The 72,089-nt window shown below is 33.5% G+C and overlaps 2 protein-coding genes and 2 pseudogenes across 2 annotated transcripts; 1 reads left to right on the top strand and 3 right to left on the bottom strand.

The window, feature by feature from the left end:
• The first annotated feature begins 17,221 nt into the window (after window positions 1-17,221).
• On the top strand, window positions 17,222-18,773 carry LOC112011814 (stearoyl-[acyl-carrier-protein] 9-desaturase, chloroplastic-like; annotated as a pseudogene).
• A 3,860-nt stretch (window positions 18,774-22,633) lies between these two features.
• On the bottom strand, window positions 22,634-23,194 carry LOC112011721 (stearoyl-[acyl-carrier-protein] 9-desaturase, chloroplastic). Its single transcript, XM_065777460.1, has one exon. The coding sequence runs from the start codon at window positions 23,192-23,194 to the stop codon at window positions 22,649-22,651; it is 546 nt and encodes a 181-aa protein (XP_065633532.1). The 3' UTR covers window positions 22,634-22,648.
• Window positions 23,195-52,696: 29,502 nt separating this feature from the next.
• Window positions 52,697-55,279, bottom strand: LOC112012345 (stearoyl-[acyl-carrier-protein] 9-desaturase, chloroplastic-like; annotated as a pseudogene).
• Window positions 55,280-63,407: 8,128 nt separating this feature from the next.
• On the bottom strand, window positions 63,408-63,941 carry LOC136069192 (uncharacterized). The gene has a single exon (XM_065777461.1). It carries the CDS (start codon window positions 63,939-63,941, stop codon window positions 63,408-63,410), a length of 534 nt encoding a protein of 177 aa, XP_065633533.1.
• Window positions 63,942-72,089: the final 8,148 nt, after the last annotated feature.

Below are 72,089 nucleotides of genomic sequence, written 5' to 3' on the forward strand. Positions count from 1 at the left end.
GGCGGTAGGGTAAGTCTTGCATTAAAGTTGAGGCAAAAATTGTAATGCTAGAAGAATTCTTTAAAGATATTGCTAGTGAAAAATGATATAGTATAATCTGAACCATTTACTATAAAAAAATAGTTAAGAAAAATAACTTTAGAGGGTCATAATCTCTTGGCAAGTCATTTGCTACACTCCTTTGGTCCAATCCTGGTCTACATTTGTGATTCATCAAATTGAAAACTAATTTCTAAAAAACATTTCTCTTTACCAGTTGTATTTTATTTTATTTTATTTTATTTTTTATTTTAATATTTAATTTTTTTAAATGACATCATAATTCTTTTAAAAAATAAAAAATTATAATTGATTGAGTTAAAATAGTACACAAAAAGTAATATATAAGATTTGTAGTAATGTAACAACTTTATTAGTTTTTTTTTTTTTTTTTGAGGGAGATAACAACTTTATTAGTTAATTTTTATAGTCTTGCAACAACTTTATTAGTTTTTTTTTTTTTTTTTGAGGGAGATAACAACTTTATTAGTTAATTTTTATAGTCTTGCATTATTTTTATTTATATTTATTTATGTTTTTGGATAAACTATAGTTTTGCATCTCTCTGTATAAAAGACGCCATCCTTTTTGTAAAGAGCAACGCGTGAACGGAATGCCAATCAAAAGTAACTAAATCATCGTGAGTCGTGACCCAACTAGGTAAAAATTGCATGCGTGGACAGCGAAAAGACCAATGACTAACAACGTAGTTGCTTGTATGAGCTGGACCACACAAAGATTCATCACTTAGGCAGGGACAGTGGCCGACAAGTAGTTCCTTTTTTCCATTTTTCCTTTTACGTACCTCTCTCTCTCTCTCTCTCTCTCTCTGAGCAATTATTTTAGAGAAAAATATAGAGTTTAAATTTGAATTAGTAATTTTCAAAAGATATACTTAATTCTCTATCTCTTTTGTTAAGAAATAGGACTTGTTTGGTAATATTTTTTTAATAACGTTGTTTATATTTTTTTAAAATATATATAGATAAAAAAATATATAAAAATTGATGTAATATTACTTAAAAATTAAAAATTATTACTCAAAATTCCAAACCACACGGCCCTCAATCTCTTAACAATTATTTTAGCCTACAAAGATCATATAAAAATAGAAATAGTCAATATAAGTTTCTATCTTTTATCTCTAAAAGATAGAAATAGTAAACTACTAAATTAAACCAGAACTATGCTCCTTCTAAAACCAAAATAAAAAATAAAAAACCTGGTAGCTAATAAGTGCTTGAAATTTATGGTGCTTTCATATATTGTAGGCATTAACCATTTCAAGAAGTACTGTCAACTCGTGCATTGAAAATTTAACATAATTGGATGAAAAATACAACATGTGAGAAGCAATTGATTCAAGTTAAAAACATATACATTTAAAAGTAAAATTTATTTGAATTTATTAACAGAATTTTAAAAATTTCTCGAAGGACAAGATCTTTTTATTTCAAATTAAAGGACAATGGGTCAATTTGATTCCAACCCAAAGTTCAGTTCGTCTTTTGTACTTTTTCCTTTTTTCTTTATTCCCAAAGCTTTAAAAAAAAAATTCTCAAAGGACAAGGTCTTTTTATTTCAAATTAAAGGACACTGGGTCAATTTGATTCCAACCCAAAGTTCTGTTCGTCTTTTGTACTTTTCCCTTTTTTCTTTATTCTCAAAGCTTTAAAAAAAAAAAAAAAATAGTATGGAATTGATTGCAAGAGAGTAGAGACATCATCACAACATAATGGATAAGGGGCAATTTTGGAAAAGCAACGGGCCTTGGCCCGCCACCTCCCTCTGCCAATGTTGTCACTTTGAATTTGTGGGAAAAACGGTGTTAATGTAACTTTAAGAAATATTTAATCCAATTTATGTATTAATTAACCCCAAATTTTAAATAATGAGTTAATAAATTTTTAGCCTAACCTACCAATAAATTCCAAATACAAGTGATTAGCCAATTGAATTAAGCATGGATGATAAACATTGCATGGATAGGCATATTAAAGCATGCAAATAGGCAACCACAGAAAACCAAACACAAAATAATACATTGATGTGTTATCGAAGAGAAAAACCTACAAAATTGGCAGAAAAACCTTTTGTGGCTCATACCACTGAAACCGATTCACTAAGTAGATAATTGCGGCACAAAAGCCTCCAATTAGTAATGCAACAGACTTATACCCAAGCTTTTTCTCTATTTTTGAGCTTGTAGATTCACAGTTGTGCTCCAATTGCATCTTCAATCCACCATAAATTGAATTTGGGTTGCTCCAATAATTCCTCAATCACCAATTAGCTCTTATAACTCTGAACATAGTGTAGAAAGTCATGGTATAAATCTCCTCTCATTGTATGTGGCTATATAGAAGGTAGAAAGAACAAGAGTTTTTGATCTACGATTTATTTTAGCTTTCTAACACTTAACTTGGGAGTTTATCGGTGGAAAAAATTTGAGGAAAATGAGGCTTATATAGGTGGGCAAAGGGTGGGAATTGTAGAGAAAATTTGAACTGATTTCTCTTAGGTTCTAATGTTTTTGCTCAAGCCAAGGTCTTCTGAGAGCCAAGCTAATCATCTGGGTGACTGCTTTCAAAAATCAAATTTGCCTGATAAATTCGTTGGACATTGGAATTTCACTTGGGGCGAAACTCTTCAACTTGCAATTCAACCAACTTCCACCCAATATAGAATAAGCTCCCACACGAATTTACAATACCCTGTTCAATTAATAAGAATAAAAATACATCATTTTTTCATGGAATTTGCTAACAATCTAAAGATCCTAACAAGCATTACTCGGCACAGTTAACATATGCACACAATTATATATTGAAATATAAGATAAGTCGTATTTTGGGTTTCCAAAATATGGGGTGTGTTTGATTTTAGTCTCTTAGCTTTAAAACGCTCAATTTGACATATCAAATTTTAAAATGTAACAATGGATTAAGATAGACAAGGAATTACACCTTTTTCGGGCCAAAATCATAAAGAGCAATGCTATTTGCCGTAAAACGTAAGGAGCATATTGTTACAAACATAAAGTACTCCAAGGTTAGGAAGTCAGGAAGATACGACATGCATAAACATTTGAAGATCTTTATACTCAGCCCCGAACCAAATGAACTGTATAACAAAATAAAGGAAGCGTTTCATTAGTTTGACTAGCTTCCTAGGGTACCCAGAATTGCAACTAGGCTTAGGAAGAAATCTAGGATGGACACCCCTAACCCTTGGCTTAAAACTCTTCCTCTCATATAGTTCAACAGCGCCTGCCTTCATTGTTGCTTGGAAACTAGCTTGGTGCTAATTGCTAAACTCCAAAACCTTTGAAGGGTTTTTGAAGGAGTATGAGTTGAATCTGCACTGGATAGGAGAATGAAGAGGATACGTGTGTATATATATATATATATATACGCACACATGCAAGCCCTTGATATTGCACACTATGCAAAACTTTCAAACGGTGTTGTGCACTGGATATTGCACACTATGCAATACTAGTCTTGACTCTTGAGGATACAAAATTTTAGAAAATGTTAAAAGCTGCTGTCAAATTTATTATAAAAGATTTAAAAACTAACGTGACACATTAAGTGATATAAGTAACACATTAATAACATAATAAATAATTTTCTTGATTATATTTTGTTGTGTTTTAAAAGTTAAAAAATTAATTTATAAGATTTATATGGCTAAATTTGTAGTAACTATAGTATCATTTAAAAAAAAAAATTCAATTTTTAAATTGTCAAGATGATTAATTATGATTAGTGTCAGGATGGAGTTAGAACTTGGAGTTAGGGGGGCAGAATTTTCCTCAATAGGGATGTCGAGATTTTCCTCAATTGAAATGTCGAGATTTTCCTCAACTAGTTCATCAAGATTTTCCTCAATTGGGACGTCAAGATTTTCCTCAACATTAGTGGTTGGCAATGTTGCACCACTAGTATTAGCTTCTAAATCATTTGAAACTTTTCTTTTGAAAAAAGTTGATTTTTTTATAATCTACAAATAAAATATAATTTGAAATTATCATGGTATTATATGGTCAATAATCTATGATCTTTACACATAATAAACAAGTACTATACACATTATCAAAAAAAAAAAAAAAAAACACTATGCACAAAGGTGCTCAACAATTAACCAATAAACTTTAAAGATGCAAAAACTCTCTTTAATTATTTACCCAAAAAAGCATCTTTTTAAATTTTTTTTAAAGACACCAAATCACTAACAGACAAAACTACATAAAAAGCATATATAACATCACATGGGCTACAATAGTTGTTGATGTGTTGCTGGTGTTGTACTGTTCCGTGTTGTGTTTGCTGGCCAAAATGGCCAAATACCACAACTTTATGAAATTTTTAGCAAAAAACCACTGTTTCGGAAATAAATGGCAATCTACCACTTTTTATAGTACTCGAGTTTGCTGAACTCGATTACCCTATTTTATAGTTCCACCGTGGCTGCTGAGCTGAAAATTGGCAATTAAAAAAAATAAAGTGGTACTCGAGCTTGGTAAACTTGAGTACCATGCAACACAATACTCGAGTATACCAGGCTCGAGTACTTTTTTAAAAAAATATATATATATAGAAAATTTTTTTTCTACAGAACTCGAGTTTACCAAACTCGAGTACTGTGTAATTTTTTATTTTTTATTTTTTGCTTGAGGATAATTGACAAATAAACATAAAGATAAAAATAAGTAGCTTTTTTATGTTTTTATTTATTTAAATAGAAGCATTGTAAGATATAGAGATTTTAATTTCGAAATATGAATTTAATTTCTACATTGATTAAAATTGTTCATTGTTTTCTTATAAAAATTGTTCATTATTTTCTATATAAACTATTTCTACGATTTTACATAAAATTATTTTCTGTTCAGCATTATTTAAGAAATTGTTCGCTCTCTTTTTTGCATAAATTATTTTCTGTTCATTATTTAAAAAATTGTTCACTGTTTTCTCATAAAACACCCAGTGAAATCGTGTTTTCTAAATTTAAACTCCAAGTCTGAATGCTTTTTCATGTTTGAATTTCACAATAATTGAATATATTTTTCTGCATTGATAAAATCTGTTTCTACATTTATGAAATTTTCTCTCTGCACATCATATTTACTGTATATTCAAATCTGCTTACTGCATTCATAAAATCTGTTTTTTGCATTAATTAAAACTATTCACTGTTTTGTCATAAAAATTGTTCAATGATTTTTGCATTAACTATTTCTAGCATTGGTGCAGTTATTGCACTTAAATGGTTTTTATGTTTTTCTAAATTTGTAACCATAACGTATAAATCACCTAATGGTAAATGCCTCGAAAAATTCGAATTAGTTGAATGTAGAAATTTGAGAAAAATCAATGGAAAATCAATGAACGTAGCAAATCGTGAATGTGTACATAACATGTACAGATAGTCTAGACTTGTTGAGAAATTTGATTTCGTCGAAAGTACAAAATAATGAAAATTCAAAGGAAAAGTATGTACGTTAGATGTATAGATCGTATGAATTTGTCTAAAAATTTGAATTCATTGAATGTACAAAACTGTGAAAACTCAAGGAAAAATTGTGTACATTAGAGGTACAGATAGTACGAATATGTTGAAAAATTTGAATTCGTTGAGTGTGTAAAATCGTGAAAATTCAAATGAAAATTGAAGAGCATACCAAATTGAGTAAACTTAATGGAAAATTAATTACATTAGATGTACAGATCATCTATTTTTTTGCATTAATAAAATTTGTTTCTACATTGTTGGGAAATTTAGACCCCGATTGATAGAATTAACAAGTTTTAAACCCAAGTTGTTAATTAGATTTATTATGAACAAACCTTGTTAAAACAAATAAACATCAATATCATGTCAATAATGAATGCAGCGGAAAAGTAAATAAGACAAGATATGATGACCCAGGAAAACCAATGAAATCAACCAGTTTCACAGTAAAAAACCTGGGAGGAAACCTTCCCGAAAAGCAATCCACTATAGTAAAGAGAAGTTTCAGATCTAGTACAAAACTTTTGTTCCTAGACTCTACAATCCCCGTAGATGAACTCACAGTAGAAACCTTCTACCGTTTCAGAACCTCTGAACTCTTCAATATATGAACGCCACCCTTTTTGTTGTTGCACGGATCCCAGTACGTGACTAACTCCTTTGCACGAATCACAATACGTGACTCACTCACCAACTTAAGGAAAAAGAATGTTGGCTGCAAAGTTCTTCACTTCATCAACAATGAAGATCAAGAAGCACTTGGTTACAAAACCCTAAGACGCAAAGACGCAGTAACTTCTTTCAGAGAGAATAAGGCATTAATCACCTTTTGCATATGTTCTCCTTTTTATTCTCTTATGTGACGGCCTTTAAAATAAGCCTTATATAAGTCTAGGGTTGTGAGAAAAGAAACCCTACTCAAATACATAAGCCTGGCCCAAAAATCAAAAAGCTGAAAATTCTGATTTCCCGTAACCTCGATCGATCGAGAGGTGTCGAGGAGGTGTCGAGATTTAATGAATCTTGACAGATAGCAGCTATCGAGGAGGTGTCGAGAAGGTGTCGAGGAGACAGAAACTTTCTCGATCGATCGACCAGCTATCGAGAAGCTATCGAGATTGCGATAAGAATCAGCTGAAGATCTCGATAGATAGCCAGGTGTCGAGGTAGCTGTCGAGAGGTGTCGAGCTTTATAAATTTTGCACTTCAACTTGCTTTCTCTTGGACAGACTTGATGACTTCAACACTTGATCTTGAAACATTGTTTCTTAAAGTATTAAAAACACATAGAACTACCCAATTACAAGTAGAGTACGTTTTGTCAAAGGATTAGCCAATTTACATAAATAAGTGACATATGTTCTTAATCAAGTTAAAACATATATGTCCTAACATACATTAATAAAATTTGCTCTCTGCACACCATCTTCACTGTTTTCTCATAAAAATTGTTCACTGTTTTCTGCATAAACTATTTCTAGCATTCTGCATAAAATTATTTTCTGTTCAGCATTATTTAAAAAATTGTTCACTCTCTTTTCTGCGTAAATTATTTTATGTTCACTATTTTAAAAAATTGTTCACTGTTTCCTCGTAAAACACCTAGTGAAATCGTGTTTTCTAAATTTAAACGTTAAATCTAAATGCTTTTCATGTTTAAATTTCACAATAATTGAATTTTTTTTCTGCATTGATAAAATCTGTTTCTACGTTAATAAAATTTGCTCTATGCATATCATGTTTACTCTATATTCGAATGTGACTACTGCATTCATAAAATCTGTTTTCTGCATTAATTAAAACTGTTCATTGCTTTCTCATAAAAACTGTTCACTGTTTTTTGCATAAACTATTTCTACGATTTTGCATAAAATTATTTTCTGTTCAGCATTATTTAAAAAATTGTTCACTCTCTTTTTTGCATAAATTATTTTCTGTTCACTATTTAAAAAATTGTTCACTGTTTTCTCATAAAACACCTAGTGAAATCGTGTTTTCTAAATTTAAACGCCAAATCTGAATGCTTTTTCATGTTTGAATTTCACAATAATCGAATATATTTTTCTGCATTGATAAAATCTGTTTCTACATTTATGAAATTTTTTCTTTGCACATCATATTTACTGTATATTCAAATCTGCTTACTACATTTATGAAAGTTTCTACATCATATTTCTACCCCACTAACTTCGTAGATTGACTAAGCTATGAGTCGCAACGCCTCAACAACAAATCGTATAATGCGAACCAAGTTTGGATCTACTTCAACAAATGGATTATCTTAAGTTCCAGCAAATCAACAACTACAGACATACACAGACCACTATGGAGGGAAATGGGTTGGAAAGAACAGAGATTTCCTTAATATGCCAATATACACGTACGAGAGTCTTGGAAGCGTCAGGCACATCATGGTCGGCAGACCTACAAAACTAAGTATAGATACCACTGCAATAGAGTTCACCATAGTAGAACCACCATGGTTAACCCTATACGAGAAGAGGTGTGAGTTGGAGGTGTATTGTCGATGGCATGGGTTACGAGTTCCTAAGGCACGCTCAGCCGAGTTACCTAGAGATGAACCTGCCAACATACTTGTTCATCTTGAACAAGAGAACAATCAAATGCAAAGGCGATTAGACCGTTTTCATGCAATCTAAAAGGCTAAGAAGCATCTAAAGGGGAAGGCGCAAGAGCGAGCCATCAAGTCTATTAATGAAGTTACTGCATTAGATGATGAAAGAGATATTTTAGACTTCTCAGATTCAAGTAATGATGATTTTCAAAAATTTCTACCTACGAACATTAGACGCTGTTGTTAATGTCTACACATTCTGTGCAATACAAAATTTTGTTGTTAATGTCTAACAACTGATGATTATATACATTCAACTTTTGCAAATCTAAAGATTAACTGTTCATTAATTATTGAGTTTACACGATCTTGTTCATTCAACGATTTAGAATTTTTCAACAAATTCGGATGATCAATACATTAGTACACAGTTTTCCAATTAATTTTCATGATTTTATACAGTTAACGAATTCAAACTTTTCAACAAATTCAGACTAGCTGTACATCTAATTTACACAATTTTATATTGTACTTTCAAGATTTTATACAATCAACAAATTCGAATGATCTGTACATCTAAATTTTGAATTTTACAAATTTGAACGATCTGTACATCTAATGTACACAATTTTCTCTTGAATTTTCACGATTTTGTACTTTCAACAAATTTCTCAACAAGTCCAGAATATTTGTACATCTAATGTACACAACTTTCCATTGAATTTTCATGATTTGGTACGTTCAACAATTTCGATTTTCCATTAAGATTTCATGATTTTGTACATTCGACAATTTTGAAATTTTCATCAAATCAGGATGATTAGTACATTAGTACATAGTTTTAAATTGAATTTTCACTATTTTGTACATTTGACAACTTCAAATTTGGAAACAAATTTGGATGATTTGTACATCTAATGTAATTAATTTTCCATTAAGTTTACTCAATTTGGTATGTTCTTCAATTTTCATTTGAATTTTCACGATTTTACACACTCAACAAATTCGTACTATCTATACATCTAATGAACACAATCTTTCCCTTGAGTTTTCACAGTTTTGTACATTCAACGAATTCAAATTTTTAAACAAATTCATACGATCTATACATCTAACGTACATATTTTTTCATTGAATTTTCATTATTTTGTACTTTCAATGAAATCAAATTTCTCAACAAGTCTAGACTAACTGTACATCTTATGTACACCTTCATGACTTAGTACGTTCATTGATTTTCCATTGATTTTTCTCGAATTTCTACATTCAACTAATTCGAGCTTTTTTAAAAATTCAAATTTTTTGAGAGATTTACCATTAGGTGATTTATACAAATCATTCATTTTTCTTTTATGGAGTTTTTCCATTATTCATATGGTTACATATTTAGNACAGTTTTAATTAATGCAAAAAACAGATTTTATGAATGCAGTAAGCAGATTTGAATATATAGTAAATATGATGTGCAAAGAGAAAATTTCATAAATGTAGAAACAAATTTTATCAATACAGAAAAATATATTCGATTATTGTAAAATTCAAACATAAAAAAGCATTCAGATTTGGCGTTTAAATTTAGAAAACATGATTTCACTAGGTGTTTTATGAGAAAACAGTGAACAATTTTTTAAATAGTGAACAGAAAATAATTTATGCAAAAAAGAGAGCGAACAATTTCTTAAATAATGTTGAACAGAAAATAATTTTATGTAAAATCGTAGAAATAGTTTATACAAAAAATAGTGAACAATTTTTATGAGAAAACAATAAACAATTTTAATCAATGTAGAAATTAAATTCATATTTTGAAATTAAAATCTCTATATCTTACAATGCTTCTATTTAAATAAATAAAAACATAGAAAAGCTACTTATTTTTATCTTTATGTTTATTTGTCAGTTATCCTCAAGCAAAAAAAAAAAAAAACAAAAAAAAAAAATTTACATAGTACTCGAGTTTGGTAAACTCGAGTACTGTAGAAAAAAAAATTTCTGTATTTTTTAAAAGGTACTCGAGCATGGTATACTCGAGTATTGTGTTGCATGGTACTCGAGTTTACCAAGCTCGAGTACCACTTTATTTTTTTTAATCACCAATTTCCAGCTCAACAGCCACAGTGGAACAATAAAATAGGGTACTCGAGTTCACCAAACTCGAGTACTAGAAAAAGTGGTAGATTTCCATTTATTTCCGAAACAGTGATTTTTTGCTAAAAATTTCAAAAAATTGTGGTATTTGGCCATTTTGGCCTGTGTTTGCTTATGCTTTTTCATTAAACAAAGAGAGAACCACTGGCTAGACTGCTTTATATATATATATATATATTGTCATTGATTAAAGAGAGAAAGATGGGTCTAGACCATAGGGGTTTGTTTGGTTAGAAGAGCAGAAAAGTAAGAGGATAGAAAAGTGGGAGGTTAGAAAATATTTTAATTTATTTCCTTTTTCTTTAGTTGGGACTTGGGAGTAGAAAAGTAGAGAGATGGAAAAATTGAGTTTGTATAAATTTACTCATATATCCTTATTAAAAAAATGATAGCCAATTAAAACAAAAAAAAAAGTGACAAACAATTAAAAAAAAAAAAAAAACAATCACCCAATTTATTAAAAAATAAAAATCATGTCCCAAAAATAAATCATGTCTAGTTAAACAAAAAAAAATAACCCATAGCCCTGGAAATAAATAAATAAAAAGAAAAAGAAAAAAGGCAACATCTAGGAAAGGAAAAGAAAAAAGAAAAAGGAAAAAAAGGAAGAGGCAACATGCACAGGAAAACATCAAAAAAAAAAAGAAAAAAAAAAGGAATGGAACAAATTGCCTGTGTGCAAGTGCACATGGGCATTTTCGTCCATTAAGTAGCCCATTTTCTTATTTTAGTTTTCTCCGCATTTTGGGGAGAAAACTTTTTGGTGGGTCTAGAGAAAAAACACTCGGGTCCTACTATATATTTTCCTTCCTCTTCACCTAACCAAACACACTCCAAAAAAATTTTCCTTTCCATTTTCTCTCTAAAGTTCTCCATCCACCATATTTCACCTTCAAACAAACACTCTAGAAGTTTACCTCTTTGGTTCTTTCTTTCACTCTTTCTCTTTAGTCTCTTCTAGACAAAACTACCGTCCCTACTTCTATGTCTCTCATCTCTACCTCTCCTTAAATTTTCTTCACAATTTAATCAAACAAGCATTAGAGATTCAGATATGAGAGGGAGGAATACAATATTCTCATCCAAAAAAGTAAAAGAGATTGGATATAAATTACCAGGCTTGGGCTAATGGGGGTGGAGCGGTGCTGCAATGGATTGGTGGTGGCCAGAGGAGTCAAGCGTGGTGTGCTAGTCTACCTCTACTTTTGCTACTTGTCACTGCCCAACTCCTTAGTCTGAGGCCTTTTGTGTTCTGCCTTAAGTTAGGTTTTATTTTTATTTATTATTATTTTTTTAGTAGCTTAGAAATTCCCTTCTTTTTCCCTTTTATTATATGTGTGCCTTGTTGTTGGGTGTTTTCCTACTCTTAGACTAGTTAGATCTCTAGTTAGAATCGGCTTTTATTTATTTATTTATTAATTTTTTTTTTTTGCTTGTGTTTATTTTGGAGTGTTGTTTGGGCTTAATTTTTGCTACTGAGCTAATATTTTTTTTTATAACTTTTAAAAAATATCAATAATATTGTTGAGGGGTAAAGTGCAATTTTATTGAAACAAATTACAAAAAATGAAATATTATATATATATATATACTAAATTTTTTCTTTTTATAAAAATCTAGGGGAGGCACTGTCCCCCATGTCCAACAATAGCTCCATCCTTGATTAGTGTATAATAAAAAGTGATATTAGTAGTTGTGGACTAATGTGAAAATAATGTTATTCTAATTAATTACAGCTTAGCAAGTTTTGAGAAAATGGTATTCTTAGCATTGATCTATGCTTAATCAAGCCAGGTGTCGTGTACGTGAGGCTGACATAGCTGCATACAAAATACCCATCCTAATCAAAGTTAATTTTGGGGTTATTTGAGGCTCTACTTGCTCACACTCACTCTATTTGATACATTTCGTTTGTTTAAGCTAAAGCATGAGGCCACCACCTGTTCCAACTCCAACTAAACAAAAGGCCCCAAAATGGCAAATTGACTAAAATACAAAATCGGAAAGATGTTTGAATCCCATGATTAAGATTAAGCTAAAGTGAAGAGCAGAAACCTTCCTTCTACACCAGGCCAGGCGCACACACACATAAAAATGAATTCATTATAAATGGATTGTTTAACCATACCATAAAAAGATTTTTTTTTTTTAACATTTAATTGGTATTAAGTTATTTGAGTCTAGCCAACAGGGGCTTGGCTAAGTGGGTAAAGTTCGTTCGCTTCGTGTACTATACCTAGGTTTGAATCCCGCTACCCGCAAGAGTCCATTGGTGGGCATCCTTAGTGGGATAACTCCCTGCACAGTGGTACAGAAGGGCCCCTGAGATCGGACTATCTCGACTGAGACCATTGGTGCCCTGCCCGGGGGTGTAATATAACCATAAAGGCCCTCATTTTTTATTCTCAAAAAAAAAAAAAAAAAAAAAGAAGTTATTTGAGTCCAGGTGGTCATCAACTGAAGTTTGGTTTGGAGTTCGACACTTTTTTATTTTTTTATTTTTAAAATGTTGGTGGTTTGAAATAGTAGCATTAGCGACATAATATTTTGAGTAATGTTACAGTTATAAATTATTTTATAATATTTTTACAAACTGTTAATGTTATTGATTTTCATCTAGGCCCATTATTAACATGACTTTTCATATACTAATAATCATTCACCATATTAACAATATGTAAAATTTATTGTAAAAAAAAATTATATCTCTAGCATTACTCTAATATTTTTTATAACTATTGGTATAAATAGCTATAATTAGGATAATATTACTTTTGCATTTTCTCATCATTAACAATTTTTTTTAACGCATCAATTGTAACAAAGTATGTCATCAGGTGTTATTTTTTAAAAGAAGTTTGTGAAAATTATTTTGTTGATAGACTTACTGGGTTTGAAATTAACTTAGAGAGAAAAAGGCCAACAGGTGGCCAGGGCCAACTAAAAAGGTAATTCAATTGATACAATCGTTTAAGACCCTCAAATAAAAGAATGCTCCCTAAAAAAAAATTATATTTATAATATATTTATCTATATATATATTAATTAATAAATTTTTAAGTACTTTTATTGGTCAATAAAATATATTAAAAAGATCCCATTGTATCTTAAAATGCAAAAAATTAAAAAGAAAAAAACAAATGTCCAGCGGTTAAACTATGCACAACTGTGCTGTTGCACGACACTGGACAGTAGTGCACTATACAACAACACAGCCTGCATAGTTGCACTACAGTCTATACACTGCAATGCAACTGTGTAGACCTGCTCGGGGGTGTAATATAACCATAAAGCCCCCCATTTTTTATTCTCACAAAAAAAAAAAAAGTTATTTGAGTCCAAGTGGTCATCAACTGAAGTCTGGTTTGGAGTTCGGCACTTTTTTATTTTTTATTTTTAAAATGTTGGTGGTTTGAAATAGTAGCATTAGCGACATAATATTTTGAGTAATGTTACAATTACAAATTATTTTATAATATTTTTACAAACTGTTAATGTTATTGATTTTCATCTAGGCCCATTATTAACATGACTTTTCATATGCCAATAATCATTCACCATATTAACAATATGTAAAATTTATTGTAAAAAAAAATTATTATCTAGCATTACTCTAATATTTTTTATAACTATTGGTATAAAGAGCTATAATCAGGATAATATTACTTTTGCATTTTCTCATCATTAACAATTTTTTTAATGCATCGATTGTAACGAAGTATGTCATCATGTGTTATTTTTCAAAAGAAGTTTGTGAAAATTATTTTGTTGATAGACTTACTGGGTTTGAAATCAACTTAGAGAGAAAAAGGCGAATAGGTGCCCAGGGCCGATTAAAAATGTAATTCAATTGATGCAATCGTTTAAGACTTTCAAATAAAAGAATGCTCTCACTTGTAAAAAAAATTATATATATAATATATTTATCTATATATATATATATATTAATTAATAAAATTTTAAGTACTTTTATTAGTCAATAAAATATATTAAAAAGATTTCATTATATCTTAAAATGCAAAAAATTATAAAGAAAAAAACAAATGTCCAGCGGTTAAACTATGCTGCACGGCACTGGACAGTTGTGCACTGTACAGCAACACAGCCTGCATCAGGGACGGAACCAGGATTCATACCTGAGGGGGGCCAAAGCTTAAAACCAAAAAAAAAGTTATGAAAATAAAAACTAACATCTATTTCATATTCAACAAAATACTACATACAAAATAAGTATTTCTTAAACATTTTATATTATAAAACACATTAACAAAGTATAACATACAAAATAAGTATTTTTTTGTTTTGTGTGCGATTTTTGTTTAGTCTATATTTATTTATTTATTTATTTTGTTTTTGTAGTTGAAGGGGCATAAATTTTATTTTTTATATTTTCTTGTAAGTCAATATCTAAATATTTTAGAAAATGAGAGACAAATATATATATATATATANGAGCCCCCCCCCAAAGAAAGCATTGATCAAATAATTTAGTAATTTTTCCTAAAAAAGAGACTTTAAAGTTGATATACAGTTGTAATATAATGAAATAATTATGTAGTAAGTTTTGTAAGTAAATAGTGAAAGTGTGAACTCTTAATTTTTAGCAATTTCAATTCCAATTAATACGATCAAATCATTCAACATTGATAATATATGTAATTTGGTTGAAATTTCCTATTCTCAAGATTTTATCAAGAAATTAAAAAAAAAAAAAAAACTCATATATATATTGTGGATTTTTTAGGGAAGAGTCTATTTTTTGTTTGAGTTTATTTTGACAGAATATATAGCTCCCCCCGCCCCCCCCCCCCCTCCCTCCAACTCAAAATTCCTAAATTCGTCACTGTTTCGGCCAATTTATCACATTCTCTAAGTGCCATTTTGGCCTAGAAGGGTTTAGCAAATCAAGGTTAGTGAAAATTTTACCCAAATTGTGATTAAACCAGCGCACTCTTATACTAAGTAAAAACAAAATTGAAGCTTTGGCCAATTTATTAGGTACTCTTAAGTGCATTTTCTAAGTGCTATTTTCAATGAAAGAGATTTGTCGTCAAAAAAGTTAGTTTTTCCAACAGTATTTTGTAGCCGTTGAAAAAGTTTTGTTGCAAATAGCAAATCCTTTTTATAGCGTAGGACTATCTCAAACTTATTACAATGTCTTGCATAAACAACCCTTGTAATACCCATCTTACCTAAAACACTTACTTGACTCAAACACTTAAGACATAGTAGTGCTCTCTCTCTCACCATATCCTTTGCTTTTCTCAACTTGGTTTTTTTTTTTTTTTTTTTTTGACACTAATAGATATTGAGAGTATTGTTTAATCTATTTTACCTCCTGTGAGTTCGTGTCTTTAAGAAGCTTTCTTTTCCATGTACCATTAGCCTCTGTTGGATGTGTAGAATGAGTTTTGAATTTGATTCCCTTCTCTTTTCAACCTGTGTTAGTTGGCTCATTCCCATTTTGCTTAGGCTCACCCAAAATCAACCCTACAAGATGTTTAAACTATATACCTTATTAATAAATGATGGATGCAATTGGCATTTCAATTCGAAAACACCTCTTTATTTCTTTTTCCTTTTCTTTTAATTTTTCCTTTACGACACATCTCTTATTGACTTTTATTTATTTGATTATCTAGTTACATTTTTTTTTAACTCCTTTTTTATAAAGCTAAAAAATAATTGGCGCCACATAAGAAGATTGAAATTTTCAAATCTATGGAGGATTGGGTAAAAACAGTGTCCTAACTCTCCTAAAACCTGTTGACGAATGTTGGCAACCGCAAGACTTTTTGCCAGATCCTACTTCAGATAGATTTATTGAGCAAGAATTAACATTTTTTCTAATTAGAATGAAAGATGGATCAATAAATCATTTGAATAGTTGATTTTCACATAATATATTATAATAGCATGATTTATTACATTTGCACTTTAGACAAGGTATATATGCGTGCATACAAAGTTATAATAATATGATGATCACTTTTATTATATTATTATCGCTATGATTATTTAATTCTTTAGAAATTTTGAAAGATTTACAGATGCCTATTTTTGCTAAAGACTTGATAGGCCCATAAGAAGCAAAGCCCAAGCCCTTAGTTCCAATTATCTTTGTTTTGTAATATCTTATTTCATCCTACACATGGCCCAAGCCCAGGTACTTTAATGGGGGGAAAGCAAAGGGGTATAGTGTGGAGGGTAAAGATTAGGTCTATTTTGGGTTTAACATGGTCCAAGATATAAAGCTTCCAGGGACGGTGACACTTGCATAATTTGAGCAACCATGAATAAACCCATGTGCTAGACATTTACACACAAAGGGATATACCTTCACAAGTTTCTCTATGTGACTAAAAATTCTAACTGACCACATTTAGCAATGAGAAGCATGCCAACATTGTTTAATGCTTTCTGATGAGCTTGGGCAGGTTTAATTGGTTCTCTTAGTATCATTTTGGCCTAAAAGGGTTCATAAAAACAAGGTTAGAAAACTAATTATTAAATTATGCTTAATCCAGCCCACCCTAATACTTGTGCAAAAACAAAATTGAAGCTTGCCATCCTTTCATTAATCCTAGGAGGATTGGGCTAAAAACAGTGTCCTCACTCTCCTAAAACTTGTTGAGGAATGTTGGCAACCACAAGATTTTTTGCCAAACCCTAACTTAGATGGATTTATTGAGCAAGTCAATGAACTAAGGAAGAGAACCAAAGACCTTCCTGATGAGTACTTTGTTGCCTTAGTTGGTGACATGATCACAGAAAAAGCCCTTCCAACTTACCAAGCTCGAATTAATTCTATAGAAAATTTCCATGATGAAATGAGTGTAGATAACAGACCTTGGGTAATTTGGGCTAGGGCATAGAGTGCAAAAGAAAATAGGCATGATGATCTTCTCAACAAGTACCTTTTCCTTTTCTGGAAACATGGACATGAAATAAATTGAGAAGACAACTCAATACTTGATTGGGTCAGTATTGGTAAGATATGCAACATAAGAATTTCAAAACTTTTTTAACTTTTAAGAAATGAAGATTTTAATAATTTAACTAGTATTTTAACAATTTTTTTTTCCTTTTACACCTTAAAATATAAAATAAATTAAAATAAAAACTTAGAGAAATTTATGAGAGAAAAAATTAACAAGATTTAGTCTTAACCACCTATCGTCTGTAAGAAAAAAGTTTTAAATTATTATATATTTTTTTGTGAAGACATGAGACGATTTTAATAATTTAACTAGTATTTTAACAAATTTTTCCTTTTACACCTCCTTAAAATATTAAATTAAAAAAAAAAACTTAAATAAATTTATGAGAGAAAAATTAACATGATTTAGTCTTAAGCACCTATTGTCCGCAAGAAAAATGGTTAAATAGTTATATATATTTTTTGTGAAGACATGAGACATGATGGCACAATAATTCTTAAAAAAAAATTAGGACTCAATATGGTGGAGATACCACAATGAATTAATATATTAGTTAATTTTATTTACTTATATGCACATTTCATTTTTATTTATAAGTTTTCAAAATAAATATTAACTATCAAAATTTAAAAATATCTACTTAATAAGGATAAGCCTGCAAAAGTATTCCCAGCATGTCCGACAAGGACCCGTTAGAGATTTTGAAGTATCCATGCTTCTTAGGGGTTAACTGTTGTAATTATTAGATTTGATTATCGAATAGGTGTAATTCCTGTCAAAACAGTTCTAGGTTTTCAAAGTTGCAGCCAGTTCTTTGTCCAAACTTCTAGCATAATTCAAATACAATAGATACAACTTCCTTTTAACAAAATGTCACATTGAGTTTGCATCTGAAACCTAACAGTGACGAGTTAAGTCTTGCTATATTATTCCCACGAAATGCTCTGCAAATTTATAAAGCTATTGGATGGAGATCTATACTCTCAAAATTCATATAGTTCAACACGTTAATGTCTAATGCATTTTGGACCTAGGATATTGGCACCGGGTAAAATCCATACCTTTGGACCATTTACACATCATTCCAAGAACGAGCTGCATTTATCTCCCATGGGAACACAGCCAAGCTGGCCATTCAACATGGGGAAGTAAAGCTTGCCCAAGTATGTGGCATAATCGCCTCAGATGAGAAGCGCCATGATGAAATTGTAATAGCCTTTGCAGACATGATGAAGAGGAAAATCTCAATGCCAGCCCATTTGATGTATGATGGCCATGACCATAATCTTTTTGATCACTTTGCTATTGTTTCATCAAGGATTGGGGTCTACACGGCTAGGAATTATAGAGAAACTGTGGAACTTTTGGTGGCTAAATGGAAGTTAGAGAAGCTGACTGGACTCACAAGTGAGGGACGAGAAGCCCAGGACTATGTATGTAGGTTGGCTCAAAGGATGAGATGGCTAGAGGAGAGTGCCATAGCAAAGGCCCAGAAAGCACCCACCATTCCTTTCAGCTGGATTTCTGGTAGAGTGGTGTAGCTAGCTTATTAGATGGGTTCTATTTTACTTCCTGTATTTTGTGTGGATAATTTAAATATTAAAATAATTGGGAAGGGTGGTTTGAATCTTAGTTCTCTCTATAAGAATTCTCGATCCACTCAATGTTACTTTCCTACAAATGAAATAAACTACCAAAATCAAATCCTTATGCAGATTATATGAGCAGAATAAATTACAAAACATACGTTAATCATAAAGGATAAGGTGGCGTTGTTCTTAGTCCTATCTAGCTGTAACCAAACAATTAATTTACTTAAGAAAAATGTAAGAATTATTTTCTAAAGTTTATCATCTTTAGGTTGACATGGCAGCGTATCTTACATTATCACATTGGTTGTGTTGGTAAAGGTTTTACATACACTTAATTGCACCACCACTATAATCTTATTGTAAAAGTCTCTTGAGTAGTCTGAGGTTGTGAGTAATTCATCCCCACAACATGTGATTGGGTGGGCTCACTAGATATCACCTCTACAATTCTTTATATAATCTTCATCTAACATATATATTTGATTCCTTGTTATTGTCTGAGGCTGTATTTTTTTCTTTTAATATTTTTTTTTTTAATGATTTTGATTTGAAATTTAGTGGAAAAAAAGTTTTGGAGGTTTGGTAATTACCTAATGTTGGAATTATAATGAATTATTCCTCAAAGTTGGTATCATCTTATAGATTGACGTGGCAGCTTAAATTACGTTATCACATTGGTCGTTTTGTTAAAAGTTTTACATACATGTACCACCACTATATTGCCAAAGTGAAAGTCTCTAGATTAGTAAATATTTTATGAGTATATTTTGTGGAGTGAGCCACTCATAGATTGTGGGAATCATACAAGACTGAGATCTATAGCGTGTACTCTTGATTTAAACACCAAATATCCTTCAATTTGATTGGGAAATAGAATATAGATCTTTGAAATCTAATTACAATGAATCTCTGGTTAGGAGCTTGTTAGGAATTCTTCTTTCTTTGTATACTTCTTCTATTATTCAAATGTTCTTAGTTTTAAAAGATCTGTAATGAATGTTTTTCGGGGCTTTGGAGGCTTGAATGCATAAAGCTTCATTGATTTGTAGTCTCTTAGAGTTTCCGAAGGCATTTGAACTTGATTCTAGTAAACTTTGAGATTTAAGAAGATGATTTGAGTTATTTCTCTTTGAATGTTCATCATATTCAAAAGTTGAATTCCGTGGAAGCTTTAATTCTAGTAGAGTTTCTATACTTCTAACTGATTTTGAATCCTCTGGATGCCTTACTAGAGATCCTACTTATAAGAGTTTGGGCAAGTTGAGTGACATGTGGCTAAATCTAATTGGTAACATGTGTCATGATTTGAATGTTGAGATTTTAAGACTTTTTCTCCAAGAGACACATAACTTCATTTGATTAGCCAAAGCGTTTTAATTTGGTCTTCTTTGTTTCCCATTATGTCCCTAATAACTTTTCATTTTCGTTTCTCCTTCTTTCAATGTCAGCATTCCCCATTTCACATATTATGTGACATCTTAAGGCCATGTTTCTCATCCCATCCCATCCCCGCATCCCACAACATGCGATTGGGTGGGCTCACTAGATATCACCTCCTTGAAAATTCTCTATATAATCTTCATTTGACATATAATCCCATCCCAACCCCGCCATCTCAACCGCCACAACCGAAACCCACCAGATCAACCAAAACCCAGCGAAAGCCAAAAATCATCAAATTATTTGAGCACTCAATCTAGAGAGAGAACGACAAAGAGAACGAGAGCAAACCCACACCCAAAATCAACTCTCACCACCACCACAGCCAGCATCAAACCCACAACCAAAATCAACCATCATAGCCACCAGACCCATAACCATCAAACACATAAACACACACAAAAAAACAAAAACCCAATCACATCCAACACATACCCAAATTTCGATCTTAGTCCACCATCGATCAGTACGATCTTAATCCCAATCATCACAACAAGGAGAGAAGTGAGATGGACTCCATGCCATGACAACCTTGGCAGTCCGCAGTGGTGAAGAGGTTGTGAGAGGAGGCATAGAGAGAGAGAAATGAGGTGGTCTGCGGTGGTGGTGAGAGGAGAAATGGTGAAAGTGAGGGGTTAGGTAGAAATAGCAAAATTTGCTAAAAAACATATTTTTGGAAAAATATTAGTAAAATAGTATGCGGATTAGACAATTTAATAAGGTGGACTGTTTTTAGAACTTGAGTTTGTGAAACTCGAGTTCCAACCCAAAATCAAGTTTCCCAAACTCGATTTACTTTGGATTCATCTGACATTCATTTAAAAAAAAAAAAAACTAATTTTTTTTTTTTTTTTTTTTCATATAACCTTTAAATATTTATAAAATATACTTAAATTGTAAAAATAAAAATAAAAATTTTGGAGGGGCCAAGCCCCCCCAAGGATACATGTGGCTCCGCCACTGGGCCGAAGCTCATTAAAGAGCATTAAATGAAGGAGGCATGCTTCTCATGTCTAAATATGGTCAGGCAGGGCAACTAATGAAGGTATCTTTTTTTGAGTAAATTGTCAGTAATTGGGTTTATTCATAGGCCTTTAGATTTTTCATGTGTCAGCAGCTCACTTTGCAAGTTTTATATCTTGGGTCCATTTTAAACCAACATGTACCCAATTTTTACTCACCATATCATACTCTTTTACTTTCCCCATTAAATAAATTACATGACTTTGGGCATTGGCAAAAAAAAAATGTACATGACTTTGACTCATGTGTCGGATAAAATAAGATACTGCAAAACAAAGATAATTGGTCCCAAAGGCTTGGGCTTCGCTTCGTGCGGGCCTATAGGGTCTTTAGCAAAAATGGCATCTACATATCTTTTATAATTTCTAAATAATTAAGCAATCACACCAATTTATTAAAAAAAGAAAAAAAAGAAATAAAAAAAAAAGGAGTATCATGGTCGACTCGGCTTAAAGCCCCAACTACCCTTTTGTAAATGAAAAGTTTAACCTTTAAAAATAAATAAAAGAGCCTCGAAACACAAGTAATATACATGTAAAGAGACTAGTATATATATAAAAGTGTTTAATTTAGATCATTTTCATACCATTGGTATTTAAATATGTTGTAATTAACAATATTTAAGTCATTACCAAAGCTCCGAAATTCTTTTCCACTAAATTTCATATGAAGATCATTAAAAAAAAAAAAGAAAAACCTCAAACTATAGCAAGTAATCAAATATATGTAAGGTGAAGATTATATAGAGAATTGTCGTCGAGGTGGTGATATCTATTGAGACCACCCCACTCACATGTTGTGGGGGTGAACCACTCACAGCCTCTAACTACTCAAAGACTTTTACAATGGGATTATAGTGTATGTAAAAAGTTTACCAAAACAACCAATGTGGTAATGTAAGATAACCTGCTACGTCAACCTAAAGATGATTTGTGCTTTATTTTCCTCATATATTTCGGTAGTTTATTTCATTAGTAGCAAAGTGACATTGGGTTCGTTTGGATTGAACTTATTGTTGCTGAAACTGAAAACTAAAAACTGAAAACACTGTAGCAAAATAATTTTTAAATGTGTAAATAGTACCGTGAGACCTATTTTTAATATTTTTTATTGTGTAAACAGTAAATAAACAGTAATAAACAGTAATTTTTATCTCTCACAGTGATTTTACTGTTCACCAAAAAAAAAAAAAAAAAAAAAAGAGGAAACGCTGAATGATACAAAACGTGGATGCCGAATCTAAACTGGGTCATTGTATGGGTCGAGAATTCTTATAAAGAGAACTAAGCTTCAAACCACCATACCCAATTATTTTAATATTTAAATATCCACACAAAAAAAAGCGAGTAAAATAGAATCCATCTAAGAAGCTACTACACCACTCTACCAGAAATCCAGCTGAAAGGAATGATGGGTGCTTTTTGGGCATTTGCTATTGCTCTCTCCTCTAGCCTGCTTATCCTTTGAGCCAATCTACATACATAGTCCTGGGCTTCTCGTCCCTCACTTGTAAGTCCAGTTAGCTTCTCTACCTTCCATTTAGCCACCAAAAGTTCCACAATTTCTCTATAGTCCCTAGCTGTGTAGACCCCAATCCTTGATGCAACAATAGCAAAGTGATCAAAAAGATTATGGTCATGGCCATCATACATTAAATGGGCTGGCATTGAGATTTTCCTCTTCATCATGTCTGCAAAGGCTATTACCATTTCATTTGGATCGAGCTCAAAAAGCTTTTCAGCTATTTTTGTATATGCAGTTTCATGACGCTTCTCGTCTGAGGCGATTATGCCACATATTTGGGCAAGCTTTACGTCCCCATGTTGCATGGCCAGCTTGGCTGTGTTCCCATGAGAGATAAACGTTGCTCGTTTAGAAGGAGGGGAGTAAAAGTTGAAGGAGTTGAGTACTAAAGCCATGTCTTCTCTTTAACCTCTTTTTTAGCTTCAGAACGCCAAGTAATGAGATAAAGAGGGAATTGTTAGTACTTAGTTGTTATGAAATTTGGAATACATAGATACATATATATATATATATATATATATAGAATTCAGTGAGAGATAGAGAAAGAGAGAGGGATGGGCAATGGAAAGAGTTTAAGAATTTTTTTTTAAGTGAGTTTAATGACTAAGTGGAATTACATCACTCATATCTAAAAGGATAAGGACATGACCACTGGTGTTTTTTTTTACCTTTCGATTTATTAGAAATCAATGATTTAAAAATACGTATTTTATTTATATATAGAGATGTACATATATGAGAAGTACTATAGGTATTATAAATTTTATTACATTGAGCTTATAAATTAATGTGTTACTAATCATAAAAAAGAAAATTAAAAAAAATTCATTTTGGAGGTGATTGAAGCTCACCATTGCATTGATTCCCACATTTATAAGTTTTATATAGTAAAATTTGTAATACTTTTAGGATTTTCCTCCATACTAATAAGTGTAGTGCCAGTTAGTCTACTTTCTACATGGTATGTGTGAAAATTAGGCATTTTAAGGATGTCATTCCAATAGAAATAAAGAACTGTTATGTTCATAATATTTTTACAACAAATTATAGTAATTAGTTATTATTGGTTATAATTTGAATTTATCATTAAAATTATTTTTTTTCCACCAATAACTAACTGCAATTACCTACCACTAAGGATTTGTGATGAAAATATTATGGATATAGCATTTCTCGTTGAGATATGTTACTTTTAGAATTCTTTATATATATATATATATATATTATATATATATATATGGTTAGGTTGTAACTTTAAATAATATTACACCACNCCATGAGAGATAAACGTTGCTCGTTCTTGGAATGATGTGTAAATGGTTAAACGGTATGGATCATCCCCGAAGCCAAGATCCTAGGCGCAAAATGCACATCAAGTTAATCCATATAAATTTTAAGAGTAAAGATCTACATGCAACACTCGAAACTTTAAGAACTTTGCATGTGGGAATAGTATAATCAGGAACATCTTAAGAAGGGTTTATGTAAATGTAACATGAAAGCAAGGCTTAACTCGTCAACAGCTATGTTAGGTTTGAGATGCAAATTCCTTGTGACAGTGTTAAAGAGAGTTGTAATTATTGTATGAATTAGAGATTAAAACTTGGTCAAAGAAATTATTGCAATTTTGAAAACCAGGAACTGTTCTGATTGATTTTGCACCTATCTGATAACTGTTAATCAAATTTGATAAATAGAACAGCAAAGGGTTAAAACTGATTTTTCAAACCACAACTTGAAAATATACAGGATTCAATAGTAAAAATTAATGATTGTTTTCACAAAATAAAAAATATTGCTTTATAACTTAAACTTTTCGAAGAATCAGTATCGTTGCATATCTCACCGTTCCTGACCGAATCAAGTACTGAGTTGTCTTCTCGATTTGTTTCATGTCCACTCTTCCAGAAAGGAAAAGGTACTTATTAAGAAGATCACCATGCCTATTTTCTTCTGCACTCCATGCCCTAGTCCAAATTGCCCAAGGTGTGTAATCTACACCAGTTTCATCATGAAAAATTTTAGTAGAATTAATTCGAGTTTGGTAAGTTGGAAGGGCTTCTTCAGTGATCATATCACCCACTAAGGCCACAAAGTACTCATCCGGAATGTCTCTTGCTCTCTCCTTAATTCATAGACTTGCTCAATAAATCCATCTGAGGTAAGATTTGGCAAAAAATCTTGTGGTTGCCAACATTCCTCAACAGGTTTTAGGATAGTTAGGACATTGTTTTTAGCCCAATGCTCCATAGATTTGAAAATTTCAACTTTCTTAAGTTGCATGGGATAGGATTTGTTGACATTGAATTCAGGAGGATGGCCTAAAGACTTTTCTGCTGCTCTAAATCCAACAAAAAAAAGAGACAAAAGTAATTGATGTTAGGATGTTGAAGCTAAAATACAAGCCGTGGTCAAATTAAATGCAATGTGAAAAAATTTTCTTGTGTATGTATGTCAATTTGGTATATATTATTTTTTAGCTTTATGAAAATGGAGTTTTTATTTTTTTAATTTTTTATATATAAAAATTGTACCAAGTAAATAAATAATAAAAGTCTATAAAGTTTGTATCGTGCATATATATATATATATATATATATATATATTGCACGATACAAACTTTATAGACTTTTATTATTTATTTATACAATTGGTCCCAAGTGCTTAAGCTTAGCTTCACCTGCCAATCGATTCTTTAGCAAAAATTTACATCAATATATCTTTTATAATTTCTAAAGAGTTAAATGATATTATTTGAGTTTCTCAACCAAAAAAAAAAAAAGATATTTTTTTTATAATAAAATAAAAAAGTGTCATCATCATATTATTATGACTTTGTGTGCACGCATATATACCAAGTTTAAAGAGCAAATAAAATAAATCAAGATATAATAATAGATGATATGAAAATCAACAATTCAAATGAGTTATTGATCTATCTTTTCATTCTAATTATGAAAAATGTTATCCCTGTGAAAAGGGGAGAGAATTTGAAGTTTAAACTCACTTAGTGTTGGAGAAAAGGGTAGAAGTCATAGAAAATTTAGGAGATCTCGGAGTTCCCATTGGTGGTAGAGGAAGTATTAAAGGAGGGGAGTAAAAGTTGAAGGAGTTGAGTACTAAAGCCATGTCTTCTCTTTAACCTCTTTTTTAGCTTCAGAACGCCAAGTAATGAGATAAAGAGGGAATTGTTAGTACTTAGTTGTTATGAAATTTGGAATACATAGATACATATATATATATATATATATATATAGAATTCAGTGAGAGATAGAGAAAGAGAGAGGGATGGGCAATGGAAAGAGTTTAAGAATTTTTTTTTAAGTGAGTTTAATGACTAAGTGGAATTACATCACTCATATCTAAAAGGATAAGGACATGACCACTGGTGTTTTTTTTTACCTTTCGATTTATTAGAAATCAATGATTTAAAAATACGTATTTTATTTATATATAGAGATGTACATATATGAGAAGTACTATAGGTATTATAAATTTTATTACATTGAGCTTATAAATTAATGTGTTACTAATCATAAAAAAGAAAATTAAAAAAAATTCATTTTGGAGGTGATTGAAGCTCACCATTGCATTGATTCCCACATTTATAAGTTTTATATAGTAAAATTTGTAATACTTTTAGGATTTTCCTCCATACTAATAAACTCAATATTTTTTAATTAGATGTAAATTTTGATAATTTACTGTTAGATTACACTATCTTTATATATTCTTCACGTCTACAAAATTTAAAGATGATCAAAAATTAATAGTCATATTATTAATTAATTTTTTAAATTTAAAATTTTGTAATTTAAAATAAACATAAAAGATGAAGTTATTGATCATAAATGACTTTCCTTCATTTAGAAGGTTCTGACCCATTCCTTACAGGTAGCACAATTTTAGATGTATTCAGACAAAAGCAGTAATGGAACAATGTTTTCCAACTAACATCCACCTCCACAGGATCCACACTAATTGAATGATAAATTACATCCCTTCCTTTAGAAAGTTCCAGATATTTGTTATGACCCATTCCTTTTAGGCAGCACAATTGTACGTGTATTCAGACAAAAGCATTAATGGAACAATGTCTTCCAACTAACATCTACCTCCACAGGATCCACACTAATTACATGAAGCTATATATGCGCTCGTGATGCATGAATTTTCCAACGATGTTAAAAATAAATAAAAAATAAAAATCTAGCCATCACTCTGTACTTATCGAGGTGGCCATACTTATAATCACGCTTTTGTCTAATACACCACTCCGTCGGTGCCTCCTTGAAGCAGGGGCAGCTCAACAATATGGGCAATATATACAAACAAAGGTGCTTTCTAGAGACTTTTTTCAGAATACTATTAAAAAATTTAAATTATATAAAATATAATAAAAATAGAACTTCATATATTGGACTAAAATTAGGTTTTACTTTTTTCAGCTAAACTTTCCAGTAAAATACTACCTGTTTGAAATTATTTCGAAATATGTCCTTATTTTGAAACTCGATTTTTAAAAAATCGAGTTTTAATGAAAAACTTGATTTGATGAAAATCAAATTGTTCGAAAAAATTACATAGAACTCGAGTTTCATGCAAATTTATATATATATATATATATATTAAGTTTGATTGCATATAACTCGATTTTCCCTTTTTCTAAAAATTGAGTTTAAATCAGAAGCACACACCTAAGGCTTGCTCCTTTGCTGTGCTCTCGTTGCCGACGCGTGGCACTGGGGTCTCTCCTCCTCGGATATTCAAAAAGTCCTCTGGTGGGGTGGCCCTTGTGTTCCCCCGAGGTCTCGGATGCCCGAGGACGAACCCTCCTCGGATATGATCATCGGGAGTCGGTCTTCATGCTTTCATCCTCGGACCACTCTCGTATCCTCGGCGTGGGCCCTTTGGGCCTGGCTTGGAGTGGGCCAAGGCTACCCAATATTCTGGCCCCACAATATATAATAATAATTTTTTTTCTAAGTCAGGCCTGTCAGGGTGGTCATGTGAAAGAAGGCCCCCCTCTTTTAACTAATATAATATAGTATACTTATTTATTACAATATTTTAATGAAAAATGCTAACGAGTGCCTTAGGGCACTGGTTAATAATCCATTTAATGAAATTTTTTATGGGAAATAAAGAAAAAGTAATTAATATTTTGACAAGTTTTTTAATTTCATTTCTCATAAAAATTGTATCAAAACTTTCCTAAAATGAATTATTAATAAGTTCCCTAAGGGCAGTCGTTAGCATAACCCTATTTTAATTAAGGTTGCTTCACCTACAAAAAATTTATAAGCCATTGGCCTATTAAATGCATTGTTATTGTCTATTAAGATGTGAAGAGAGAATATTAAGGACCCTATTTTATCAAGAACACATAAGTATTTTTTTAATTAGTATTAAAACGTTTTTTTTTAAAAGATATTTTGAATTAATGACATCTGTTTCTAATGGTTACTCTTTATCATCAGAGCAAGACGTCAATTTGTTTTTGGTGTAGACAGGGATCAAATCTCATATTTATTATTTAATGATAAGAAATTTGATCAATTGAATTAATTAGAACTCACAATTATTATTAAAACATGAAAAGAGAAAATTTAATGTCACCAAGTGTCCCAAAACATGTGAAAGAGAAAATTAAAATCAAACAAAAGACTCCTAACAAAATTAAAATCTCAGTTAATAGCAGACAAATTATTTAACAAAATCTAATGTTCATATGCCACGAGAGAGTACATATATCTCTAATTAAAAAAAAAAAAAAAAACAATTTCACTGTATCTTTCTGTCTTAATTAGTGAAAGAATTAAATCCCAAAATTTTTTCTCACTGATCACTTTTTTTCTTTAAATTTATAATTTATTTCTCTCTTTTTCAGGTTGACTTATTCACAAATCTATTGGATTGTGTAAAGGCCAAATTGGATGAGTGCCGGTGAGAGACAACATTACTTGGCTGTATGACTTCGATGATAATTTGGAGCGCTGGTTGTTAAAAATTAGCTCTATAGAAGAATGACCCTAATTATTTATGGAACTCGAGTTTGATAACTCAAATTTTAGAAAGAGCTTACATAATTAGATAATTTCAACTGCATGTTACTCTCCTAAAAGTTTCTTTAAAAAGTACTCCTCCATTCTAATTTTTTTATCTTTTATTTTATTTTGAAATTTCTTAAAATATTGTTCTGTTTCTAAAGATAAAAGTCATTAATTTATTAATGTTTCTATTATACCCCTATTAATTTACAAATTTAAGTTTTTGATAAATTTTTTTAAAGATAATTTTAAAAATTTATAAATTTTTAAAAGATAGAGAAAATAATAAATAATATTCTTTTAAAAAAATTGACTTTTTAAATATAACCAAAAAAAAAAAAAGTGGGACAAGAGAGTACTATTCAACCAATTTTGCTCTATTTTTTCTTTCTTTTAAGGGAATTTAATGACTTTATAGAATTGCATCAATGTGTTTAGAAGGATGATGACATAACCACCGGTTTACTTTTTATCTCTTGGATTTATTAGAAGTTATTGACTTAAAAAAAAAAAGGGCTGTGTCGGTGCCCGTTAACAGCAATAGTTTTGTATTTTTTCTGACAAAATTTTTTGTCTTTATGGGTTGAAAATTTTTGTCTTTTTGTATTTTTTCTAACAGCAATAGCACTGTATAGGTGCAACTCTCGATGGGTTGAAAATTTGGCGTTATCGTAGTACTGGCTAGTGGCTACTCTATCCTTGGAAAATAAAGTCTCCCATATTAAAAGTGTAGTGTCGGCTAGCCTACAACCTACATGGTATGTCATTGTCAACCATATTTCTAGTGTGTCTATTATTAGTATGTTGTTTTCCAACGAATATCTTGTTCCGTTAGATGTGGAGTATTAGGTTCTCAATAAAGTACGAACTATCATTTTAAAAAATAATTAAATGAAAAATGTTAGTGAGTAACCTAAAGTACTAGTTAATAATTTATTTTAAAAAAATTTTATAAAAAATAAAAAAATAATTAATATTTTAATAATTTTTTTAATTTTTTATAAAATTAGTATCAAAATTTTTCTAAAATAAATTGCTTTAAGAACACTTGTTAATATGATCTAATTAAATTTAATGCAATTATATATTTGAATAGAACCGATGAAGTTAATGTATTTTATTATATTATTGATTCATTTTACTTTTACCAGTAAAGAACTTTAAACCACTAAATTTCCAAATTCCAAGGGCTGAACCGCATGAGAGGGAGAGAGACCTTCGGCTCCGTTGAGGGGGGTATAAAGCTTTTTTTTTTTTTTTTTTTCCTTTTTTAAAGCTAAATTACACTTTACCGTCTCTTTAATAAAATAAAATATAATAAAATAATATAATAAAAAATAATATAATATAATAAGATAATAAAAAATAAAAAATAAAAAAAGAAGAAGAAGAGAGAGGAGAACTTTACTTCAATTTTGAGATCATATCTAAATTAGTCATCAATTTTAAAAATTTACAATTTACGCCGTCAAGTATTCCAAGATGTGACCCTTCCATCAGAGTCTTTCGCTTTTTTGCCACCAAACCTAGTAAATAAATAACTCCATTTTTTTAATAGAAAAATTAGAAAAGAATTTAAAGTTAAAACTCTGTTTTTAAAACATTAAAAAATTAATTATAACCACACCAATTTATTAGTTCTAATACTTGTACTTCAACTTCATTAATTTTTTCAATCTGTCAAAACATTAAAACTTCAACTTAATTCTTTAACTAAAAACATTGAAGAAATTTCATTTTTTTTTAAAGTTATATTTATTTGATTATTTCTATTTTACTAAACAACTTTTTTTTTTCTCCCTGTTTTGCCAAGTGAATGAAATAAATCACCTTTTTTTTTAAAATAAAAAATTGAGGGAAAAAATGGCAAAATGCCACTTTCGGCCAAAAATTCTAGCAAAATGCCCATATTATAAAACTATTTAGGAAAATGCCTTTATTTTGAAAGAAACTCAATTTTTAGAAAATTGAGTTTCAATGAAAATCTTGATTTGGCGAAAATCGAGTTACTTGAAAAAAACCTACATGGATCTCGAGTTTCATGTATTTTTTATTTATTTATTTAAAGTTTGATTGTCTATAACTCGATTTTCTAAAAATCGAGTTTTTCCTAAATCAAGTTTAAAACATTGGCATTTTCTTAAATAATTTCAAAACGGGAGCATTTTGCTACCTGTTTTGGGCGAAAGAGGTATTTCTCCATTTTGGCCAAAAATTGAGTGAAAAAGATGATTATATGAAATTAGGTGTTGGTTTTTGTCACCTTAAAAAGGTACATTCATTAACTTTCTTGAGTGGAATGCACTAATTACATACTTCTTAGCACATGCATTAACCTTCTAGGGCGCCAAATGTACCAAGTATGTGCTTTAACTGAAGTCTTTTCTCTCCCCAGTAGGAGCTTTTTCTCTCTCGGCATGGTCTGAGTATTTTCCTTCCCTTTTTTTAAGGGCCACTTTCTTGGCCAACTCAGATTCTCTCTTCAACAATTTTTTTTNTTGGTATATATGCGTGCACACAAAGTCATAATAATATGATGATGATCACTTTTTTATTTTATTATAAAAAAAAAATATCTTTTTTTTTTTTTTGGTTGAGAAACTCAAATAATATCATTTAACTCTTTAGAAATTATAAAAGATATATTGATGTAAATTTTTGCTAAAGAATCGATTGGCAGGTGAAGCTAAGCTTAAGCACTTGGGACCAATTGTATAAATAAATAATAAAAGTCTATAAAGTTTGTATCGTGCAATATATATATATATATATATATATATATTGCACGATACAAACTTTATAGACTTTTATTATTTATTTATACAATTGGTCCCAAGTGCTTAAGCTTAGCTTCACCTGCCAATCGATTCTTTAGCAAAAATTTACATCAATATATCTTTTATAATTTCTAAAGAGTTAAATGATATTATTTGAGTTTCTCAACCAAAAAAAAAAAAAAGATATTTTTTTTTTATAATAAAATAAAAAAGTGATCATCATCATATTATTATGACTTTGTGTGCACGCATATATACCAAGTTTAAAGAGCAAATAAAATAAATCAAGATATAATAATAGATGATATGAAAATCAACAATTCAAATGAGTTATTGATCTATCTTTTCATTCTAATTATGAAAAATGTTATCCCTGTGAAAAGGGGAGAGAATTTGAAGTTTAAACTCACTTAGTGTTGGAGAAAAGGGTAGAAGTCATAGAAAATTTAGGAGATCTCGGAGTTCCCATTGGTGGTAGAGGAAGTATTAAAGGAGGGGAGTAAAAGTTGAAGGAGTTGAGTACTAAAGCCATGTCTTCTCTTTAACCTCTTTTTTAGCTTCAGAACGCCAAGTAATGAGATAAAGAGGGAATTGTTAGTACTTAGTTGTTATGAAATTTGGAATACATAGATACATATATATATATATATATATATATAGAATTCAGTGAGAGATAGAGAAAGAGAGAGGGATGGGCAATGGAAAGAGTTTAAGAATTTTTTTTTTAAGTGAGTTTAATGACTAAGTGGAATTACATCACTCATATCTAAAAGGATAAGGACATGACCACTGGTGTTTTTTTTTACCTTTCGATTTATTAGAAATCAATGATTTAAAAATACGTAATTTTATTTATATATAGAGATGTACATATATGAGAAGTACTATAGGTATTATAAATTTTATTACATTGAGCTTATAAATTAATGTGTTACTAATCATAAAAAAGAAAATTAAAAAAAATTCATTTTGGAGGTGATTGAAGCTCACCATTGCATTGATTCCCACATTTATAAGTTTTATATAGTAAAATTTGTAATACTTTTAGGATTTTCCTCCATACTAATAAGTGTAGTGCCAGTTAGTCTACTTTCTACATGGTATGTGTGAAAATTAGGCATTTTAAGGATGTCATTCCAATAGAAATAAAGAACTGTTATGTTCATAATATTTTTACAACAAATTATAGGTAATTAGTTATTATTGGTTATAATTTGAATTTATCATTAAAATTATTTTTTTTCCACCAATAACTAACTGCAATTACCTACCACTAAGGATTTGTGATGAAAATATTATGGATATAGCATTTCTCGTTGAGATATGTTACTTTTAGAATTCTTATATATATATATATATATATATATATATATGGGTTAGGTTGTAACTTTAAATAATATTACACTACTCAATATTTTTTAATTAGATGTAAATTTTGATAATTTACTGTTAGATTACACTATCTTTATATATTCTTCACGTCTACAAAATTTAAAGATGATCAAAAATTAATAGTCATATTATTAATTAATTTTTTAAATTTAAAATTTTGTAATTTAAAATAAACATAAAAGATGAAGTTATTGATCATAAATGACTTTCCTTCATTTAGAAGGTTCTGACCCATTCCTTACAGGTAGCACAATTTTAGATGTATTCAGACAAAAGCAGTAATGGAACAATGTTTTCCAACTAACATCCACCTCCACAGGATCCACACTAATTGAATGATAAATTACATCCCTTCCTTTAGAAAGTTCCAGATATTTGTTATGACCCATTCCTTTTAGGCAGCACAATTGTACGTGTATTCAGACAAAAGCATTAATGGAACAATGTCTTCCAACTAACATCTACCTCCACAGGATCCACACTAATTACATGAAGCTATATATGCGCTCGTGATGCATGAATTTTCCAACGATGTTAAAAATAAATAAAAAATAAAAATCTAGCCATCACTCTGTACTTATCGAGGTGGCCATACTTATAATCACGCTTTTGTCTAATACACCACTCCGTCGGTGCCTCCTTGAAGCAGGGGCAGCTCAACAATATGGGCAATATATACAAACAAAGGTGCTTTCTAGAGACTTTTTTCAGAATACTATTAAAAAATTTAAATTATATAAAATATAATAAAAATAGAACTTCATATATTGGACTAAAATTAGGTTTTACTTTTTTCAGCTAAACTTTCCAGTAAAATACTACCTGTTTGAAATTATTTCGAAATATGTCCTTATTTTGAAACTCGATTTTTAAAAAATCGAGTTTTAATGAAAAACTTGATTTGATGAAAATCAAATTGTTCGAAAAAATTACATAGAACTCGAGTTTCATGCAAATATATATATATATATATATATATTAAGTTTGATTGCATATAACTCGATTTTCCCTTTTTCTAAAAATTGAGTTTAAATCAGAAGCACATCCCTAAATAGTTTCAAATAGAAGACATTTTGTTAGAAAGTTTGGCCTCAAGCGGTATATCCCTATTTTGGCCTCATATATTGACAATAACAAAATAATAATAATAATAATAATAATATAATAATAATAATAATAATAATACTAAAACACTCAAATACATAAAGTTATACAAAAATTTCTACGAGTTTTTTTTAAAATATTTTGAAATCATTGCATGATATTCTTATTTTATATGTTGCAAGTTATATCTATTTTAAAATTTAGTTCAACAAAAATTTCTTGGGCTTTTTTTTTTTTTTTTTTTTATAATTTGTAAGGGCTAATATATTATTAATTAAGGGGATCAAAATTTAGTTATAAACTTAGTAGTAGCCTAAAGACTACATCTCTTTATATTTATTAAAAAAAAAAAAAAAAAGAGACTACATCTCTCACTATACAAATTAACATGACTAGATGTTTTGAAAATCTAAATGTTGAATTTCATATTTTTTATATTCTTAACACACTTGTCAATTTTCATGTCAATTGAATGTTATTTACTATTTGATCCATAAATTTATTTTTTATGAATAATTTTATACTACAAAAAATTTGAAATTTAAGCATTTGATTGATGAATGGAGTTGTCAAAATTTCCATCTAATAAAAAAATATTGAGTGGAGTTGTAGTTTTAATCTATAACCAAGTTTGTTGCCAAATTTTGTCAAAAGTGTAATTATATTGGGCATAAAAAAATTTAGGATGGTTACAAATTTTGTTAAGGATAAAAAAAATCATAAATTTTTTAAATTTATATATGTAGGGACTCAGTTTTAGAAAAGTTCCCCAACAATACATTTTTAGAGAGTGGACCGAAAGTTTAGGCCCTAACAGACTAGCAACGGAATACAAATCATTCTTTTTCATTGAAGGGGAGTGAGCCCAGTTTACAACTGAGGGTGGCTCCTCGGCACCCGTCCGAGGAGACCCCTCTCCCTGAAACTAACCTCCCTCTAAGTTCTTCTATGGCATTCCTTTGAATCATGCCAGAACCCCCAAGAGTCCTCTTTCTTATATCTTTCTCTCTTTTCCTATCTTCTCCTTCCTTCTGTTGATCATCCATTGGCCTTCGCTCTGACCCTCCGTCCCATCAGAGGTCATCCATAGTCAAGTGGCTCACCATGATCGATGTTGCCCTCCAAGGGGTTACATCCCCATTAATGCGGCAAGGGGGTTAGGTGAGCGCATTCAATGCAGAGGTGACAGCTCACCTAAGGCTTGCTCCTTTGCTGTGCTCTCGTTGCCGACGCGTGGCACTGGGGTCTCTCCTCCTCGGATATTCAAAAAGTCCTCTGGTGGGGTGGCCCTGTTCCCCCGAGGTCTCGGATGCCCGAGGACGAACCCTCCTCGGATATGATCATCGGGAGTCGGTCTTCATGCTTTCATCCTCGGACCACTCTCGTATCCTCGGCGTGGGCCCTTTGGGCCTGGCTTAGACGTCGCTGACGTTTCGGAGCGCGTAACATGCCCGTCATTAAATTCAGGCGGCTCTGTACTCCCCAACGGCTAATGAGGCTACCAATGGCGAGGACCAAACCAACGGTGGAGGTTTGCTCGCATAGATATAAACCGAATAAGATGGATTATATGGGTAATAAAAACATCGTATGCTTCCTCCTTATTTGTAGTAATAATTCGTCCAAAGAAGTGGAGAGGAAGCCACTCTCTCACTTACAATAACCAAAAAGCCAGCCTAGCTCTCCTTTTTCCAGCTTATTTGTTTTTTTTTTTTTTTTTTTCCTTTTTTAAAGCTAAATTACACTTTACCGTCTCTTTAATAAAATAAAATATAATAAAATAATATAATAAAAAATAATATAATATAATAAGATAATAAAAAATAAAAAATAAAAAAAGAAGAAGAAGAGAGAGGAGAACTTTACTTCAATTTTGAGATCATATCTAAATTAGTCATCAATTTTAAAAATTTACAATTTACGCCGTCAAGTATTCCAAGATGTGACCCTTCCATCAGAGTCTTTCGCTTTTTTGCCACCAAACCTAGTAAATAAATAACTCCATTTTTTTAATAGAAAAATTAGAAAAGAATTTAAAGTTAAAACTCTGTTTTTAAAACATTAAAAAATTAATTATAACCACACCAATTTATTAGTTCTAATACTTGTACTTCAACTTCATTAATTTTTTCAATCTGTCAAAACATTAAAACTTCAACTTAATTCTTTAACTAAAAACATTGAAGAAATTTCATTTTTTTTTAAAGTTATATTTATTTGATTATTTCTATTTTACTAAACAACTTTTTTTTTTCTCCCTGTTTTGCCAAGTGAATGAAATAAATCACCTTTTTTTTTAAAATAAAAAATTGAGGGAAAAAATGGCAAAATGCCACTTTCGGCCAAAAATTCTAGCAAAATGCCCATATTATAAAACTATTTAGGAAAATGCCTTTATTTTGAAAGAAACTCAATTTTTAGAAAATTGAGTTTCAATGAAAATCTTGATTTGGCGAAAATCGAGTTACTTGAAAAAAACCTACATGGATCTCGAGTTTCATGTATTTTTTATTTATTTATTTAAAGTTTGATTGTCTATAACTCGATTTTCTAAAAATCGAGTTTTTCCTAAATCAAGTTTAAAACATTGGCATTTTCTTAAATAATTTCAAAACGGGAGCATTTTGCTACCTGTTTTGGGCGAAAGAGGTATTTCTCCATTTTGGCCAAAAATTGAGTGAAAAAGATGATTATATGAAATTAGGTGTTGGTTTTTGTCACCTTAAAAAGGTACATTCATTAACTTTCTTGAGTGGAATGCACTAATTACATACTTCTTAGCACATGCATTAACCTTCTAGGGCGCCAAATGTACCAAGTATGTGCTTTAACTGAAGTCTTTTCTCTCCCCAGTAGGAGCTTTTTCTCTCTCGGCATGGTCTGAGTATTTTCCTTCCCTTTTTTTAAGGGCCACTTTCTTGGCCAACTCAGATTCTCTCTTCAACAATTTTTTTTAAAAAAACTCCATAAGCTATATCTGGGTAGTGGGTCAGTGTTTGTTGTTTTGTCTTTCTCATGGAAAAAGAAGTGGTGAAAAATCTGTAGAAACTACAGTTGACAAAAAAGGAGGAGGAAGATATTTCTATATCCCAGTGTAATAAGCCTGAGCTAATTAAAGAATGCACTCTTAGTCTGTTTGGACGTTTGCTGTCAGATAGGCATCAGAACATGAGAGCGCTCAAAAGTACTTTAAGAGCAGCATGGAAGATGGGATCTAGTGTTCGAATAATGGAGGTTGGAAATAATATACTCCAATTCAAATTTAGTTCCATGAATCAGCTGAATTGGGTGGAAAGAAATAGTCCTTGGAATTTTGAAAATAATCTCCTTTTATTAACACAGTGGAGACAGGGACTATCTTCCACAAATATGAACTTCACCCATTCTCCTTTCTGGGTCCAAGTCTGGGGTTTACCCTTTGAGCATATGAATGAAGAAGTAGGAAAGGAACTTGGGAAAAAGTTGGGTAATGTCATAGATGTTGATAAGAGGTCCATGCAAGCTGATCAAGTAAAGTTTTTGAGAATCAAAGTTGACTTACCCATGACAAGCCCCTTCGCAGAGGAGAATATATTTCTGCAGAGAATGGAGAGCGAAGCTGGGTTTCGTTTCGATATAAGAGACTTACAGTTTTTTGCTTCATGTGTGGAAAGCTCGGGCACGATGAAAGGCACTGTGATTCAAGTCCGGCAGAGAGAATGGGGGATAGGCCATTTGGAGAGTGGATGAAAGCCAGGGGATTAGCCAAAACCGGAGGTGAAAGGGGCGATTTCACAAAGTTCAAAAAATCGGAGTCCAAGGGCAATGATGGTACGATTTTCAATTCGCAACACGTGGCGGAAAATCCGAAAACATCAAGTCCATCAGTAGGAGAAAAATGAGATGGGGAGTACAGTTGTAAAAATTTAGGGCAGCAGATGGCTTTGGAAGATGAGATGGGAACTAGCACGTCAAATCTAAGGAACCAAAACAGCCCACAAGGATGGGACAACGCTGTTGGAAGGAGGAGCGATTTGAAGCATGATGTGGAAAAGGGTAATCAGAGTAAGGAAACTCAACCTAATTTGGTTAGGGAGCATTTTATTCAAGAGGAGGATGACATGGCTTTAAGGATGAAAGGGAGTGGGCCGTGTTGTGTTTCAAATAGCCCAATAAAGCCCATAGAGAAAATAAATGCAAAAGAAGACAGTAGCAACAAAAAAGTAAGCCCAGATAATGAAGGAAAGGGCTTGAGAAAGGGCAATTGGAAGAGGCTTGCAAGGGAGAAGGGGAAAGCCCATGAGGTGGAGATGAATGCATAAGCCCAGAAGGGTGGAAAAAAAGAGGAGGCAATTTGGAGGCTTTATTAGAAGCTGAAGGCATAGATAAAAAAACGTCTCTATGAAGGAAAAAACAGTGGAGGAAACCATGGTGATTCTAAAATGGCGGTGTCTGCCTTGCAGCACCGCCGAGAGCAATGAATCTTATAGCTTTGGAACTGCCAAGAGCTTGGGAACTTTCAGACAGTTCAAGTTTTGTGCGAATATGCGCAAAGATGGAGTGAGAGATCGCGCCCCCGGCCCGATTTTATGATTTTGGGCCGAACCCACGTGAATGGGTGGAGTCGTGTTATTGCCTCTTAAAATGAAGGTTCGACTGGTTATATTTTCCCCTTTAGATTAAGGATTTTACAATGGAGTCGCCACTTATTTAATTATTAGAAAAATAAAAAAACCATAATTAAAAAATTCCTCATTTTATTAATTTGAAATTTGGATTTACATTGATCATAGGAAAATTACATGACTTTGGTCCTAGATACAATCTAAGATAAAGTACATGGCTTTATTTCTTAGTTACAATCTAGAAATTGTAAATTACAGGGATAAGCATTTGATCTACTAACCCTTGATCTAAGTTCAGAGACTATGTTACAAGGTGGGAAGGTGTTAGGCACCCACCTGCCCGGTGAAACCGGTCTTCTAAACTATGATGGCCAACATTCATATCACATTATCCAATATGTTATCAATTAATTTGCATGTTGAACTTAAAGTGTGTGCATGTGATAAACTCTAATTCAATTTATTAAGCACTTCATTTGGATTGAAAAATAAATTCTAGTGAATGTATGTGGATGGTGATATCCTATATTCAAGGATTTGAAATAATTATGAAAAAAATATGTTTTTCATATTTTTCATATAGATTTAAGATTAAAACTAGTATTTTGCATGAACATGTGATGAACAACTAAGAACATGTGAAGAACATATAAGAACATTCAAACATATTTAAAGAAATTTAAGTGGTTACTATCATGCTTTAATCTTAAACTCTTATCATGGCAACACAAAAAAAAAAAAAAAAAAAAAAAAAAATACGAAAATAGATTATACATTTATGTAAGATCTATATGGTAGAGGAGGGGACTTTTGAGTGAGATCCTAAGGGTGGAGGAAAGGAAGAGTTAGGAGAGGAAGAGTAAGTCTCACTCAATACCTTAAGTCTCAGGAAGACCAAAATATGACAAGATTACTCTACTTCTTAGAACTCAAGAGAGGAGAAGAGATGGGGTTTTGGTGTGCTTTGAAATGAAGGAGAGGGAGGGTTTATATAGTAGTGGTGGAGGGAATATGAATGGAATGTCATTTAATGAGGATTGACAAGGATCATGAACCTAGACCTCATTTTAGCATTGGGAAAAATCTAGTGCATTAAATGGAGAGAATGGTGGGAGTGGAGAGCAAGTCAAAATTTGGTTTTCCCGTAGCTGCTGTAACAGCCTGTAGAGCCAACTTCAAAAAATCATAGCTGACTCAATTCTGATCGGAATTGTCTCGTTCTTGTACTCAAATTGAATCCCCAAATGTCTAGTTTTTGGAAATATTAACCTCATTCACAGATTCAAAATATTCTGAGAGATATTGATGAAATGGTGAGTAGAGGTCATTTGTTAGAAAATTGTTTCAGCACAATTAACACTAATAGGTCCCAAATTAGCTCCCAATTAACATTAAATGGCTCAAATCACTCCAATTTCAGACTTAATTGGTTCCAAATTTACTCTAATTAAAAGATAATTGCACAAATTACTCATTGAGTAATTAATGTTTAACTATCTAATTAATTAGGTATATACAACCTTACCATAAAATATAGTCCTAATCAATCAAATTATGACACGTTATTAATCTCAAATTGATTACATTTATAACCAATTAAAATCAATTGTTCATAATCACATATAATCGGATTAAATTTGTGATAGTGCATCTCAGCCATTAAAACTTGATTTGATGATAACTTTCAATCTGGTGGTTTGATTAGGGCTTATGACCAGTCGATTTGATCATTACAACATCAAGATCATTTTAGTGAAATGAGATTAAGGATCTAATGGCTAGAATTAAAATGCATATTTTCAAGGCAAAATTACCCTTTTACCCTCCAACGTGGTTAAATATGGGTTGCAAAATGGGGTGTCAACATAATGTCTCTCATTGGCAGAGCTTGAAAAGCAAATGTCAATGTATGAAAGAGACACCTAACTTTGCAATCAGTATTTAACCGTGATGAATGTATGATGCATGTAGATAAAAATGCTGACCGTCATGTAGTGGATTAAAATGTGGACTGAATCTCTGAGGAGATTGCCTACGTACCTTTTAGTGAGAGGATCAGGTCCAAACATAGTTCATACATGCAGCCCTTTTTTTTTTTTTTTGTGAAAAAAAATAAGTACGAGACATGCTTACCAGTGGTTATGACAAAATGAGGATTTTGGACATGCGTCCTTCGATGGATTTGGAGTTTTGGACGTGCTTCCCAAAAATCCGTGGATTTGAAGTTTGGACGTGCTTCTTAGAGGTCCGTGGATTGAAGTTTGGATGTGCTTCCCAGAGATCCGATGGATTGGAATTTGGACATGGTTCCCAGAGGTCCGTGGATTTGAATTTGGACGTGCTTCTCAGAGGTTCGATGGATTGAAGTTTGGACGTGCTTCCCAGAGGTTCGATGGATTTGAATTTGGACGTGCTTCCCAGAGGTCCAAGGATTTGAAATTTGGATGTGCTTCCCAGAGGTCCATTGAAATTGAGTTTGGACGTGTTTCCCAAAGGTCCATTGAAATTGAATTTGGACGTGCTTCCCAGAGGTCTGATGGATTTGAATTTTGGACATGCTTGCTAGAGGTCCGATGGAATTGGATTTAGACGTGCTTCCCAGAGGTCCTATGGTTTGACTTTGGACATGCTTCCCAGAGGTCCATTGAAATTGAATTTGGATGTGCTTCCTAGAGGTCCATTGAAATTGACTTTGGACGTACTTCCCAAAGGTCCAATGGTTTGAAATTTGGACATGCTTCCCAGAGGTCCGATGGAATTAGGAGGCATTATTCATGCCGATGTTTGTGGGCCTTTTACCCTAATACCTGCAAAATAAATATTTTCAATTAGTAACAGAGTTATTCATTGAGAAGAATTTGGCATACCTGATGCTTCGATGAATATTGAGGGTGGACAACTGACTTGATGTTGCACCACTGGAGAATATGGGTGAAAATCTTGAATTTTTTTGAAGGAATTGAGAATTTTGATTGATGAATTTTTTATTTTATTTTATGGTAACCTAAGAAGTACAAGCCTAATACCCCTAGTCCCAAGGATTTTTGAAAACACTCTCTCTTTTTTTCCTCTCTCTTTTTTTTTTTTTTTTTTTTTTTTTTTTTTTTTTTTTTTTTTTTTTTTTTTTTTTTTTGAAGATTTGAAGATTTGTTCATTATCAAAAAGTGAAGAAAATGAAGATGAAGATGGAGTAAAAGTGATGATGATTTATTCATGATTTTTTTTTTCTTGAAAAACCTATCCTTTGAATGAGAATAACTTTGGCTGGAATTTAATGTGGATTGCTGGATAAGTCCTTGCTTAATTCCTGTAAAAAGATAATTTCAATTAGCAATGGATTTATTCATTGAAATGAATTGGAAGTACTTACCCAATGCCCTTAGTTTGGGGTATATTCCATGCTTAGATTGAAGCTAAATTCATTTAATGTTGTGACCATTGAGGAGCATGAAAGAAGATCATGATCTGCCATCCTTGGTTCTTGCAAAAAAGTTTTCTTTCTCTAGCTTGTTAGAAACCAATTATCATGAAAACTTGCACACAATATAAATAGGTCAATACTCCAAGTTTGAACATGCTTAATGCAAACAAATGTGCTTAACCTAACATGCACCCAAACAATTTTGTCATATTGTTTTGACTTTGTTCTCCAAGGTTGTTTGGGTGAATGGGATCGGGCTTGCAAGGCTGCCTACGTACCTCTCTCATAGAGGATCAGGTCAAGATGTAGTTCAAGAGAGCTGGATTTTGAAAAAGAATGATTTATTTATTTATTTATGAACAAGAAGTGATCCATTGAACAACCATTTTAGCAAATCAAAGTGTTTAAAAATCACACAAATCACTTTGATTGGGAAGGATCAAGATCATTAAACTCATGTAATCAAATTTGCTTCATCCTTTTGAACATCGTTAGATTAAGTCTCCAAAGGCAATCAAGAAATGAAATGAATCACATTGTTGGGTGTAAACAAGGAGAGTGCTCCAGGTTTGAAAGTTCTTTTGAGTCATTTTGAGGATTTGAAAATTTGAGAAACTTTTTCCTCGGATATATCATCCTGTGGGGTTTGACAATTTTAAGCACTTTTTCTTTTTAATTCAAGAGAAAAATATTATTAGAGTCTAAGATGCGCCTACAATTAACAAAACTTCAAGGAGGTCTTATTCATGGGTTATAATGTAGGCCGGGTTTAGGGTATGAAATGAATGATATAAAAAGGCTCAAAATTCCCTATGATGTTCCCCTAAGTATGCATTACTCAAAAATCAAGCATTGGAGGAGTTTTATCATTTCTTTGTTGTCATCTTCTCACTAGTCTTCATTGGTCACTTGTATCAACATTTGTTTTTATGCTCATTCATCTTGAATCATACCTCTAGACTTTCATCTTGTAAAATTATTCTCTTTTTGGGTTACATCCTCAAGTTTCCAACTTGGTAGAATTTTCCAATTTTTTCTTTTCTTCTTCTTCTTTCCTTTGGCCCTAACTTTTGCCTAGACCGCCCTTTTGGGTTTTCAACCTCGCGAGCTTCTTTTCTTTACTTTTTTTTTTTTTTTTTTTGCTGTCTTTCATCTCTTGATTGAATGAACTTTTTGGGGTCTTTTGCCTCCCTTGTTTTTCTCAGCTTAAGTCCTTTTGATGCACTCTCTATACATCTTTCTTGCCTCGATGCACTTGCACATTTCTATGCTTGATGAATCTTTTCCTTTTTTTATGAACTCTCTTTTAGATAAATCTTGTATTCCTCTTGGCATAATGAATTTTAGGCTCTTCAACTTTACGGACATTTTTTTTTTCTTTTCACATTGATGAAATTTCATTTCTCTTTCCTTGATTGTGTGAAACCTCATTTTTCTTTGACGATCTCTTGTTTTTAGCTTAATGAATTCTCCACTTGTCTTTCATGTCTTCTAAGAGAGATTTATCAATTAGCTTCAAAGCTACAAGGTTGACTCTTCCTCAACATGAGATTAAAGCATGCATACTTTGATTTTTCCCACCCTAGGTTTGGATTTTAGTGGGTTCATGCAAAAAAGAGGCTAAGTGTTTAAAAGCTCAAATGGGCTAGCAATGGATAATGATCATTCTAGGTATTAGGGAATAATCTTGTTTAACTAAAGATGGCCTCCTATCCCTAGTAATGCTTGCTTGTAAGCACAGTGACTTAAGCTCTTTTAATAAATTCATCTTAAAAGAAAAAGTATGAATGCTCTAATGTTATGAAACAAAAGATCTTTGAAATTGGTTCGAGTGCATGGATTCTTGCAATTTTTTGATGGATGAATTCTTTTTTATTGCCTTTTAAGACCATTTCTTCTTTTATTCAAAGTAATTTAGCAAAAGTATTTACACGAATCAAATGAAATCAATCCTTTCTCAGTACAAGTTGATTGTTCAAGCCTTTAAACATCATAATTTAGAAAAAGTTTTGTCCAAGGGATCCTCATGTACCGTTTTGAAAGGAAGACTTTAAAGAATCTTGAAATCTTTGAAAGAAAAAAATGGGTCTTTTTGAAAAAAAAAAAAATCACTAGGAAGTCCAATGCCCCTAGTTCAAAGGAATTTTTTTTTTTTTTTTTTAAAAATGACTTAAAGGCTCAATGCCCCTAGTCCAAAGACCTTTTTCCTTTTTATGAGAAAAATTTGGAAATCTTGAATTTTTTTTTTTGAATTTTTTTTGTTTTTTTTTTCTTAATATATATACATAAACAAAGCTCATTAAATGCAACATAAAATTTTTGAATTGAAAGAAACATATAAACATGGAATAAACAAACAAACTTTAAGCTTAATCATGATGTTGCAAACCAAATGTGGAGTGAGGCAAAGTTGGTCCATCTAGGATGCTTGAGACTTAGTATGCTTGAACCTTCATTATGATAAAATGGATTGGGCTTGCACTTGGAAAGCTTGGACCTTGATTATGATCGTTTGGTATTTGCTTGAAATGGCTTGGGCTTGCACTTGAAATGCATGCATCTTGTGAGCTTTTGGCCTTTGATGTTGATCATGCGTATACATCTTTGATGGGCTCAAGTGTTGGGCTTAGACTCATTTAAGAAACAATTTTGGGCTTCCATACCAAGTAGAGTTCAATCATAGGCTTTTGGGCTTGAGTTCATTCATAGCATACATGGTTCAAACAATTATGATGGGCTCAAGCGTTGAACTTAAGTCATCATGGTTCAAACAACGACCAAACAAATGCATAATGAAATGCAATTTACATGGACCGACCTAAAGGTAGGTTCTATGGGTCATTACATCATGGATAGAAGGTAGATTAAAGGCCCCCACAAGCTAGGATGTTGTACCTCCCAACTTGTGACGCCAGGAGCGCCGCGTTGGTCCAAATGGTACAATTTGTCCTTATGAACCACCACGATATAACCATAATAATCATTGTTGCGGTGGGTGGCAAGTTCACCGCTGGGTATATGAGTCTCAAGAAGACCACTATCCACGACTAATACTACCGGGCTTCCGGGCTGGCACACAAATAAAATAAATTTCATTCAAGCAAATAATGCATGACATGCAATATAATAACATATTAGACATATTATATACAAAAAACAAAAAAAAAAATTAATGACATGGCTGGCCCCCATAACCTAATTGAAGCTTAGCCCTCAATATCCCCAGTGGAGTTGCCCCTGTGAAAGACTGCGCCCCGGCCCGATTTTATGATGTTGGGCCGAACCCACGTGAATGGGTGAAGTCGTGTTATTACTTCTCAAAATGGAGGTTCGACTAGTTATATTTTCCCTTTTAGATTAAGGGTTTTACAATGAAGTTGACACTTATTTAATTATTGGAAAAATAAGAAAACCATAATTGAAAAATTCCTCATTTTATTAATTTGAAATTTTGGATTTACATTGATCATAGGAAAATTACATGACTTTGGTCCTAGATACAATCTAAGATAAAGTACATGGCTTTATTTCTTAGTTACAATCTAGAAATTGTAAATTACATGAATAAGCATTTGATCTACTAACCTTTGATCTAAGTTCGGAGGCTATGTTACAAGGTGGGAAGATGTTAGGCACCCACCTTGCTCGGTGAAACTGGTCTTCTAGACTATGGTAGCCAACATTCATATCACATCATCCAATATGTTATCAATCAATTTGCACGTTGAATTTAAAGTATGTGCATGTGATAAACCCTAATTCAATTTATTAAGCACTTCATTTGGATTGAAAAATAAATTCTAGTGAATGTGTATGGATGGTAATATCCTATATTCAAGGATTTGAAAGAATTATGAAACAAATATGTTTTTCATATTTTTCATGTAGATTTAAGATTAAAACTAGTGTTATGCATGAACTGTGAAGAACATATAAGAACATTCAAACATATTCAAGGGGATTTAAATGATTAATATCATGCTTTAATCTTAAACTCTTATCATGGAAAAAAAAAACACAATTAGAGGAATAGATTATACCTTCATGCAAGATCCATATGGTGGAGGAGGAGACTTTTGAGGGAGATCCTAAGGGTGGAGGAAAAGAAGAATTAGGAGAGGGAGAGTAAGTCCCACTCAATACCTTGAGTCTTAGGAAAACCAAGATATAACAAGACTACTCTACTTCCTAGAACTCAAGAGAGGAGAAGAGAGGGGGTTTTGGTGTGCTTTGAAATGAAGAAGAGGGAGAGTTTATATAGTAGTGGTAGAGGAAATATGAATGAAATACCATTTAATGAGGGTTGACAAGGATCATGAACCTAGACCTCATTTTAGCCTTGGGGAAAATTTGGTGCATTAAATGGAGAGAATGGTGGGAGTGGGGAGCCAGCCAAAATTCAATTTTCCCGTAGCTGCTGTAACAGCCTGTAGAGCCAACTTTAAAAAATCATATCTGACTTAATTCTGATCGGAATTGTCTCGTTCTTGTACTCAAATTGAAGTCCCGAATGTACAGTTTCTGAAAAAATTAACCTCATTCACAGATTCAAAATATTCTGAGAGATATCGATGAAATGGTGAGTAGAGATCATTTGTTAGAAAATGGTTTCAGCACAATTAACACTAGTAGGTCCCAAATTAGCTCTCAATTAACATTAAATGACTCAAATCACTCTAATTTCAGACTTAATTGGTTCCAAATTTACTCTAATTAAAAGATAATTGCACAAATTACTCATTGAATAATTAATGTTTAATTATCTAATTAATTAGGTATATGCAACCTCACCATAAAATGTAGTCCTAAACAATCAAATTATGACACGTTATTAATCTCAAATTGATTACACTTATAACCAATTAAAATCAATTGTTCATAATCATATATAGTCGGACTAAATTTGTGATAGTGCATCTCAGCCATTAAAACTTGATTTGATAATAACTTTCAATCTGGTGGTCCGATTAGGGCTTATGACCAGTCAATTTGATCATTACAATATCAAGATCATTTTAGTGAAATGAGATTAAGGATCTAATGGCTAGAATCAAGATGCATATTTCCAAGGCAAAATTACCCTTTTACCCTCCATACGTGGTTAAATACGAGTTGCAAAATGGGGTGTCAATAGATAGGATCCTAAAATAATATTTTTATCTGAAACAAAGTTAAAGTTGAGGAGTATGGGAAAGAAAAAGGAGAAGGTAGGATTCAGAAATGGTTTAATTATCCCAGTATAGGGAGAAGTGGTGGAATAGCCGTGCTTTGGAAAAAGGATATTATGGTGGAGGTTCAAGACTATTCGAATCATTACATTGATGCTATAGTTACTAATCCGTTCTTTGGCTTTAAATGGTGCATCACTGGATTTTACGGGCACTCTGAAACTCATAGAAGAAAGGAGTCTTGGGATATGATTAAGGAGCTAAACAGAAGGTACTCTCTTCCATGGTTATGTTTTGGAGATTTTAATGAAATTTTAACTATTGGGGAAAAGATGGGGGGTGCTTGGAGACATCAGATGCGAATGGAGGATTTTGGTGATGTAATTAACAAGTGCAGTTTCAAAGATTTAGGATATAATGGACCTAACTTCACGTAGTGTAATATGCGAGAAGACGAGGAGAGGATTTATCTTAGATTGGACAGAGCACTAGCCACATCGGAGTGGGTTGATTAGTATGGTAATATGAGAGTTCACCATCTAGTAGACTCTGTTTTTGACCATTGTGCCTTGTTGGTTATGGATTCGGTCCCCTAGAGGATGCAAAAGAGGAGAAGGTTCCATTTTGAAGCGATGTGGACAAAAAGTGAAGATTGCAGGGGCATCATTAGTGAAATTTGGGAAAGTAGGGTAGAGTTAAATACTCCTAATGGTATTGCCGAGGGGCTGAAGCAGTGTGTTGATAAGCTAACAAGGTGGAACAAGACCACCTTTGGGCAAGTTCCTAGGCAAATTCAGAATAAGAGAAAAGCTCTCTGTGAGATGGTGAGAAGGGACATGGATGGAAGCTTGGGAAGAGAGATAAACAAGTTAAGAAAGGAGATTAATGACCTCCTGGATAGCGAAGAGATATTGTGGCAACAATGAGCTAAAGTTCAATGGCTGACATTGGAGGATCGTAATACCAAATTTTTTCACTCAAAAGCCTCGGAAAGAAGAAGGAAGAACACCATTAATAAAATTTAGGATGAGAACGGGGTTTGGTATGAATCAGAGGATAATATAGCGGAGGTAGCTGTAAATTATTTTGAAAGACCTTTTACTACATCACAGCCTAGCAACATAATAGAGGTCACTGATACTATCCAATCCAGAGTCACTTCGGAAATGAACCACGATCTGACCAGCGAATTTACTAGAGATGAAGTGGAATTGGCTCTGAAGCAGATGCATCCAACAAAAGCCCCGGGTCCTAATGGTATGTCAACTATCTTTTTTCAAAAATATTGGAATGTTGTTGGTATTGATATCTCTAGCATGGTCTTGAATGTCTTAAATTCTAACATGTCTCTGGTTGAAATTAACAAAACCAATATAACTCTGATCCCAAAAACAAAATGCCCATCCAGAATGTCTGAGTTCAGGCCAACAAGCCTATGCAATGTCATTTATAAACTAGTGTCTAAAGTCCTTGCTAATAGACTAAAGAAAATACTGCCCCATATTATCTCTGAGAACCAAAGCGCATTTCTGTCTGGAAGGCTTATTTCTGACAATGTGCTTTTTGCTTTTGAACTAATGCATTATTTAGAGAATAAAAGAGAAGGAAAAGAGAGCTTTATGGCAGTTAAACTAGACATGAGCAAGGCTTATGATAGGGTGGAATGGGTGTTTATTGAAAAAGTAATGGAGAGAATGGGTTTTCATGAAAAATGGATAAGCATGATCATGCAATGTATATCTACTGTGTCCTATTCTATCCTTATAAATGGTGTTGCTTATGGGTGTATAAAGCCTACACGGGGTATCTGTCAAGGTGATCCTTTATCTCCTTATCTGTTTTTATTATGTGCAGAGGGTTTTTCCTCCATGATTTGTCAAGCTGCCAGGAGGCAAATGATAAGTGGTGTTTCGATACGTAGAGGTTGTCCAATGGTGACCCATTTATTTTTTGCGGATGACAGCCTCCTATTTTGTAAGGCTAGTTCCCAAAAATGGCAAATGCTGGTTGAAATTTTTAAACTCTATGAAGATGCTTCAAGCCAAAAAATTAATGTTGATAAATCTTATGTTTTTTTTTTCAGCCATAATACCCCTCAATAGCTAAGATGGAAGTGATGGACATTCTTGGGCTTATGCAAGGGTCTCGGCACAATAAATATCTTGGGCTGCTCACACTTATAGGAAAATCAAAAAATGAAGTCTTTGCGGAAATTAAGGAAAGGGTGGGGAAAAAATTAGCGGGGTGGAAGGAGAATTTGCTTTCTATGGGGGGAAGAGAAATTCTTATTAAAGCAGTTGCCCAAGCAATTCCCTCTTATACCATGAGCTGCTTCTTACTCCCTAAGGGCTTGTGTGATGATTTAGAGGGAATGATGAGAAGATTTTGGGAAGATAAATGGCTGCCAACTCCCTCAACATGTAAGGTTATTTCCCCCCTAAGCAATTTGGTGACTTTCCAATAGTGTCCGCTCTTATTGATAAAGATACTAGAAGATGGAAAGTTGAGCTGATCAGATCCCTGTTCCTTCCTTTTGAGGCAAACACAATATTAAACATGCCCCTAAGTCACACCCTGCCTAAAGATAAGATTATTTGGGTGGGCAACAGAAAAGGAGACTTCACACTGAAGAGTGCTTATTACATAGCACTAACTGTAGTTGAAACTAATGAGGAAGCAGGGGCGGAGCTAGAAATTTTGGTTTGGGGGGGCCGAGTTATGATGCTAATATATTAGTTAAAACAATCCTCTACACACACGCATATATATAAATTAATTTACTAAGAAAATTTATCATCATCTAAATTTTAATAAGTATATAAAAGTCATGTATTTTTTCTATTAGACATGTACAAAAATTTATCATCTTCTACATAGTTTAATTTGTTAAACCTCATAAATTATATGATTTTAATATAATTTCTCTTTCTTTTAAGAGCACCATTGAAATAACTCAAAATTTGAGGGGGCCAACTTCAATTTTTACATGCTACATTTTTTAAAATGTAAATAATATACATACTATAAATTAATTTTTTAAAATTTTGGGGGGCCTTGGCCCCCCCACCTTTGTATGTGGCTCCGCCACTGCCTGGAAGGGGAAAAATATTTGGCACTTGAACATACTAGAGAAGATAAAAATCTTTGCTTGGCGAGCCTGTGTTAATGGGCTTCCAACAAAGGTCAACTTGCATACAAGAGGAATTAATGATGAGGTCCTCTGTCCAGGTTGTGATGGAGTTCCTGAAACCATTTCCCATGTTTTAATTGATTGTGAGGTGGCCAAAAGAGTGTGGGAGTGTTGGAAAGATTGTCCTGTAAACCTGGTGTCTAATCACTGGGATGTTTCTGCCTCAGCTCTTAATATTATTGCAGCTGGGACCTCCTCGGATTTGGAAACTTTTTTTGTAACGGCTTGGGCGATATGGTATAATAGGAATCAGATTGTGTTTGAATACACTTGTCAACGACCTTATCAGATATGGAATTTTGCTATGAATTATATGACAGATATCCATGGAAATAGGAGAAATCAGCGCCTACATCGGACTGTGGAGAGCGGAAAGTGGGAAACTCCACCTCATGGGGCCTTTAAAATCAATGTTGACGGTGCCACCTCTGAGTAAGGAAGAAATTCTGGGGTTGGCGTGGTTATAAGGGACTGTAGAGGAATGGTCATCACTGCTTGCTCCAAATATCTCGCTGGTCTGTTCTCAGTGATGGAAGTGGAGTTGCTGGCTGTTGAAACAGGTATTTTGCTTGCAAAAGAATTGAAGATATCAAATATCATTATTGAGTCTGATGTGTTGGCAGTAATTCAAAGCGTAGAAAAGGGTGAAATTGGTGGCTGCCTTGGTCATTTAGTTCAAGGTATTATTCTCAGCCTTAAGGACTTTATTAGCTGGAGCTTAAACCATGTGAAAATGAATTACAACAGAGTTGCTCACGAGTTAGCGCAGGAGGCCAGAAGAAGAGAAGTTTCTAAGGTTTGGAAAGGGACTTTTCCTTCTTTGATTTCTCATCTGATTCAAAATGATTGTATGTAATTGATTTCTCTGCCGGTTGTACTCTCTGTTGTTGTTCAATTTCATGCTGAATGATAGTGAATGTTTTACGTACGGCACTTTGAAAGGCATGTTTGTTTACTCTGAAATTCAACATTTTAAAGCTAATGCTGCTTTAGTACTATATTGTTAATACCTTCTTGCATTGCCATTAACCAATAAAGCACAAATATTATTATTATTATTATATAATTTGCTAAAAATATAGTCTTACACGGTTACACCCCTTGATTTCTTCATGTAGCTTAGGGACTATATTGTTCAATTACTATTGTAAAGTGTGGAGCTTTTCCTTTCTCTTTCTTTTCCCCAAGTTTTTTAAATAAAAATTTCAAAATAATATGATTTACATAAAAATCTAGTATTAAAATTTTCAATAACTTTAAAGAATTATTCGAGTTGAAACTCTGTCTTTTATAAACATAAAAAGGGAAATTATTAAACCACACCAATTTATTAGTTCAACTATTAGTTTTTAGTTTACTTCAACTAAATCATTAATTTTGTTTAAACTAGTTAAAACATTAAAAGTTAATCTCAATTCTTTAACTAAACATTGATAATTTTTTTTTAAGTTATATTTACTTTATTTCTATTTTACTAAACCATATCAATTTTTATTTTTATTTTTCTGTTTTGCTAAGTGTAAGAACTATGAAGTAAACTACTTTTTCTTTTCTGGTCTAAGAAAGTGAGTGAAATCGAAGAGTGGGTAGAGTTAATAGGTTTTAGTTTTAAGTTCTGGGCAGATTAAAACCTTCTTGTGCGCCAAATGTACAAAGTAAACCACCTATGAATGCTCTTCTTGGTACCAGAAAATGACTCTCCTATTGAGAAGAAATTAAACTAGCTAACCGTTAAAGAGAATAGTCAATAGAGAAAAAGAGAGGGCTAGTTGGGTTTTGCTTATTAAACTAGGTTGTGTTTTGATTCATATTAAATTAGCCCATAAATTGCGCATAAATACTACTGAAAAATGAGCCAAACAAGTCAAGTCTGACCTCACATGCATGATGCCACAATAACATTTGTCTTATGTAAATTCTTTGGTTACATTTAGATAGGGCTAAGAACAACACCAACCTATCTTTTATCATTTAACGTATGATCTGTACATTATTTTGCTCATATAATCTGACATAAGGATTTTTTTTTTTTTTTTGGGTAGTTCATTTCACTTATAGCTAAGTGATATTGTTTGGTCTTCTTATAAAGAGAACTAAGCTTCAAAGCTTCCTCCCCAATTATTTTAATATTTAAATTACCAAAAAAAAAAAAGAGTAATGGTGGGAAGAAACTAGGAAAATAGAACATTTAATAAGCTAGCTACACCACTCTACCAGAAATCCAGCTGAAAGGAATGGTGGGTGCTTTTTGGTCCTTTGCCATAGCTCTCTCCTCTAGCCTTCTCATTCTTTGAGCCAACCTACATACATAGTCCCGGGCTTCTCGTCCCTCACTTGTAAGTCCAGTCAGCTTCTGTACCTTCCATTTAGTCACCAAAAGTTCCACAATTTCTCTATAGTCCCTAGTCGTGTAGACCCCAATCCTTGATGCAACGATACCAAAGTGATCAAAAAGATTATGGTCATGGCCATCATACATCAAATGGGCTGGCATTGCGATTTTCCTCTTCATCATGTCTGCGAAAGGCTATCACCATTTCATTTGGATCGAGATCAAAATGCTTCTCAGCTATTTTTGTACAAGCAGTTTCATGGCGTTTCTCATCTAAGGCAATTATGCCACATACTTGGGCAAGCTTTACTTCCCCATGTTGCATGGCCAGCTTGGCTATGTTCCCATGGGAGATAAATGTTGCTCGTTCTTGGAATGATGTGTAAATGGTCCAAAGGTATAGATTATATCCGGTGCCAATATCCTAGGTCCAAAATGCATTAGACAGTAACATGTTGAACTACATGAATTTTGAGAGTATAGATTTCCATCCAATAACATTATAAATTTGAAGAGCATTTCATGTAGGAATAATATAGCAAGGCTTAACTCGTCAATGTTAGGTTTTAGATTTAAACTCAATGTGACATTGTGTTAAAGGAGAGTTGTAGCTATTGTATTTGAATTATGTTAGAAGTTTGGACAATTAAAAAACTGACCGCAATTTTGAAAACCAATAACTGCTTTTATTGGAATTGCACCTTTTTGATAATCAAATCTGATAATTAGAATAGTTAACCACTAAGAAGCATGGATACTTCAAAACTTCTGACATGTCCATATCAGACACGCCAGCAATACTTTTGCATGTTTGTTCTCATTAATTTGATATATTTTTAAAATTTTGATAATTTTTATTTATTTTGAAAACTTACAAATATAAATGAAATATGCCTATAAGTAAATAAAATTACCTAATATATTAATTAATTGTGGTATCTCAACCGTATCGAGTATTAATTTTTTTAAGAATTATCTTGTCATCATGTCTCATGTCTTCACAAAAAATAAATGTAACTATTTAAAACTTTTTTCTTGCAGACAATACGTGCTTAAGACTAAATAATGTTAATTGTTCGATCCAATAAATTTATTTAATTTATTTTTATTTTATATTTTATATTTTAAGAAGGTGCAAAAGGAAATAATTGTTAAAATTCTAGTTAAATTATTAAAATCGTCTCATGTTTTCACAAAAAATATATATAACAATTTAAAACTTTTTCTTGTAGACAATAGGTGGTTAAAACTAAATCATGTTAATTTTTTCTCTCATAAATTTCTTTAAGTATTTTTTTTTAATTTTATATTTTAAGGTAAATGAAAAAGCTTTGAAATTCTTATGTTGCATACCTTACAATTCCTGAACCAGGGGCGGCTTGATACATTTGAGGACCTAAGGCGAAAATTGGTTATCTTGTTTCATATATAAAATTACTATTAATCAACATGAGCTATGTTGAATTTTTTTATTAAAAAAAAAAAGTTTATAAACACAAAAAAATTTGACAAAACTTTTTTACATTTGTTGATGTAGCAGATTGATAGTAGTGAGTAAAAGAGCGATGTCAGTAGTGAATATAGTTGAAAACTAGTAAAAGTTTGCTAACTTGACTATTGTGAAAGATATTGTGAATTTTTTTGTGAATTGCTTTGTTCCTTTTCTTTTTTTCTTTTAGAAGTGCTACATTCAGAATATTTTTCATTAGATGTTAAGTTATTTCTTGTTTTCTAGTTGAACCTACCTCTAAAATTATTTTTTTGCAGTTAATAACAACCTTTAACAAGCTGCTATTAAGATTTTTTGTAAAAATGTTGTGAAAAATGTTGTGGACATAGTATTTCTTTCTCTTTTTTATTTGTTTTTCATTTGAAAAAAAAATATTATTTTATATATTGGTTAATATTTTTGCTTAATTAATATTATTGGTTAAAATTTAGGAGTCTTTTTTTCACTTGGGGCCTTAAGCAGCCGCATCAATGGCTTATACCATTGAGCCGGCCCTGTCCTGAACCAATCAAGTATTGAGTTATCTTCTCAATTTGCTTCATGTCCACTTTTCTAGAAATAAAAAGGTACTCATTGAGAAGATCACCATGTCTGTTTTCTTCTGCACTCCATGCCCTAGCCCAAATTGCCCAAGGTGTGTTATCTACACCCGTTTCATCATGAAAATTTTTTGTGTAATTAATTTGAGTTTGATAAGTTGGAAGGGCTTCTTCTGTGATCATATCACCAACTAAGGCAACAAAGTACTCGTCAGGAATGTCTCTTGTTCTCTTCCTTAGTTCATTGACTTACTCAATAAATCCATCTGAGGTAGGGTCTAGCAAAAAATCTTGTGGTTGCCAACATTCCTCAATTGGTTTTAGGAGAGCTAGGACATTGTTTTTAGCTCAATCTTCCTTAGATTTGAAAATTTCAACCGCCTTAGGTGGCATGGGATGGGCTTTGTTCACATTGAATTCACTAGGATGGCCTACATGCTTTTTTGCTCCTCTAAATCCAAAGTGACAGAAGCAATTAATTTTAGGATGTTGAATCTAAAATACAAACTATGGTCAAATTAAATACTTATGAAAACAACAGTTTATTGATGTATATCAATTTGGTACAAATTAATTTTAGCTTTATGAAATTATAGTTGTCTAAAAAACTTGTACCTAGATAATAAAAAATAATAAAAAGTTTGTAAAAGTTGTATCATGAAAAAAAAAAAAAAAAAACTCTTTCTAGATGTCCAATAGAGGCTAATGATACACGGCAAAGAAAACGGCTCAATGACATAAATTCGCAAGAGGCAAAACAGATTAAACAATACTTTCAATACCTATTAGTGTCAAATACAGCAAAATGAGGAAAGTAAAGGAGATGGTAAAAGAAAGAGAGAGCACTATTGTGCTACCAGCTTGTACAAAATACCCTTAAGAGCTGTAATCTTAGATGGTCTTAAGTGATTGAGTAGAGTATGTGTTTTAGGTAAGATGGATATTAATGGTTTATTAATGCAATGCTTTGTAATAAATTTGAGATGCTCCTAAGATCCATGAAAGGATGGCAAGCTTCAATTTTGTTTTTGCATAAGTACTAGGGTGGGCTGGATTAATCACAATTCAAATAAATTTTTTTACTAAACTTGATTTTATGAACCCTTTTAGGCCAAAATGGCACTGGGAGAACCTATTAAATCTGCCAAAGCTCGTTAGAAATCATTAAACGAAGTTGGCATGCTTCTCATTGCCAAATGCGGTCAGGCAGAATTATTAGTCACATAGAGCAACTTGTGAAGGTACCTTTTCTGTGTGAATGGCTAGCGCATGGGTTTATTCATGGGTGTTCAAATTTTGCAAGTGTCACCGGCCCACTTTGGAAGATTTATATCTTGGGCCATGTTCAACCCAAAATAGACCTAATCTTTACCCTCCATACTATACCCTTTTGCTTTCCCTCATTAAAGTACATGGGCTTGGGCCATGTGTAGGATGAAATAAGATATTACAAAACAAAGATAATTGGTCCTAAGAGATTGGGCTTTGCTTCTTATGGCCTATAAGGTCTTTTGCAAATTAGTAGTGAAAACTACAATTTACTCAATATTTTGAAAACTACAATTTACTCAATATTTTTTTTACAATTTAAACTACAATTTTGAAAACTACAATTTACTCAATATTTTTTTTATTAGTGGTGAATTTTAACAAATTCATCATTGTATTATATCTTTTATTTTTTATTTTTTTTATTTTTTTTTTATCTTCCATAGTTACAAAATTTTTAAAAAATTAAAAATTAATAGCTATATCATCAATAAATTGTTTAACTTGCAATTTTTTTGTAGTTTAAGAATATGTATAAAATATAATATTATTGTTCATAGAGTAAACAATATCCGATTTATACAAAATTTGACATATTTATTAAGAGCATAAAAAACATGCAATTCAACGATTAAATTTTCAAAATATGTAGTAATATTTATTTTATTGAATAAAGTTATAATCTTAGGGTACAACTAGCTTTGTAACTAAACTTTATCCATTAAGTATTCATATCAATAATAATATAATAAAAGTGATCATCATATTATTATAACTTTGTATGCATGCATATATACCTTGTCTAAAGAGCAAATATAATAAATCATGATATTATAATACATGGTGTGAAAATCAACAATTCAAATGATTTATTGATCCATCTTTTATTCTAATTATAAAAAAATGTTAATTTTTGTGAAAAGATGAGAGAACTTGAAATTTAAACTCACTTAGTGTTGGAGAAGATGGAGGAAGTCATAGAAAATTTAGGCAATCTCTAACTTCAGCTCTGGAACACTAAGCACTGAGATAAAGAGTGAACTGTTAGTACATAGCTATTATGAAATCAGGAATATATAAATTCTTTTTATTGTGGTTCCTTGCCTAATGGTGTTCAAACGGCACCAGGAAATATTGAAGAAGATATTTATGAAAGGTTAAGAAAGGAAAAGATTTGTGACTCAGCAGTTGACTTAATAAGGGACTGCTACCTCACGTGCTCAATTAAAAAACACTAAGCAGCAGCTTATCAACTCACGTGTTGATCAGGTTTCTCCTAGGGCTTCACCGACTCTTGAGAAAGCACGCAGCCCTCAGACTTGGACACGCAAAAACAGATCGCATAGCTTAACTGTATCAGGTGCGAGGCAGAATATTTTGGGTCAAAAAAGAGTAGCAGATGAAACAGATTATCAACTTGAGGTGCCTGCTAAACGCATCCATGTTCTTTGTAAAGATGAGCAAACAATTTCTTTATTGGCGGAGGTTGACAGTCAGCCCCGCCAACAACAATGAGTTGTTTAGCATGGAACTGTTGTGGGTTTGGGAACTTACGTACTTACGTACTAGAAGAGAGCTCGTGGAATTAGTATGGGCAAAAGATCCCTTTGCAGTGTTTTTAGCCGAAACTCTTACAGATGAAGCAAGACTGGAGTTCATTTAGAATAATATAAATTTTGATCATCGTTGGGTGGTGCCTAAAGTGGGGCGCAGTGGTGGTTTGGTTCTTTATTGGAGGTCTACAATCAATTTGACTATAGAAGGAGCAGATAAAATTTTTATTGATGCTGTTATTGACAAAGGTTTGGAAAGTGAATGGCGTCTAACCGGTTTTTATGGTGAGCCGAAAACAGCAAGGCGGTTTGAAGCTTGGGATAAGCTTAGGAGGTTGAATTCAAATTCGGAGAGGCCATGGCTGTGTTGTGGCAATTTCAATGAAATTGTTAGATAGGATGAAAAATTGGGAGGAGCAACTCGATCCCATAACCAGATGCAACCATTCAAAGATGTGATTGATGAGTGTGGCTTTATGGACTTGGGCTTTCTTGGTCCAAAATATACATGGAGTAGACACTTCAAAAATGGTAATTCAATATGGAAAAGGCTGGATAGATGTTTGGCAACAAACAGTTGGTTTTTGAAGTTTCCGGGAACAAAGGTGTATCATCTTCGCTATGATTCATCAGACCATAGCCCTCTTCATATTGCTTTTTTGGGTATTGATCCTCCTACCTGAAAAAAATTATTTCGATTTGAAGAGATGTGGTTGTCACATTCGAGGTATGAGGAAGTGGTGCTAGCAACATGGACTAGTGTTAGGGAGCTCGGGTCTACTGATTCTATTTTGGCCAAAGTAGACAAGTGTGGGAAAGATTTAGGGTGGTGGAACAAAAATGTTTTTGGTAGTGTGAGAAGGGAATTGGATTGATTGAAGAAGAATCTAGCTAAGGTCAAAATTGAAGCCATGGCTAGTGGTAACAACCATCGGATTAGGCAATTAAAAAGGGAGATTGAGGTGTTATTGGAGAGAGAAGCTATTATGTGGGCTCAAAGATCAAGGGTACTATAGGCAAGGCAAGGGGAAAGAAATACCAAATATTTTCACAGTGATGCTACAAGGAGATATAGGAAAATATGATTGAATGAATTAGGGATGAGGAGGGTAGATGGAAGGACCAACCGAATGATATATCCACAGTTCTGGTAAATTATTTTAAAAACTTATTTACCTCAACTGAACACATTATGCCCCAAGATGTATTATCATGTGTACCTGCTATTATTGATGATGAGATGAATGCCACTCTAAGTGAAGAATTTGATGAAAAAGAAGTGGAGGAGGCTTTACAACAAATGGCACCACTCAAAGCTCCTAGACCTGATAGAATGCCTCCACTCTTCTACCAGAATTTTTAGGGCACAGTAAGGAAGGATGTTACTACCTCCATTCTGGCTTGGTTGAGCTCAGGTACCCTACCTTCCCCCATAAACCACACTTTTATTACTCTCATTCCTAAAACAAATAAGCCAGAATATGCTTATCAATTCCGCCCAATTAGTCTTTGTAATGTGCTATACAAAATCTACTCCAAAGTTTTGGCCAACTGATTGAAAAAATTACTGTCCTCTATTATAACTGAACACCAATTAGCTTTTACAAAGGATAGACTAATTTTTGACAATATCTTTGTAGCTTTTGAAACCCTTCATAGTTTGCAAAATTTTAAGTCAAGTACTCATGGTTTTATGGCTATCAAATTGGACATGAGTAAGGCTTATGATCGGGTAGATTAGGGTTTCTTGGAAAAATTGATGAGGCAAATGGGTTTCAATGAAAGGTGGATCCAATTGATAATGGGGTGTGTAAAAACTGTTTCGTATTAAGTGTTGGTGAATGGAGAGCCTTGTGGGATGATACAGCCTACCTGTGGGATAAGACAAGGTGACCCACTATCTGCTGTACTAAAGGCCTAAATGGACTAATCAAGATAGCTGAAAATAATGGAGAAATACATGGTTTTTCACTATGTAGGAGAGGGCCCAAACTAACCCATTTGCTTTTTACAGATGACAGTCTTCTCTTTTGTAGGGCAACCATAGAAGAATGTGGCAAGGTACTGGAGATTTTGAATATGTATGAGAAGGTGTCGGGGCAAAAAATAAATAGAAGCAAAACGACATTATTCTTTAGCAAGTGCACCCCCAAGAGAAATGAAAAATGAAATAAAGGTGGCTTTCGGTGTTCCAGAAATCATGCAATATGAAAAGTACTTGGGTCTTCCTTCTTTTGTCAGAAAAAGAAAAAAAAATGCAAGTTTCAACTACATCAAGGAGAAAATGTGGAGGAAGTTACAAGGATAGGAGGGTAAATTGCTCTCTCAAGCTGGTAGGGAAGTGTTACTAAAGTTAGTTATATAAGCTATCCCTACCTACACAATGGTTTGTTTTAAATTACCCACTAGATTGTGCCATGAAATTGAAGGCCTAATTAAAAAATTTTGGTGGGGTCAACGTGGTGATCGTAGAAAGATTCATTGGATTAAGTGGGAGGACATGACAAAATCCAAAACAATGGGTGGAATGAGTTTTATTCAAAGGGGTGCAAGATGGAGGGTTGGAAATGGAGAAAATATAAATATATGGCAACAGCGGTGGCTGCTTAGAAAACACCCAACAAACCTCCCAACATTTCCCATACAAGACTTTGAAAATGCTACTATGTCCTGTTTGATTGATCAAACCACAAGGCAATGGAGGGCAGATTTGGAAAATGGGTTATTTGTGGAGGAAGGTGCTGAATTAATCAAGTCAATGTCGTTAAGTATTGTGGAAGCAGAGGATGTGATATTTTGGCCATACACAAACAATGGTATCTATACATGTAAATCAGGTTACCGATTCCTTAAAGAAGAAGCTGAAATGGAAACCACTAACCAGGTTCCTCCTCTTCAAGACAAACATGTGTGGAAAGCTATTTGGTATATGCAAGTACCGCAGAAGGTTAAGATGTTTACATGGAGAGCTTGCAGAAACGCCATGCCAACAAAACAAGCCCTGATGAGATGCACAATCATTGATAATTCAATCTGTGATTGTTGCCAAGCTGAAGTTGAAGACCCACTCCATGCTTTGTGGACTTGCACCGAGCTTGACACGGTTTGGGCAGATCAAGCTTTATGGGAGTTCTGAAATTCCATCGGTTTTATAGACTTTAAAGACCTGGTTTTATGGATAATAGCAGAAGGTAAGCAGCTCAATCTTTTTGCAGTCATTGCATGGTCAATTTGGAATCAAAGAAACAAGGCTCAGGTACAAGCTCCTGCTAGCGACCTTCATCAGATTGCTGTTGTTGCTAGAATTGGTTTGGATGAGTTTCACATGACAAGACAGGGGCTGGAGCTTTAGAGGCAACGTGCAGTCTGATCAGCACAAAACTAGTGGCTTCCTCCTCCAATGGACATGGTGAAAATAAATTTTGATAGAGCGACGTGTCCAGAAAAGAAGAAGGCTGGTGATGATGCCGAAAAAATTACCAGTGAGCCACACGGTTCTCGCACATTCGAAACGGCACCTACACAACACAAAAGCTGAAGACCTTAAGAGGAGTACCGATGTGGTACCGGCCCAATACCCTCCAAAGGTCAAGTTAGAACTTCTCGCAACTCTAAAGTGCTAAAGCAGGGTCAATTATGCGTACCTTGGTTTGTGAAGGTATTGGGGTTTTTATAGTAGTAGAGGCTTGACCTCTCTTCCTTGGGTTAGAAGTCTTTTCCTTATAGGAATCCTCATGAGCGTATATTGCAGAATCCTTTCCTTGTAGGAGACTAACACTAAGCGTGGGATACAAGACATTTCCTTACATACTCATGCGTGATGATCAAGTCAAGAATACATTGGAGCCGTCAGCTTTAGGGTCGTCAGCTTTACCTACTCCCTCGTCAGGGTTGTCAACTTTGCCTACTCCCTCGTCAGGTTCGTCAGCTTTGCCTATTGCCTTGTCAGGGTCGTCAGCTTTGCCTAGGACCTCGTCAGGGTCGTCAGCTTCGCCTACTACCTCGTAAGGGTTGTCAGATTCGCCTACAACCTCGTTAGGGTCGTCAGCTTCGCCTACTGCCTCTTCAGGGTCGTCAGCTTTGCCTACGACCTCGTCAATGTCGTCAGTTTCGCCTACTGGCTCATCAGCTTTATTAGGCTACCCATCTTCATTGCCTAAGGTCAACTTGTTGGTTATGCAGTGAGCTTCGTGGACTCCCTAACATTGTTGCTTACTAATGGATCCTGACGGAGGTTTGCTTACCCTCTTTAGGTTACTCTCTTCAACTTACTCTTCAGTTTACTGCCTTCAGCTTACTGCCTTCAGCTTACTACCTTCAGCTTACTGTCTTCAGCTTACTACCTTCAGCTTATTGTCTTCAACTTATTGCCTTCAGCTTAGAAACTGACGGCTTCATCTTGCGTGATGTCTTCAGTATGCATAATAGAGCTGACGGGTCTTTGGAGATCAACTTTTATTTTTCCAATTAAAAAGTTCCCTTATCAGTTGCCCCCCACTCCATAACCTCATCAGCTTTAGCTGACAGGTTATGGAGTTAACATCGTCAGAAAGGTCACTCATGTGTGACGCCTCGAGCCGCCTTTATTAAATGCTTGAGCATGTGACGCAAACTGATCGATTCCGTTTTCGGATGAGCCTCTACAGTCAACACCCATGGGTGATACTATTTTTGAGGAAGATGACGATCTTACCAAGTCCGTTGCTTTTTATTTGGCATGTGTGTCTATCCTTGGCATTTGTATGTATGTTAGGATACGCTCGTACTTGGTAATTTTAAGGCGAATCCATCCGCTTAAGGTGTCTTTTAGACACGTCTTCTTTAATGGTTTCAAACCATCTTCTTCTTTGAATGTGTCCTTTTTGTGGACTGGTGGATTTGTTCACGAATCCATCCATTTGTGGATAATGGCGTCAGCTTGCTTTTACTTGATGGACTTGTTCACTTGTGGGACAAGTCATACATTCATCCACTTTGTGGATAAGTTCATTCATTTTTAAGGGTGAGGTTATCCACTTTGGACTCATCAATGTCATCCACTTTGTGGATTTAATAGGGTCATCCACTTTGTGGACTTATTAAGGTGAAGTGTTGGTACCTCGTCACCATTTTGGTCGTCCATTTGTAGGCGACTTATTATGGTGATCATCTACCCATAGTTGACTTCGGTCATGTGTCTACCCGTAGGTGATTTAATGTAATGACTATTCACCCGTAGGCAACTTTGACCACGTGTCTACCCGTAGGTTGCTTAGCGTAGTGACTATCCACCCGTAGGTGACTTAGCGTAGTGACTGTCCACCCGTAGGCGACTTTGGCCATGCGTCTACCCGTAGGTGACTTAGTATAGTGACCGTCCACCCGTAGGTGACTTTGGCTATGCGTCTACCCGCAGGTGACTTAGCACAGTGACCATCCACCCGTAGGCGACTTTGGCCATGCGTCTACCTGTAGGTGACTTAGAGCAGTGACCGTCCACCCGTAGGGGACTTTGGCCATGCGTCTACCCGTAGGCGACTTAGCCATGTCTAAATGAACTCCTCTTATTATAATAAACCATGCATTCATAGAAAAAGTAGTTCTTAAAAAGAAAACGAAGACCTGCCCTTTGGGCTTTGTAGCAAAAACTAAAGTAAATAGAAAAACTGAGTATAACTAACATTCACTAAGGTAAACTAGAAATAAAGGGGTGCCGCTCTTCATGCCATCCTTTCTACTGGTAGTACTTCCGTAGGTACTTGGTGTTCCATGGGTGGTGTAGCTTCTATCCATCCAGCGTCTCCAGTTCTTGCCATCTTCCGCCATCTGTCCTGTTGCGTATCCTCCTGCCTTTCTCTCTTCACTAGAGTTAGAAGCGTGTCTTCAGCATTCATGTACTTGGTGGCCCTGTAAAGTACTTCCGACATGGTCTTGGGGTCGTTTTTGTATAATGAGAACAAAAACTTACCCTTTCGCAACCCATTTGTGAAGGCTGCTACAAGTATTTTGTCGTCAACTTTGTCGATCGATAGCGCTTCCTTATTGAAGCGCGTTATGTAGGATCTCAGCGTCTTGTCCTCTCGTTGCTTGATACTCATCAAGCATGCCGTGGACTTCTTATACCTATGTCCCCTAATAAAGTGTGTAGTGAACTGAGCACTTAGGTCTTTGAAAGTGCTGATGGAGTTCGACGTCAGTCGGCTGAACCATACCCTTGTAGGGCCCTTCAGCGTTGTAGGGAAGGCCTTACACATTATTTCGTCCGCTACCCCTTAAAGGTGCATCAAGGTCTTGAAGGTCTCTAGGTGATCCAGAGGGTCCTTCACTTCGTCGTAACTGTCTATATGCGGTATGCAAAATTTATGTGGTAGGGGGAAGGAATTGATAGCTGCAGTGAATAGCGAGTCGATGCGATTTACCAGATTGTCAAGGTCGCTGGATACCCGTCCTTTGAGGGCATTCATCATGACCTCTATTTGTTCCTTTAGTTCCTGTATCTCCGTGGCAATGTGTGGTTGAGTTGCATCCGTGAGGGATGGCATGCTCAGATTTTGACGCTCCAGTCTACTAAGAGCATTACTGCCCTCCAGCCTTTCTCGTTCTCTTCTATCGGCACTGGTGCCTTCTTGGTCCTGCTCTTAAGTGCCGTGACCTGCATTTTTCTGGTGTAACTAATCCTCCAGATTGTTGTTTTGCTTAGTGAGGCATTCCACGGCTGCAGTGAGAGTTTGCACCTGTCTCTTGAGTGCAGTTGGGCGTGGTTCGTCTCCTTGAACGTTGTTGGTGGTTGCCATCGAGCGAGTAAATACCATGCAACTCTTTGTCCGGGAAGCGATAATATGGCTTACAAGTCGTAAAAATCATTCCCAAAGACGGCGCCAACTGATGATGCCAAAAAAATCACTAGTGAGCCACACGGTTCTCGCACACTCGAAATGGCACCTGCACAACAAAAAAGCTGAAGACCTTAAAAGGAGTACCGATGTGGTACCGGCCCAATACCCTCCGAAGGTCAAGTTAGAACTTTTCGCAACTCTAAAGTGCTAAAGCGGGGTCAATTATGCGTACCTTGGTTTGTGAGGATATTGGAGTTTTTATAGTAGTAGAGGCTTGACCTCTCTTCTTTGGGTTAGAAGTCTTTTCCTTATAAGAATCCTTATGAGCGTATATTGCGGAATCCTTTCCTTGTAGGAGACTAACACTAAGCGTGGGTTAAAAGACATTTCCTTACATACTCATGGTGGTGATCAAGTCAAGAATACATTGGAGCCGTCAGCTTTAGAGTCGTCAGCTTTGCCTACTCCCTCGTCAGGGTTGTCAACTTTGCCTACTCCCTCGTCAGGTTTGTTAGCTTTGCCTACTGCCTTATCAGGGTCGTCAGCTTTGCCTATGACCTCGTCAAGGTCGTCAGCTTCGCCTACTGCCTTGTCAGGGTCGTCAGCTTCGCCAACAACCTCGTTAGGGTCGTCGGCTTCACCTACTGCCTCTTCAGGGTCGTCAGCTTTGCCTACGACCTCATCAAGGTCGTCAGCTTCGCCTACTAGCTCGTCAGCTTTATTAGGCTACCCATCTTTATTGCCTAAGGTCAACTTGTCGGCTATGCGGTGAGCTTCGTGGACTCTCTAACATTGTCACTTACTAATGGATCCTGACGGAGGTTTGCTTACCTTCTTCAGCTTACTCTTCAGCTTATTACCTTCAGCTTACTACCTTCAGCTTACTGTATTCAGCTTATTATCTTCAGCTTACTACCTTCAGCTTATTGTCTTCAGCTTACTACCTTCAACTTACTACCTTCAGCTTAGAAACTAACGGCTTCATCTTGCGTGATGTCTTCAGTATGCATAATAGAGCTGACGGGTTTTTGGAGATCAACTTTTATTTTTCCAATTAAAAAGTCCCCTTATCAGCTGGTATAGGAGTAGTGGTTCGTGTTGTAAATGGCTTGGTGCTGGCCTCATGTGCGAAGATAAAACACCAACCTTACAAGGCAGTGGAGATTAAATCCTTGGCAACAGCAATGACACTATCCCTTGCAACAGATCTTGGTTTTCGACGCATTATTTTGGAGTCAGATTCAATGGAAGTGATACAAGCTTTGTGAGAGAATTTACAGCCACTAACACCTATGGGTTTACTGATTGAGGATATCAGAAGGTTTTCCCAAAACCTTGAAGAATTGCTATTTTCTCATCCTAAAAGAGATGGCAATGCTATAGGTCATAGTCTGGCTAAATATGCTCTAAGCATACCAGATTTTTTCGTGTGGATGGAGAATGTTCCATCACACATTTTTCCTATTATACAAGCTGATTTAGCACATTTACATTAATAAAGTTCAGTTTTTCCCCTTAAAAAAAAAAAAAAAAAAAGTCTCACATATTAGTCTTTCTCTAACAAAAAGTCTCCCATATTAGCAACTCTAGTGCCTGCTAGCCTACAATCTACATGGCATGTCGATTATATTCTAGCGTGTCTGTTATTAAGGGGTGGAAATTATGCATTTTTAGGATGTCATCTAGTTAAGATAAGTTTTAATTTTTGATTAGTCCAATTAAGATAAGTTACTTTAAAATGTCAATTATGAAAAAGAAGAAAATTACTTTAGAAAGTTCCACAATCCATTATTACATGAAGCTATATTATTTACGATAAAACTTAAGTATAGCCCCTTAGATGTAGTGTATTAGGTTCTTAATTAGATTCAAATACTTGGTTACTCATGGCGAAGCTAGATTAAAAATTATCTAAAACCATCTATCTCTAAATACACCTACCCACCCACCCCCAGGAATTTGAAGGAAAAAAGAAATACTGGTTTGGGATTCACTCAAATTTTAGAATTAATTTAGAAAACAACCCAAAACATAATACAAAAATGATGGAACTCAAAAATAATAAAAAAATTCCAGCCCCTTCAAATAGATACAAACAATAATAACATCTTCAGCAAATCCCAATTCAGCAATATTATCTGGGAAAAAAAAACCCATCTGCAGTTTACTAAAAAAAATAAACAACCAAATTTGTTTAGATTAAAAAAAAAAAAAAAATCCCTTACAATGCTCTACACACAGTATTGCACACTTTGCCTCAATGACTTGCTAGTAAGACCACGCCTAAGCCATAGATGGACTCCAGTTCAGTCATTAGTGCGTTGTGTGTAATGGATTATCTCTCTGTGTTTATGCCTTTTTATATATATATATATATATATATATATATATATAGGTCTTTGTGTTTATGCATAGCCCCATTTGGTAACGGTGTTTAAATAACGAATACTGTTGTTTAAACACTACAACAACTTTTTCACACACACGCATTTTCACAAAACTTAAACAACGTTAGTAGAAATCTGTCAAGAACCTCTTAAAGCTTGGTCCTCCTTAGAAAAAATTCATGGTTCTACCACTGAGTAGAGTGATGTGCAAGATAGAGGCATCGAAACTAAATGGTCTTTAACATTCTTTTTAGAATATTCCCTATTTTGGAAATTTGAACATTCAAAGTTGTCCCAAACTTTACTTTTCTTTATAGTGGGAGAGGGGGAGTTAGGGTTTAAACCTTAGATAGATGACACTATAAAGGGTTGTAGGGCCTTTTTGTGCTTTTGGGTTAAGGCTATCTACAATGAGTAAGAGAGTTAGGGTTGGCTCGTTATTTCTGCAAAATCTACTCAAAACCAGTCTGGCACAAGACAAGTCACTCCAAATGACATTCATTTTTGTTGCTATATATATATATATATATATAGCAGCAAAAATGAATGTTAGTGCAAATAACTTGTCAATGGCTAGACATAGTTAGTAACAAAATTATAATATAAAGTGGAAGCTCTATAAGAAGTAGGCTAAAAATAGCCCAAACTCCAACTTATATAACCTTACTACCCTATTAGGCCTTAAAGTTATGCACTGTGGAGGATGGGTCAAAATACCTACTTTGTCCAATATGATTACAAAGGGTGAACTTATTACATGAGAGAGGGAAAAGATTTGTCTATTGATGCATGTAGTTTCGGTCATAATCACTCCTCTCTCTTTTCTAAGTCTCACTTCATCTTTATTTTTCTCTTTTCTTTTCTTTCAATTTCCTATTCATATTGCTTGGGTCACTATTCTTGTTCTCTTTATGCGTACTGTTCTTATTTATTTACCAAATCAAGCTTATATGATTTCTCATTTTTACCCTCATTACTTATCAACCATTTTTGTCCATTCCAAACACTCTTCAAAGGTATCCACTACCCTTCTATCCGTATGGGTTCAACCTCGACTACCCTCTAGGCATGTACAATGTTTTCTCTCTCTTCTACTACCCATCCCACAATAAACTCTCACCCATTCATTCTATCATGTACCTCTCTTTCTCCCTTTAAATGGTAAAACCTTGGGGTCTTTTTCTACCAATTCCCTTTAGCATGCATTAAGTGGTCCCAGCCAGTTTACTACCTATTTTGGGTAGAGATGCTTTCCTAGTAAAGCACCTCCCAAAAGAGGTCCTAGAATGATATAAAAAATAGGCTTCCCCTCCACCCCCCCCCCAACCAAATCACACACTTTGTAATCTCTCAAGCTGTGGGCCCACTCTCTTTGCATTAGTCGAGTTACAGGTTGGTGGTGCTCTGTGTTGGGGTTTATGCCCTAAAACCCAATTTATTGGCATGTCATAAATTTAAATTGTTTAATTATATGAGACTATTTGTAAATGAACTAATAGAACATTATCATAGTTCTTGAGATGAATTGTATGTAATTTAGTCACAGAAGATATAAATCACAAGTTCCTTGTAAACTCAAAATATAGTTCGTAGTCAATGATGAAATTGGACATTTCATCTGCAAAGACTATAAGACATCAACTAAGATAATTTGTCTTGATCATGGAAGTGGAGAATTCTAGTTGATGTGTCTTAAGTGTTAATACATATTGAACTAGACCGATATGAGATTAATTATTCAATCAACAACTGTCACATGAATAATTAATCTCACAACTTCTAATTTCATAGACTCTCAATCCTAAAAAGATAGTGAACCTGATCACGAAATGTAGGTTACTTTGATATATCAAAAATATATCTAATATTCACGGTCAAAACCTTAGTATGTTGGGTAACAACATGTAGTGTTGAGATAACACATATTCTCAAGATGGAATCTATTATCTCTTTTTATAGAGACATGAAATATCCCCTTAAGATAAGTTTAATGGGAACTAGTTATTCAAGGCGCCCACTTTAGTAAGAAGTTACTAAAGCTTATATTTATTAAAATTGGATTTCAATAAATCTCTTTTTACCCTTATTACTCACCAACCATTTTTGTCCATTCTCGACACTCTTCAAAGGTGTCCACTACCCTTCTAGCTTTATGGGTTCAACCTCCACTACCCTTTAGGCATGTACAATGTTTTCTTTCTCTTCCACTACCCATCCCACAATAAACTTTTACCCATTCATTCTGTCGTGTACCTCTCTCTCTCCCTTTAAATGGTAAAACCTTGGGGTCTTTTTCTACCAATTCCCTTTAGCATGCATTAAGTGGTCCTAGTTGGTTTACTACCTATTTTGGGTAGAGTTGCTTTTCCAGTAGCTCACCTTCTAAAAGAGGTCCTAGAATGATACCGAAAATAGGCTTTTTCCCCCCTCCACCAAATCACACACTCTGTAATCCCTCAGGTTGTGGGCCCACCCTCTTTGCATTAGTTGAGTTACATGTTGATGGGGCTCTATGTTGGGATTTATGCCCTAAAACCCAATTTATTGGCATGTCATAAATAATTAAATTATTTAATTATATGAGACTATTTGTAAATGAACTAATGAGATATTATCATAGTTCTTAAGATGAATTGTATATGATTTATGTGATTTAGTCACAAAAGATATAAATCACAAATTTCTTGTAAACTCAAAATATAGTTCATAGTCAGTGATGAAATTAATTCATCTTCGAAGACTATAACACATCAACTAAGATGGTTTGTCTTGATCGTGGAAGTGGAGACTTCTAGTTGATGTGTTGATGTGTCTTAAGTGTTAATACATATTAAACTGGACCACTGTGAGATTAATTATTCAATTAACAACTGTCACATGAATCTCATGACTTCTAATTTCATAAACTCTCAATCCTCAGAGGATAGTAAACCTAATCATGAAATGTAGGTTACTTTGATATGTTGGGTAACCACACGTTACATTGATAGGTTACTTTGAATCTCATGAGATCTAATATTCATGGTCAAAACTTCAATATGTTGGGTAACCACACGTAGTGTTAAGGGAACACATATTTTCAAGATGGAATCCATAATTTTTTTTTTTTTTATATATATATAGATACAAAATATCCCCTTGAGATAAGTTTAATGGGAACTGGTTATTCAAGGCGCCCATTTTAGTAAGGAATTACTAAAACTTATATTTATTGAAATTGGATCTTAATAAATGTGAATAACTAAAAGATTAAACTGGGTACTCAAGGATAAAATAGTTGTTTACAAAGTAACAATTCATTATGAATTTGTTCACTGTGGATATTTCATGGAGGGCTCAAATGATATCATTAGAACCTTGGGATACAATTATTTAATAAGGTCTAGAATGCAATTATATTTATATAGTGGTATTAAATATAATTAATGGTAACTTTGGACTTGTTAAGAGTTGACAAATAAGCTTAAGGCCTATTGGAATTAGAGTCTTATTTGTTTCCTTTGGTGCCATCTCAAGCCAAAAACTAAAGTCCAATTGGGCAAGCTTAAAAGATTAGTCCAATTAGATAATCAGTTATGTATAAGGAGAGAAATATATAGAATTTTTGGATATAGAATATTATGGAAATGGTGTGTATGTGAGTGTAATCCACACTCTTATTCTCCCCTGAATACATACATGTGAACTAATTAAGAGACCAGACTTTTTGGGCATCATGTAGAATTGGGATGAAGATTAGAGGTATTCTCAAGTCTTGGTTTTGAGTTTCATTGCATCAAGGTACGCTTTCTATTATTTGTTCTAGAATTCAAGGCTACATGTTATCTTTCATAAATGAAGTAGATCTGTATTTGTTGCTTCCACTGTGTGTTTTGTATGAGATGCAAAACCAGATTTTCCAACACTCTGGTCATTACATTTGTTAGGACATATATGTTTTAACTTGATTAAGAACATATGTCACTTAGTTATGTAAATTGACTAATCCTTTGACAAAACGCACTTTGCTTGTAATTGGGTAGTTCTAGGTATTTTTAATACTTCAAGAAACAATGTTTCAAGATCAAGTGTTGAAGTCATCAAGTCTGTCCAAGAGAAAGCAAGTTGAAGTGCAAAATTTATAAAGCTCGACACCTCTCGATAGCTACCTCGACACCTGGCTATCTGTCGAGATCTTTAACTGATTCTTATCGCAATCTCGATAGTTTCTCGATAGCTGGTCGATCGATCGAGAAAGTTTCTATCCCCTCGACACCTTCTCGACACCTCCTCGATAGCTGCTATCTATTGAAATTCATTAAACCTCGACACCTCTCGACACCTATCGATCGATTGAGGTTACGGGAAATCAGAATTTTCAGCTTTTTGATTTTTGGGCCAGGCTTATGTATTTGAGTAGGGTTTCTTTTCTCACAACCCTAGACTTATATAAGGCTTATTTTAAAGGCTGTCACACGAGAGAATACAAGGAGAACATATGCAAAAAGGTGATTGATACCTTATTCTCTCTAAAAAAAGCTACTGCGTCTTTGCGCCTTAGGGTTTTGTAACCAAGTGCTTCTTGATCTTCATTGTTGATGAAGTGAAGAACTTTGCAGCCAACATTTTTCTTCCTTAAGTTGGTGAGTGAGTCACGTACTAGGATTCGTGCAAAGGAGTTAGTCACGTACTGAGATCCGTGCAACAAAAAGGGTGGCGTTCATATATTGAAGAGTTCAGAAGTTTTGAAGCGGTAGAAGGTTTCTGCTGTGAGTTCATCTACGGGATTGTAGAGTCTAGGGACAAAGGTTTTGTACTAGATCTGAAACTTCTCTTTTCTATAGTGGATTGCTTTTCGGGAAGGTTTCCCCCAGGTTTTTTACTGTGAAACTGGTTGGTTTCATTGGTTTTCCTGGGTCATCATATCTTGTCTTATTTACTTTTCCGCTGCATTTATTTTGACATGATATTGATGTTTGTTTGTTTTAACAAGGTTTGTTCATAATAAATCAAATTAACAACTTGGGTTTAAAACTTGTTAATTCTATCAACCGGGGTCTATATTTCCCAACAAATGGTATCAGAGCGGGTTCACTCTGATCGGATTAATTTCCTGAGTGTGATCCATTGACCCCTGTTGTCATGGATAGAGGGTAATCTTTATTTATACCTCCTTTATTTGATGGAACTAATTATGCGT

Source organism: Quercus suber, unplaced genomic scaffold (assembly GCF_002906115.3).
Source record: "Quercus suber isolate HL8 unplaced genomic scaffold, Cork oak 2.0 scaffold_155, whole genome shotgun sequence".
NCBI lineage: Eukaryota > Viridiplantae > Streptophyta > Magnoliopsida > Fagales > Fagaceae > Quercus > Quercus suber.

Bases quoted from the DNA above. Each gene is read 5' to 3' on its own strand.
- LOC112011721 (XM_065777460.1), bottom strand. From the start codon at position 23,194: ATGGCTTTAGTACTCAACTCCTTCAACTTTTACTCCCCTCCTTCTAAA.
- LOC136069192 (XM_065777461.1), bottom strand. From the start codon at position 63,941: ATGTGTAAGGCCTTCCCTACAACGCTGAAGGGCCCTACAAGGGTATGG.